The following is a 72,089-nucleotide window of genomic DNA, read 5'->3' as shown; positions in this document are numbered from 1 at the left end:
ACAAAAGAAAAAGAGTAAGCAATAAGGCTAGGCATCAATGGTTTTAATCTTGAGGCAAGTGTCTGTGGTGCTCCTGTGTGAGGGATCTACTTGGATGAATAAGCTCTTGGGGGTGCCTTATCACTTGGTAACTTGGGTTAACTAACTCGGGATTATCAGCTGAAAGTCCACTATCAAGAGTAACCTTCACTACAGAACACTTAGTAACCCAAAGAGGTGCTGGACACCAAGGTCTCAAGAAAAGAAAATAAATAAACTAAATGCCTGTAGTGTGTATGTATGGGGGATAGGCTTGAGGGAGTAAGTCCTTGGGGGTGTCTCAACACCTAGCACCTTGAACCAACTGGTTCGGGAGTGTTGGCTGAAAGCTTATCTTAAAGAGTTGCCCCCTTACAGAGCACTTAGCCTAAATAACACAAACAACCCTTGTAATAACAATAAAAGAATCAATGAATAAAAGTCTCATGAGATATAAACAAAGTAAGTGTTTAGGGACATGATAAAGGTCTGAAAGCCAGTAATGGAATGAACCTAAGTTGCTATGCATGAAACCACCATAAAATCAGTAATATGACTTCCACAAGAATGACTCATTCCTCTGGATATTCCATTCATCATTCTCTTGTTCCAGTACTTGCTTAGGGACAAGCAAGCTTTAAGTTTGGTGTTGTGATGCCAGGGCATCTTGGCCAGTTTCACTGACCTTTTCTTTACTGTTTTTAGGTTAGTTTCATGCATTTCTTTAGGAAATAAGCTAGTTTTGGGTAAATATTCACTTATGCCTTGACTCAAGCATACATTGTGCATTTTACATGATTTCATGAGGATTTTGCATAAGTTTAGTGACAAATATTATGTTGCATTACTCATGACTTGGACTAGAGCTTTGATGCACTTTGTTGCTTGATTTCAGGACCAAAAAGAAGCAAGAAAAGGGGAGGTAACTTGCAAAGATTAATGAGAAAAGTGATTGCCAATAACACTCTCAAAAAGCCATCAATGCCCACGTTAGAGAGTCACGTTAACCAAATTAACGTGAACTCTAACGTGGAGAAAAGAAGTTGAGCCAACGTTAGTGACACTCAACATTGTCACTAACGTTGGCAATTACTCATAAGTGGCCACGTTAGAAGCCACGTTAACCTAGTTAACATGGCCTCTAACGTTAAAGGGGAGGGAGAGAAGCCAATGTTAGTGACACTCAACATTGTCACTAACGTTGGCCTATAGTGCTAAGTACCACGTTAACTCCCACGTTAACTTGGTTAACGTGGGAACTAACGTAGAAGATGAAGAGTTATCGACAATGTTAGTGACACTCAATATTGTCACTAACGTTGAAGCAATCACACAACCCCCAAGAGTCACGTTAACTTCCACGTTAACTTGGTTAACGTGGAAGCTAACGATGAGAAATGAAGGATGAGCCAACGTTAGTGACACTCAACATTGTCACTATCGTTGGGATGGCTAAAAGATGGCCACGTTAACCTAGTTAACGTGGACTCTAACATGAGACCTAGGGGCACATTGGAACGTTAGTGACAATGTTGAATGTCACTAACGTTCTCGAAGGATGGCAAAGGCCACGTTAGAAGCCACGTTAACCTAGTTAATGTGAGCTTTAACGTGAAGCAAGAAGGGGCACACTGGAACGTTAGTGACAATGTTGAGTGTCACTAACGTTCTCGAAGGTTGACAAGGCAACGTTAAAAGCCACGTTAACCTAGTTAACGTGGGTTTTAACGTGAGGCAAAAGGGGTGCATTGGAACGTTAGTGACAATGTTAAGTGTCACTAACGTTCCCGAACTTGGACTTTCACTAAATGATTCACACCCCTTACGCCCTGAGCTTAAGTCTCTGCCCACTCTGCACTTTCTCTCTGCAAGTAAAGCCAAGCCCAAATAAAGAAAGGAACTGCTTCAAACTCAAGATCCAAAGGCCCAAGACTTGAAAAGTGAACTAGAAGCTGAGAAGAGTAGTATATATAAGAGTAGCTTTGAATTGTAAAAGAGTTCTGGAGGCTGAAGAACCACTCTCTGTATTTTACTTTCTTTGCAATTTCTAGTTTTATGATGTATTCTCCATCTTTGTTTTCATCTTCAAGAGCTATGAACAACTAAACCCCTTTCATTGGGTTAGGGAGCTCTGTTGTAATTTGATGGATCAATACTAATTTTCATTGTTCTTCTTCTATCTTTCCTCTTGATTTTACTTGAAAGCTTTCGGTCTTCATCCAATTGAGTAGTTATCTTGGAAGAGAAGCTATTCAAACTTGGATCTCTTTTGAACCTTGGAAGAGGAATGAAGAGATCAAGCTAGAAATGCTTTCTCATGCTGGACCAAATTGGGTTTGGATGGGTATGTGACTGTAACCCTCTCAATACTTGGTTTGGGAAATGCATGTGGTATAATCAGTGACCATACTTCATCTCTTCTCATGAGCAATTAACCAAGGAATTGGCTATTGATCAAGATTTGAGAGATTGAATTGCAAGAAATTGCAATTCAATCACTTAAGATTGCCAAGGAGATCAATGAGTGCATTGATTGAGGAAGAGATGAAAATGAACTTGATCTGGAGAATTGCAACATCTCCTAAGCCCAATGAACTCCCCATCTCTAATCTTACCCATTCTCTTTAATTTCTGCCATTTACTTTTATGAGCAAATCCCCCATTCCCATTTACAATTCTGCAATTTATTTTCAGTCATTTACTTCCAGTCCTTTAATTCTAGCATTTACTTTTCTGTTATTTACATTCCCGCCATTTTATTTTCTGCAACTCTCAACCCAAATTCTGGATTCGCTCAACTAGAACATTCTTCTAATTAAAGTTGCTTGATCAATCAATCCCTGTGGGATTCGACCTCACTCTATTGTGAGTTTTTACTTGACGACAACTTCAGTACACTTGCCGAAGGGAGATTTGTTGGGAGACAAGTTTTCCGTGCATCAGAAGCTAACGTGGAGAAGAGGGATGATGAGCCAACGTTAGTGGTGCACGAAATTGTGATCATCAATGGTGCCAACAACTTGGTACGCACAATTGTAATCTCAACTCTTTATCACAACTCCGCACAACTAACCAGCAAGTGCACTGGGTCGTCCAAGTAATAAACCTTATGTGAGTAAGGGTCGATCCCACGGAGATTGTCAGCTTGAAGCAAGCTATGGTCATCTTGTAAATCTCAGTCAGGCGGATTCAAATGGTTATGGAGTTTAAGGTGATGAAAATAAACAAAAAATAAAGATAGAGATACTTATGTAATTCATTGGTGGATTTCAGATAAGCGTATGAAGATGCTTTGTTCCCCTTGAACCTCTGCTTTCCTATTGCCTTCTTCCAATCATTCATACTCCTTTCCATGGCAAGCTTTATGTTGGGCATCACCGTTGTCAATGGCTACATCCTGTCCTCTCAGTGAAAATGGTCCTGATGCTCTGTCACAACATCGGCTAATCAGCTGTCGATTCTCGATCATGTCGGAATAGGATCCATTGATCCTTTTGCGTCTGTCACACGCCCCACAATCGCGAGTTTGAAGCTCGTTACAGTCATCCCTTTCCAGATCCTACTCAGAATACCACAGACAAGGTTTAGACATTCCGGATCTCAGGAATGGCCGCCAATAATTCTAGCCTATACCACGAAGGTTCCAATCTAAGATTAGAAACCCAAGAGATACGCATTCAAGCTTGTTTGCATGTAGAACGGAAGTGGTTGTCAGTCACGCGTTCATAGGTGAGAATGATGATGAGTGTCACGGATCATCACATTCATCAAGTTGAAGAACGAATGAATATCTTGGAGAAGAAATAGACTTGAGTTGAATAGAAAAACAATAGTACTTGTATTAATTCATGAAGAACAGCAGAGCTCCACACCTTAATCTATGGTGTGTAGAAACTCTACCGTTAAAAATACATAAGAACAAGGTCTAGGCATGGCCGAGAGGCCAGCCCCCAAACGTGAAAAATTCTATCAAAGTATGAGTAAAAGATAAATGGTATGAAAATACAATGGCAAAAGGTCCTATTTATAAAAAACTAGTAGCCTAGGGTTTACAGAAATCAGTAATTAATGCAGAAATCTTCTTCCGGGCCCACTTGGTGTGTGCTTGGGCTGAGCATTGAAGCTTCCATGTGTAGAGAGTTTTCTTGGAGTTAAACGCCAGCTTTTGTGCCAGTTTGGGCATTTAACTCCAGCTTTTGTTCTAGTTTTGGAGTTAAACGCCAGAATTCTTGAGCTGACTTGGAACGCCTGTTTGGGCCATCAAATCTCGGGCAAAGTATGGACTATTATATATTTCTGGAAAGCCCAGGATGTCTACTTTCCAACGCAATTGAGAGCGCACTAATTGGGCTTCCGTAGCTCCAGGAAATCCACTTTGAATGCAGGGAGGTCAGAATCCAACAGCATCTGCAGTCCTTTTTCAACCTCTGAATCAGATTTTCGCTCAGGTCCCTCAATTTCAGCCAGAAAATACCTGAAATTACAGAAAAATAAACAAACTCATAGTAAAGTCCAGAAGAGTGATTTTTATTTAAAAACTAATAAAAACATGATAAAAACTAACTAAAATATACTAAAAATATACTAAAAACAATGCCAAAAAGCGTATAAATTATCCGCTCATCACAACACCAAACTTAAATTGTTGCTTGTCCCCAACCAACTGAAAATCAAATAGGATAAAAAAAGAAGAGAATATACAATGAATTCCAAAAACATCTATGAAGATCAGTATTAATTAGATGAGCGGGGCTTTTAGCTTTTTGCTTCTAAACAGTTTTGGCATCTCACTTTATCCCTTGAAGTTCAGAATGATTGGCATCTATAGGAACTCAGAATCCAGATAGTGTTACTGACTCTCCTAGTTAAGTATGTTGATTCTTGAACACAGCTACTTTATGAGTCTTGGCCGTGGCCCTAAGCACTTTGTTTTCCAGTATTACCACCAGATACATAAATGCCACAGACACATAACTGGGTGAACCTTTTCAAATTGTGACTCAGCTTTGCTAGAGTCCCCAATTAGACGTGTCCAGGGTTCTTAAGCACACTCTTCTTTTTTGTTTTGGACCTCGACTTTAACCGCTCAGTCTCAAGTTTTCACTTGACACATTCACGCCACAAGCACATGGTTAGGGACAGCTTGGTTTAGCCGCTTAGGCCAGGATTTTATTCCTGTGGGCCCTCCTATCCACTGATGCTCAAAGCCTTGGATCCTTTTTATCACCCTTGCCTTTTGGTTTAAAGGGGTATTGGCTTTTTCTTCTTGCTTTTCCTCTCTTTTTTTTTTCTGCAAGCTTTTCACTACTTTTTCTTGCTTCAAGAATCAATTTTATGATTTTTCAGATCATCAGATAACATTTCTCCTTTTCCTTTCATTCTTTCAAGAGCCAACAATTTTAACATTCATAAACAATCAAATTCAAAAATATGCACTGTTCAAGCATTCATTCAGAGAAACAATAGTATTGCCACCACATCAAGATAATTAAACTATTTTAAAATTTGAAATTCATGCACTTCTTTTTCTTTTTCAATTAAAAACATTTTTCATTTAAGAAAGGTGATGGATTCATTTTCATAGCTTTAAGGCATAGACACTTAGACACTAATGATCATGTAATAAAGACACAAACATAAATAAATATAAAGCACAATTTTCAAAAAATAGAAAATAAAGAACAAGGAAATTAAAGAACAGGTCCACCTTAGTGATGGCGGCTTGTTCTTCCTCTTTAAGATCTTATGGAGTGCTTGAGCTCCTCAATGTCTCTTCCTTGCCTTTGTTGCTCCTCTCTCATGGTTCTTTGATCTTCTCTAATTTCATGGGGGAGGATGGACTGCTCTTGGTGCTCCACCTTTAGTTGTCCCATGTTGGAACTCAATTCTCCTAGGGAGGTGTTGATTTGCTCCCAATAGTTTTATGGAGAAAGATGCATCCCTAGAGGTATCTCAGGGATTTCAAGATGAGGAATTTCCTCATGCTCTTGATGAGGTTCTCTTGTTTTCTCCATCCTTTTCTTAGTGATGGGTTTGTCCTCATCAATGAGAATGTCCCCCTCTATGTCAATTCCAACCGAATTGCAAATGTGACAAATGAGATGAGGGAAGGCTAACCTTGCCATAGTAGAGGACTTGTCCGCCACCTTGTAGAGTTCTTGGGATATAATCTCATGAACTTCCACTTCCTCTCCAATCATGATGCTATGTATCATGATAGCCCGGTCTATAGTAGCTTCGGACCGGTTGCTAGTGGGAATGATTGAGCGTTGGATGAACTCCAACCATCCCCTAGCCACGGGCTTGAGGTCATGCCTTCTTAGTTGAACCGGCTTCCCTCTTGAATCTCTCTTCCATTGAGCGCCCTCTTCACATATGTCCATGAGGACTTGGTCCAACCTTTGATCAAAGTTGACCCTTCTTGTGTATGGGTGTGCATCTCCTTGCATCATAGGCAAGTTGAATGCTAACCTTACATTTTCCGGACTAAAATCTAAGTAATTCCCCCGAACCATTGTAAGCCAATTCTTAGGGTCCGGGTTCACACTTTGATCATGGTTCTTGGTGATCCATGCATTGGCATAGAACTCTTGAACCATTAAGATCCCGACTTGTTGAATGGGGTTGGTGAGGATTTCCCAACCTCTTCTTCAGATCTCATGTCGTATCTCTGGATATTCACCCTTTTTGAGTTTGAAAGGGACCTCGGGGATCACTTTTTTCTTGGCCACAACTTCATAGAAGTGGTCTTGATGCACCCTTGAGAGGAATCTCTCTATCTCCCATGACCCGGAGGTGGATGCTTTTGCCTTCCCTTTCCTCTTTCTAGAGGTTTTTCCGGCTTTTGATGCCATAAATGGTTATGGAAAAACAAAAAGATTTAGCTTTTACCACACCAAACTTAGAAGGTTGCTCGTCCTCGAGCAAAAGAATAAAGAAGAGAGTAGAAGAAGAAGAAATAGAGGAGATGGAGTGGGCTTTGTGATTCGGTCAAGGGGGAGAAGTGTTAATTAGGTTGTGTGAAAATGAAGGAGTGAAGATGGGTTTATATAGGGGTGAGAGGGATGTGTATGGTTCCGCTATAGAGGGTGGGTTTGGGAGGGAAAGTGGTTTGAATTTGAATGGTGAGGTAGGTGGGGTTTTATGAAGGATGGATGTGAGTGGTGAAGAGAATGGTGGGATTTGATAGGTGAGGGGTTTTTGGGGAAGAGGTATTGAGGGGATTGGTGAATGGGTGAAGAAGAGAGAGAGAGGTGGGGTAGGTGGGGATCCTGTGGGGTCCATAGATCCTGATGTGTCAAGGATATCTCATCCCTGCACCAAGTGGCGTGCAAAATGCCCCTTTCTGCCAATCCTGGCGTTAAACGCCAGGCTGCTGCCCATTTCTGGCGTTTAACGCCAGCTTCTTGCCTATTCCTGGCATTAAACGCCAGTCTGGTGCCCTTTTCTGGCGTTAAACGCCCAGAATGGTGCCAGACTGGGCGTTTAACGCCCATTCTGCTACCTTTACTGGCGTTTAAACGCCAGTAACTATCTCCTCCAGGGTGTTCTATTTTTCATTCTATTTTTCACTTTGTTTTTGCTTTTTCAATTGTTTTTGTGACTTCACATGATCATCAACCTACAGAAAACATAAAATAACAAAGGAAAATAGAAATTTAACATAGAATAGTAACGATTGGGTTGCCTCCCAACAAGCGCTTCTTTATGTCAATAGCTTGACAGTGGGCTCTCATGGAGCCTCACAGAAGTTCAGAGCAATGTTGGAATCTCCCAACACCAAAATTAGAGTTTGAATGTGGGGGTTTAACACCAAACTTAGAGTTTGGTTGTGGCCTCCTAATACCAAACTTAGAGTTTGACTGTGGGGGCTCTGTTTGACTCTGTATTGAGAGAAGCTCTTCATGCTTCCTCTCCATGGTTACAGAGGGATATCCTTGAGCTTTAAACACAAGGGAGTCTTCATTCACTTGAATGATCAATTCTCCTCTGTCAACATCAATCACAGCTTTTGTTGTGGCTAGGAAGGGTCTGCCAAGGATGATGGATTCATCCATACACTTCCCAGTTTCTAGGATTATGAAATCAGTAGGGATGTAATGGTCTTCAACTTTTACCAAGACATCCTCTACAAGTCCATAAACTTGCTTCTTTGAATTGTCTACCATCTCTAGTGAGATTCTTGCAGCTTGTACCTCAATGATCCTTAGCTTCTCCATTACAGAGAGAGGCATAAGGTTTATGCTTGATCCTAGGTCACACAGAGCTTTCTCAAAGGTCATGGTGCCTATGGTACAAGGGATTGAGAACTTTCCATGGTCCTGTCTCTTTTGAGGTAATCTCTACCTAGTCAAGTCATCCAGTTCTTTGATGAGCAATGGAGGTTCATCCTCCCAAGTCTCATTACCAAACAACTTGGCATTTAGCTTCATGATTACTCCAAGGTACTTAGCAACTTGCTCTTCAGTAACATCTTCATCCTCTTCAGAGGAAGAATACTCATCAGAGCTCATGAATGGCAAAAGTAAATTTAATGGAATCTCTATGGTCTCAGTGTGAGCCTCAGATACCCATGGTTCCTCATTAGGGAACTCCATGGAGGTCAGTGGGCGTCCATTGAGGTCTTCCTCAGTGGGAATCACTGCCTCTTCCTCCTCTCCATGTTTAGCCATGTGAGATGTGGTTATGGCCTTGCACTCTCTTTTTGGATTCTCTTCTGTATTGCTTGGAAGAGTGCTAGGAGGGAGTTCAGTAATTTTCTTACTCAGCTGACCCACTTGTGCCTCCAAGTTTCTAATGGAGGATCTTGTTTATGTCATGAAACTTTGAGTGGTCTTGATTAGATCAGAGACAATGGTTGCTAAGTCAGAGGGGCTCTGCTTAGAATTCTCTGTTTGTTGCTGAGAAGATGATGAAAAAGGCTTGCCATTGCTAAACCTGTTTCTTCCACCATTATTGTTGTTGAAGCCTTGTTGAGGCCTCTATTGGTCCTTCCATGAGAGATTTAGGTGATTTCTCGATGAAGGATTATAGGTGTTTCCATAGGGTTCTCCCATGTAATTCACCTCTTCCATTGCAGGGTTCTCAGGGTCATAAGCTTCTTCTTCAGAGGAAGCTTCCTTAGTACTGCCTGTTGCTGCTTGCATTTCAGACAGACTCTGAGAAATCATATTGACTTGTTGGGTCAATATTTTATTCTGAGCCAATATGGCATTCAAAGTATCAATCTCAAGAACTCCTTTCTTCTGAGTTGTCCCATTATTCACAGGGTTCCTTTCAGAAGTGTACATGAATTGGTTATTTGCAACCATTTCAATGAGTTCCTGAGCTTCTGCAGGCGTCTTCTTTAGATGAAGAGATCCTCTAGCAGAGCTATCCAATGACATCTTGGATAGTTCAGACAGACCATCATAGAAGATTCTTATGATGCTCCATTCTGAAAGCATGTCAGTAGGGCACCTTCTGATCAATTGCTTGTATCTTTCCCAAGCTTCATAGATGGATTCACCTTCCTTCTGTCTGAAGGTTTGGACTTCCACTCTAAGCTTGCTCAATTTTTGAGGTGGAAAGAACTTTGCCAATAAGGCATTGACTAGCTTTTCCCAAGAGTTCAGGCTTTCTTTAGGTTGTGAATCCAACCATGTCCTAGCTCTATCTCTTACAGCAAAAGGAAAAAGCATAAGTCTGTAGACTTCAGGGTCAACCCCATTGGTCTTGACAGTGTCACAGATTTGCAAGAATTCAGCTAAGAACTGATGAGGATCTTCCAATGGAAGTCCATGAAACTTGCAATTCTGTTGCATTAGAGAAACCAATTGAGGCTTAAGCTCAAAGTTGTTTGCTCCAATGGCAGGGATTGGGATGCTTCTCCCATAGAAATCAGAAGTAGGTGCAGTAAAGTCAACAAGCACCTTCCTTGCATTGTTGGCATTATTGTTGTTTTCGGCTGCCATGGTTTCTTCTTCCTTGAAAAGCTCTGTTAGGCCCACTAAAGAGAATTGTTCTTTAGCTTCTCTTAGCTTTCTCTTCAAGGTCCTTTCAGGTTCAGGATCAGCTTGAACAAGTATGCTTTTATCTTTGTTCCTGCTCATATGAAAGAGAAGAGAACAAGAAAGTATGGAATCCTCTATGTCACAGTATAGAGATTCCTTGCAGTGTCAGAAGAAAAGAAGAATAGAAGGAGGAGGTGGAGAAGAGGGAATTCGAACTTATCAAGAGGGACAGAGTTCGAATTGCACCTTGATGAGGAGTATTAGTCCTTTAAATAGAAGGATGTGAAAAGAGGGGAAGAATTTTTGAAAATAATTTAAAAAGATTTTGAAATAATTAAAAAGAAATTTGAAAATTTGATTGAGATTTTCGAAAACTAAGATTGGGAAAGAAATAAAGTGATTTTTGAAAAAGATTTTGAAATTAGCAAAAGATATGATTGAAAAGAATTAATTTTGAAAAAGATGTGATTGAAAATCTATTTAGAAAAAGAAAATTTTTAAAATTAAAGTTGATTACTTGACTATCAAGAAATTAAAAGATATGATTTCAAAATTTAAAGTTTGATCCTTTCTTAATAGACAAGTAACAACTTGAAAATTTTTGAAGTAAATCTTGAATTGAAGCAAGGATTTTTGAAAATAGTGAAAATAAATATAAAATGGAAAGAAATTGATTTTGAAAGAGATATGATTGAAAAGATATGATTTGAAAAAGATTTGGCTTTGAAAAATTATGAAAACATAAAAAAAAATGTGAATTAAAAACAAAATCTTCCCTCTAGTGTCATCCTGGCGTTAAACGCCCAGAATGGTGCCCATTCTGGCGTTTAACGCCCAAAACTCTACCTTTTTGGGCGTTAAACGCCCAGCCAGGTGCCCTGGCTGGCGTTTAAACGCCAGTTTTCCTTCTTCACTGGGCGTTTTGAACGCCCAGCTTTTTCTGTTTGATTCCTCTGCTGAATGTTCTGAATCTTCAATTCTCTGTATTATTGACTTGAAAAGACATAGTTTTGAGAATTTTTTTGAATTTTTCAATGATGGGAATCAATAAAAATGCAACTAAGATCAATTAAACAATGCATGCAGGACACCAAACTTAAAAGTTTGTATACTAAGGACTATAACAATGTAAAAATGCATGTAAGAAACAACAAAACATACAAAACAAGAGAATTTGAAGATCAGAGCAATGAAATCATCAAGAACAACTTGAAGATCAATGTAGAGCATAATGCATAAAATTTTGAAAATTAGAAGGATAAAGACATGCAATTGACACCAAACTTAAAAATTGATACTAGACTCAAACAAGAAACATAAAATATTTTTGGTTTTTATGGTTTTATAAATTTTTTTGTGATTTTTGAAACTTATATGGAAAAGAAAATAAAGGGATTCAAAACTTTCAATAAGAATTCCATGAATTATGCAATGTTAGTCTAAAGCTTCAGTTTAAAAAGATTAGACATGTTTGGCCAAGCTTCAGCAGGACATTACATTCAGTAGCTAAATTGATGAGAATCAATCAGATTTTGTGAGGATAAGAACATTACCTAGAAACTCTAGAATTCATTCTTAAAAATTCTGAAAAGTACCTAATCTAAGCAACAAGATGAACCGTCAGTTGTCCAAACTCGAACAATCTCCGGCAACGGCGCCAAAAACTTAGTGCACGAAATTGTGATCATCAATGGCGCCAACAACTTGGTACGCACAATTGTAATCTCAAATCTTTATCACAACTCCGTACAACTAACCAGCAAGTGCACTGGGTCGTCCAAGTAATAAACCTTACGTGAGTAAGGGTCGATCCCACGGAGATTGTCGGCTTGAAGCAAGCTATGGTCATCTCGTAAATCTCAGTCAGGCGGATTCAAATGGTTATGGAGTTTAAGGTGATGAAAATAAACATAAAATAAAGATAGAGATACTTATGTAATTCATTGGTGGATTTCAGATAAGCGTATGAAGATGCTTTGTTCCCCTTGAACCTCTGCTTTCCTATTGCCTTCTTCCAATCATTCATACTCCTTTCCATGGCAAGCTTTATGTTGGGCATCACCGTTGTCAATGGCTACATCCTATCCTCTCAGTGAAAATGGTCCTGATGCTCTGTCACAACATCGGCTAATCAGCTGTCGATTCTCGATCATGTCGGAATGGGATCCATTGATCCTTTTGCGTCTGTCACACGCCCCACAATCGCGAGTTTGAAGCTCGTTACAGTCATCCCTTCCCAGATCCTACTCAGAATACCACAGACAAGGTTTAGACATTTCGGATCTTAGGAATGGCCGCCAATAATTCTAGCCTATACCACGAAGGTTCCAATCTTAGATTAGAAACCCAAGAGATACGCATTCAAGCTTGTTTGCATGTAGAACGGAAGTGGTTGTCAGTCACGCGTTCATAGGTGAGAATGATGATGAGTGTCACATATCATCACATTCATCAAGTTGAAGAACGAATGAATATCTTGGAGAAGAAATAGACTTGAGTTGAATAGAAAAACAATAGTACTTGTATTAATTCATGAAGAACAGCAGAGCTCCACACCTTAATCTATGGTGTGTAGAAACTCCACCGTTGAAAATACATAAGAACAAGGTCTAGGCATGGCCGAGAGGCCAGCCCCCAAACGTGAAAAAGTCTATCAAAGTATGAGTAAAAGATAAATGGTATGAAAATACAATGGCAAAAGGTCCTATTTATAGAAAACTAGTAGCCTAGGGTTTACAGAAATCAGTAATTAATGCAGAAATCTTCTTCCGGGCCCACTTGGTGTGTGCTTGGGCTGAGCATTGAAGCTTCCTTGTGAAGAGACTTTTCTTGGAGTTAAACGACAGCTTTTGTGCCAGTTTGGGCGTTTAACTCCAGCTTTTGTGCCAGTTTTGGAGTTAAACGCCAGAATTCTTGAGCTGACTTGGAACGCCTGTTTGGGCCATCAAATTTCGGGCAAAGTATGGACTATTATATATTTCCGGAAAGCCCAAGATGTCTAATTTCCAACGCAATTAAGAGCGTGCCAATTGGGCTTCTGTAGCTCCAGAAAATCCACATTGAGTACAGGGAGGTCAGAATCCAACAGCATCTGCAGTCCTTTTTCAGCCTCTGAATTAGATTTTTGCTCAGGTCCCTCAATTTCAGCCAGAAAATATCTGAAATTACAGAAAAACACACAAACTCATAGTAAAGTCTAGAAGAGTGATTTTATTTAAAAACTAATAAAAACATGATAAAAACTAACTAAAATATACTAAAAACATACTAAAAACAATGCCAAATAGCGTATAAATTATCCGCTCATCAGTTAGTGACACTCACCTTTGTCACTAACGTTGGAGATGGCTATCAATACCACGTTAGAAGACACGTTAACTTAGTTAACGTGAACTCTAACGTGGGAAGTAGGGGCGTTCTGAAGCGTTAGTGACAATGGTAAGTGTCACTAATGCTCTCGAAGATTTGGCAAGCCTACGTTAAAGGCCACGTTAACTATTCTAACGTGAACTCTAATGTAGGGAGAAAGGGGTACTCTCAATGTTTTTGAAAAAGGTAAACCCCAGTAACGTTTGCGAAGGGCCAAGGGTCAACGTTAGTGGTCACGTTAGTGCCACTAACGTTGAAGTTAACGTGGACCACTTTGGGTTAGGAACGTTAGTGAAAAAGGTGATTGTCACTAACGTTCTCAACCCCACATTTTCACTTAACGTTAACACCACTAACGCCCTAAGCTAAAGTCCCTGCCTAGTTCACACTTTCTCTACAAGTAAAGATGAGCCCACTGAAGAAGATAACTGCTTCAACTCAAGATCCAAAGGCCCATATCCAAGACTTGAAGAGCCAACTAGAAGATCAGAAGAGTAGTATAAATAGGGAGAGCTTTGAACTAGAAAGAGGGGCTTTTGGCATTATTAGAATTACTCTCTGTATTTTACTTTCTCTGCACTTCTAGTTTAACTTTCAGAATGTACTCTTCATCTTTGCTTTCCATTCCAGAGTTATGAACAACTAAACCCCTTTCATTGGGTTAGGGAGTTCTGTTATAATTTGATGGATCAATAATAGTTTTCATAATCCTTCTTCTTTCTTTTCTCTTGATTTTACTAGAAAGCTTTCAATCTTCATCCAATTGAGTAGTTATCTTAGAAAAGAAGCTATTCATACTTGGATCTCTTTTGAACCTTGGAAAAGGGATGAAGAGATCATGCTAGAAATATTTTCTCATGTTGGACCAAATTGGGGTTTGGGCGGATATGGTGACATATAATTCTCCCAATACTTTGATTTGGAAATACATGTGGTATAATCAGTGACCACACTTCATCTCTTCTCATGAGCAATTAGACCAAGGAATTGGCTATTGATCTTATTTGAGAGATTGAATTACCAAGGAATTAGAATTCAATCACTTAAGATTACCAAGGAGATCAACGAATGCATTGATTGAGGAAGAGATGAAAATGAACTTGATCCGGAGAATGCAACATCTCCTAAGCCCAATGAATTCCCCATTTCTGATCTTACCCATTCTCTTTACTTATTGCCATTTACTTTCATGCTAAACTTCCCTTCCCCATTTAAGATTCTGCAATTTACTTCCCGTCATTTATTTTCTACTATTTACTTTCCCGCCATTTAATTTCCTGCAATTCTCAACTCACTTTCTGCTTAGCTCAACTAGAATGTTCTTCCAATTAAAGTTGCTTGACCAATCAATCCCTGTGGGATTCGACCTCACTCTACTGTATGTTTTTACTTGATGACAATTCGGTATACTTGCCGAAGGAAATTTGTTGAGAGACAAGTTTTCATGCATCAAGTTTATGGCGCCATTGCCGGAGATTGATTTTGTATCAACAATGATTAAATTGGTGGATAACTAGATTGAGAATTTGTTTTTATTTTGTTTGATTTAAGTTCATTTAAATTTGTTTTTATTTTGTTCATGCAATATACAAATATTGTTTTTTCTTGTAATGCACGTTGCTATTAGAGTAGCCATCATCGTCGCTGAGCTATTGCAATGCCATAGGAGCTGTCCGAAGGTTATCGTTCTGTTGCGCTCTTTCTCAACCGTGTTCTTAGTTCATTGATATTATTAATTTTTTAATTTGTTCTGGGTTTTGAGTTTAGGGTTCACTGCTACTATTTTTTATTTTGATTTTAGGGTATTTGCATTCTAAGATTTTGTCGTAGCAGCTGTCACCGAGCAGCCCTCTCCTCGCCAAGCAACAGCATCCCGAACCCTCTCCTGCAACTCAACAATGTCTTCTTTAAAGGCTAGTATATTTATAATTTTTTGAATAAAATTTGTTATTGTTGTTGATATGTTCTTGATCATCTTAATGAGATTGTTTAGAGTCATTATTGTATTGTGTGTTATGAGTTTTTTGAATTGTTGATGCTTTTACATAAAAAAGTTGATGGACTTAATTCTTGTTTTCAGTCAAATTTGTTGTTGTTAATGGCCATAATTTGCAGTTGTTGCTGATTCTAATTTTTTGGTGAGTAGTTGTTGTTGCTGGTTCTAATTCTTTATTTGAGAATAATTTGTTGCTGGTCCTAGTTTTTAGTTACTGCAATGTTGAAATTTGTTGTTGGTTTTAATTCTTTCCTTAACTTTTACCACCAATTCAATGCGATTTGGTTGAGCTTTATTTAGGAGCAAAAATATTCAAGTTTAATTTGCTTATTTTTGTATTTTTTTTTTGTGATTTGCATGTAAATGGATTAAAATTAGTTGAATTAATATGTTGAATTGATTTTAAATTGTTGAATTAGTTGAATTGGTTTTTCTAAATGATAATATTTTTTTAATAGTATAGAAGATGTTAATAATTTTTTAGACTTTATCTTCTTAATTGAACAATCAGTTGAAGAAAAAATGAGATCGCATTTCAATTTGATTTATCGTTGAATGCTCAGCTTATTAATTTTTTAGAGAGCCTTTCATTATCTTTCAATCTGATTTATTGTTGAATGCCAATAATTCTAATACACTTGTGGTTAATTATTAATTGTCTTATTCACATGTTGTGATTCTTGCTAGTTTCATATTTCAAAAGTTGTATTTGATGTCTATAATTATTTATAAACAAATATATGCTGCTTGTTATTCTCAAAAGTATTATTATAAACAGAATATATCTATCTATCTTGATGCTTAACTTCATATATTATATGTTCACATTAGTGATCATCAATGGCATGTTGGAACCTATTCTTGGTTGTATTAGTGCCTGTTCTGGAGACACTATTAATCACTCTTCTTGGTTTGTTCATTATCACTTAACGTTTTAATCTCTTGAGAACATTGATGCAAGAAACTATCTCAACAACGTGAGTCACTTCACCAACTTTTTTATTGGCTTTTTTAATTTTGGTTTTCTTATTTAATTAATTTAGTGCTGTAAAGGTATAATTGAACACTTGAACAGAGACTTACATTTTAAACGTGGGTAAAAGTAATCAAATTTTGGTTTTTTTTTTTTTTTTTGTTAATCTGTGGTTGAAATTTTTATATTAGTAATAGTATTATATTATTGCAGATATTTTATTACATTTTTATTCCGGCATTTATCATTGTCCAATTGTCCAAAACAATAACGTATGATCAATTGGTTGAAATGTAAGTACCTCAATTATATATAATCATAGATAGTGACTATACATATACATTTTATTTTTTATAGTAATTAATATATGTAGAAGTATTTTTAATATTTTTGTGTTTGTGAAATGTGTAAAAATAAATAAATAAATAGGTGGTTTATGTTTGTGAATATCTTCTTAATGTTCGAGGTTGGATTCGTGTTGGGTTGGATACATAACAAATTAGCTGATGAAGATACAAATTTAATGGTCAAATTGAATATCTACTTATAAGGTATGGATTAGTATAAGTTTTTGACTAAATTTATGTGTTTGGAAAGATTTATATGTGTCTGAAAAAGTTTTATGATGTCTAAAATATTGGTGATGATTAAGTTTTCTAAGAGGTGAGAGAAGTAATGATGGACTCCATCTTTTACTTTTATAAATTTATTGTTATAATTTTTTAATTACTTAAATATTTTTTTAAATGAAATGTGAATATTACTAAAATTTTTAATTTTTTTGCTAGTGGGAGGGCGTGATGCAAAAAGGATATTATTTTTTATAAAAATATGAAATGGGATGTGTCTCATATACTTTAGTTATCTAAATGTAATATTTTAATGCTTTCTGTATTTTTTTAAGTGACTTTATCCTATATTCTATGTAACGGATATAATATAATATATTTTGATTTGTGTCGTTTGGACTAAAAACATATATAGCTTATAATCTAAATTTTATGATTTGCATTTCTTGAATTTATCTTTTTTAGACTTATTTTGCGATTATCAAAATTTTGTGATATGATTATACTTTTAAAAAATAAATCTCATAAAATAGAATAAATTATGGTCACAGTTTTAAAATAGCATGACCATAGATTAAGTTATGGTCACGATTTTAAAATAGGGTAACCATGGATAAGTTATGGTCATGCTAAAACCGTGACCATAGATAAGGGATTTTATAAAAGGGTGACAATATAGTAAGTTATGGTCACGATTTTAAAATAGGGTAACCATAGATAAGTTATGGTTACGCTAAAACTGTGACTATAAATCAGGCTATGGTCACAATACAAAACAGGAATAACCATAGAGTAAACTATGGTCACATTTTAAAATAGGGTGAATATAAATAAGCTATAGTCACGGTAAAGCGGTGTTCATTGAGTAAGTTATGGTCACATTTTAAAATAGAGTGAACATAAATAAACTATGGTTACGGTAAAACTGTGACCATAGATTAGGCTATTGCCACAGTATAAAACAGGGGTGACCATAGATAAGCTATGATCACGGTAAGATAAGGCTATGGTCACGGTTTTATAAAAGGGCAACTATAGAGTAAATTATGGTTACGGTTTTAAAGTAGGGTGACCATGGATAAGTTATGGTCACGGTTTGAAACAAGAGTAACCATAGAGTAAATTATGGTCACGGTTTCAAAATAGGACAACCATATATAAGCTATAGTCACAGTAAAATCGTAAATTCGTAACCATAAACAGGGCTATACTCACGGTTTTACAAAAAGGTGAACATAAAGTAAGTTATCACTACTAAAAAAATTAGTTTTAGCGACAAATTTTTAGTGGCCATAATACAATGGCTACTATTAATTTTATTTAAGTTATATTTTAGTGGCAATTATACATTTACCATTATTATTATATTTTATAATGGCAATTATTACTATTGCCACTAAATTATTACTGTCTTTCTATTTTAACTCTAATTTTTTCCCATCAACAACGGCAATTATCATTATTGCCACTAATTTTTTATTTTATTTTTATTTTATCATCTTTCATCAATTGCCATTTGCCAACACATAGTAAAAGACTCTCCCACCCAAATCAGAAACTCACATGTCACAACGGCATAACTTCAAGCATTCCCTTCATCGCCGACTACCGCCACAGACCTTGCCATCACCGACAACCGTCTATCATTCAAACTGCATCGTTGTTCCTATTTTCATCCTCCACCTCTGATCCGTGTTGCTGTCTTCGTTTCTTCGTTCGTCTCAGATCTATGTCGTAACGGTGGAACCGGCATCATTTTCATCTTCAAAAGCATCGTCAATAGCGACAAGGAAGTTCAACCCGGTGGTTGAGGAGGTTCTTGACCAGATGCTCGCTGCAAAATTTCAAGATTGAGCTCTTGTTCTCCAAGCTCCTCCTTCTCTGCATCTCCTCCAATTCTGGCGCTGCATGTTCGCGAAAAGGTTTGGCAGTTCTCTTCTTCTCTTTCTCTTCCAATTTTATTTGTCAGCAATTTTGAGTGTTTTAGCTTTCAAATTTGAAGATGCTACTGCTAATTTTTATTAATACTTGTGTTAATTGTGCAACTGACATAGAATTTTAAATTTGCGGTTGTGAAGAACTCAAAGAAATTGATTTATTTTTGAACATGAGAAATTTTACCAATTGCAGTTTTAACAGAGATGCGTATCAATTCAACACTGGAAATAATAGTAGGGAAATGGGGCGTTTTAGCAGAGGCAGAGATTGTAATATAGAGATGCTCCCAAGATATGTTCTTATTGCAACAAATCAGATAATTTATATTTATGGAGTAACAGAGTTTGTATTTGGTTCTTTCCTGCAGGTGGAAATTCCAAACTTAGAAACTTTGAAGTTCTTTCATGTTACATTATTATAATTTTATTATTTACTCACCAATCATGCATTTTATTTGCTAATGTTCATCATTGTTTACCTGACTCTTATTGAATAATGACTTTTTATTACATCAAAACAGGTTTGTATCGTTCCTGAGTTAGGGGAAATCCAGTTGAGTCAAATGGAGATTTTAAAAGACATATGGCCACATGAAGACAAAGTCAGTGCGGATTCATTTCCAAGTCTCATTTCTGTTGATATTAGACATTGCGATAAGCTTGAAATCATTTTCCCTAATCACACGAAATGCTGGTATTTGCATTTGAAAAGCTTAAATGTTCGTTGGTGCATGTTGGTGGAATTCATTTTTAAAATAAGAGGTTCTTCGCAACAAAATGACACAAATAAATATGCATTATTGGAGGTTATTGATTTATGTTCTTATTCTCCAAAATTCTCTTCTTACTTGCTATTAATAGCTCATATTCATTAGCGACTTGTAGGCAAGTTCAGTATGTTAATTATTTGGTTCTTTCTAGTGTCTTGCATGAGAACTTCCACTTCAACAGATCAGTTGGGAACGGGTCAATCTATGAGAGATGGCGAGACCTTAGTTTCAGTTGATGGAAGCTTTTGAATAAATTTTATTTGTTTATTTACTTTATTTCAAAACTATTTAGATGTACAATTTTTATTTACTTTATAACTAGTGACAACAACATACAAGTGAGTTATTAATTAGTTATTACATATTGCTTGTTCAGCATGCTAAGGTTGTGCAGGCTCCCCAAGAACACACAGTATATGTTGTCCACACCACTAAACAACCTGTCACAATGCAACATAAGTTGAAACAAACATACACATCCTAAATCATTATGTCTTGCCATGAATTTTTTAAAGGTAGTAATTTCTCTTCTTTTTTTGAGACATACCTTTGATGAACGGAGGGCTGGTTTAGAGGGGAATAAGCTAGTAAAGCATGATGTCCAAAGTTCATGCAGAAAGCATTGGAGGAATTGTTGGACATGAAATTGTGAAGGATTTCATGAGAAAGCTTAGGCTTATTGTTTGATGAATTCAAAGAAGCAGGGCTATTAAGCTCCTTTGATGCATTCACCAACTTCTCCTTGAAAATTCCCAACATTTTTTCCCTTTAATTTCTTGAATAAGTGTGTATATAGAAATTAGCTGCAGAGAAATCAAGAAAAAAAAAACCTATGAGACTTAATTAGAACAATAAAAACATACATAATATAATCAAGAAAATGAACAAATGTAAACACTAAAAACTAAAAAGTACCAAAAGCATCAATGCAGATTGGTGTAGATGGAGAATGAGATTGAGATTGTAATAGATAGCCTTGGAAAACGGATAGTGATATGAAGAATAAGTAACAATGGTTAGGTATATATAGATACAAACATGATAATGTAAAGCACTAAATTTACGGGGTTTGAAAGATTGCATCTACGTGGCAGTTATATCCAACCAAATGAACATGAAAAGTGTTATATTATATTTGTTATAGTAGTTATGACCGGCAACTACTCTTATCTTTTTCCATACCAGAATATATAATTAGTAGTATCTTTTATAACAATAATACTTAGGAGATAAAAAAATTCAGCTAAAATAGTTCAGATGTGAGTTATTAGTTATTACAGCTGATGACAAGTCATCTTATCATGTTTTTCTATACTTTTTCATACAAGAAATTAATGATTAGTGCTTAAATATTGCATTCTTTGGTGCTTAAATGGTATATTTCTTTGATCTTTTGATTTGATAAACTTTGTATGAAATAAGAAGAAAAAGAAGCAAAGAAGCACAAAATAAGCTAAAAAGGAGAAAAAAAAGAGCTTTGGGGCACACTTTGAAGTTGGAGCACACTTTGGAGCCTTAGGCCACGCTTTTAAAAGCGTGGCCCATGACCAAATCAAGGAAGCTTCATCAGCACAGCCACCCAGGAGCTCAACGTTTGCGCCAACGTTTGCCTCAAACGTGAGGTCAAACGTTGGCTAAGGAATACCTTGGGAAATGTTGCTCCCCACAACCTGAAGGGGTATACTTCCAACAAGAATAACTTGAGCTACAGAGCTTCAAATGAGGTGATTCAAATAGAAATGGAAAGTAGGAATCAAGAGCTTTCCAAGCATATATGGCACTGCATGGTGGACACTAAAATTGAGGGAGAAAACTGCCCCGAAATGTGCATAAACGAACATGGTGGCAACCTGCAGTGAGGCCAACTGACCTCTGCACCTTCAACAGAGTATAACTCGAGCTGTGGAGCTTCAATTGATGTGCTTCCAATGGCATTGGAAAGTAGACATTCAGGGCTTTCCAATAATATATAATAGTATGGGGTGGAAAATGCATTTGAGCCTCCAGAACCTGGCGTTTTCGTCCACGTTTGAGGCAAACGTTGCCTCAAACGTTGCACACCAAAGCCAGCAACCCTGTCCTCTTCAAAGGAGCATAACTTGAGTTGTAGATGTCCAATTGAGGTGATTCCAGTTGCGTTGGAAAGCTGACATTCAGAGCTTTCCAACCTTATATAATAGTCTATAGTGGGCATGACATTGGTAACGTTGACTTAAACGTGAATGATCCCAATTCCATCACGGCCATCCAGATCCATTCTTCCTCAAATTAAAAGCAAGCTAAGCCCATTACCATCACTCAAAGGCACACAGAGAAGCTAGATTAGGAATTTCATTCAATTGTAATTTGCTTTTAATTTCAATTTCATTTTCATTTTCATTTGGAAAAGCCTATATAAGGCATCCTTATCATCTTTGTAAGGAGGCTGGCTCCACGAGGGAGCATTAGGAATAAATAACTCTCTCTTTAGTTTTTCTCTTTGTTTTGAATCTTGGGTTGAGAATTGAAGGAATTTTGTTTCATTCTCACTTTGAGATTTCTCTTGTTCTTCTTCTACAAAATTTCAGTGAATTAAGGATTTGAATCAACACTCTGTTTACTGCTTTCATCTTCATTTCTTTTGCAAATTGTTCTTTATTGGATCAAGGAGGGACTTGAGATCTAGACTTATTTTCTAGTCTCATTAAGCCCTTGAGATCTTCACTTGTCTTTCTAGATTTCACAATTGATTTGAGTTTTCTTGCTGATTTACTTTTCTGTTACAATTTCCTTCTCTGCAATTTTTACTTTCTACTGCATTGCTTCCAATTTACATTTCCTGCACATTTACATTCTACACTTTAACTTTGAGCTTGCTGCAAATCTAAATTTACTTTTCTTGCCTTGGATCCATTGCTTTCTTTAATTTCCAGCACCCAACCCCCCTTTACTTTTCATGCAATTTACATTTCTTGTCATTTAAGTTTCTGCAATTTACATTGCTTGTTCTTTAAGTTTTTGCCCATTTACATTCTGCAACTTTAATTTCCTGTCATTTAAAATTCTGTTGGTTACAATTTCACACAATTCACTTCAATGTTAGCTTGACTAAACTAATCACCCACTAAAGTTTCTTGATCCATCAATCCTTGTGGGATCGACCTCACTCACGTGAGTTTTACTACTTGATGCGACCCGGTATACTTACCGGTGAGATTTGGGTGTTTTGGAAATTCGTTTTTCCAAAATTTTCACATCAAGTTTTTGGCGCCGTTGCTGGGGATTGATTTAGATCAACAATGATTAAGTGGGTGAGAAGTCTAGATCAAGTATTTTCTTTGTTTTTGTTCTCTGTTTTAAATTGATAGCAAGGTGTTTGAGCTATTGCCTCACTAAGAAATTCTTTCTCTGTGACATGATTTTCAATTTTCATTGATGTTTACAAAATACAAATCGAGTTCAACTCATCTTATGGTCAAACAAAATTTTATGGGATATCCCCCATCATCACCAATCTTTAATGGTTGCTGGGAATATCACCAAGAAAATACAAATTCTAAGCACTCCATTCCATGGAGATTTGCTTCAGAGACACAAGATGAGCAAAAAAACCATATGGGATATTTTCCTCCACCACAAAATGATGCTAGTCATGATTCTAATGGTGGTTGGGAAGGGAATTTTAATGCTCCATATGATATTCATCCAAAGATATCATCACTTGACCATGCTTCAACAGAAAGCCCCTGTCAAAACCCACCACCCACACAAACTTCCATGAACCAAAGCCTCTCAAAGCTTGAGACCATGTTTGAAAAATATGAGAGAGAGGCACAAATATCCTTGAACGAGCAAGAGAATTCATTCAAAAATATAGAAGTGATGATAAACCAAATGTTAAGTGCAAGGGAGAAAGTGGAAGAGCAAGATGAGGAGGCCACTGCATCAAGTGAACTTCCAATAAAGAATGAGGTGGTTGAAAATGGAACTGCACTTGAGGTAACAAAGGAACATTCACAACCCTCACAAACTTCCCTTGAATCTGTGATCGAAAAATATGAAGAAGAGATGAAGAAATCTTGGGAAGAACAACAAACCTCCTCCATAAAAGAACTATTAAGTCAAATGTTGGGTGCAAAGAAAGGAGTGGAGGAGCATGAAAGTGAGGAAGTCATTCCAGAAAATTTACACTCAAGTGAGGCAGAGAAGTACATGAAGGAAGAGTTCATGGAACCACCAATTCAAAAGACTCTTGATGAATACAAAACTCCAATAATCACACAGCAATCATGTCTTGAAATCAAAGAAGTGAAGGCAACTAGCAAGAGCACCAATCCTATCCTTGATCCAGCAAGCAAGATCAATCAAGTCATTTGCAAAAGGAAGCTTGCTGAGAAAAGGCCAAGACAGGGGACACTAGCTGAATCCTTCCCTCCCTTAAGGTCATTCCTCTTAACAAACTGGAAGAAGAGGAAGAAAGTGAAAAATAACATGTCAAGCTAATGACACTAAAAGAGCACTTGTTGGGAGGTAACCCAACCGTAGATAATATTTTTCTCTGCTTTGTTTTCTTTCTTTGGTTTTTTAAATTTCAATAAATTGACATATGGTTGCATTCTAAGTTTGGTGTTGCTATGCAACAAAAATTTGCTTCCAATCTTTACAGGATGTTTGCATCAATTCCAAGAGAAAGAGTCACACTAAGTTTGGTGTGCCACTTATACTTTTATGCAATGTATCATGCACACCAACTTATATTTGCAAAAATAATGTCTCTGTTTCTCTGTGCCCTCATATCTTTAATTTTGCTTGCTTGAAACACATGTGTTACTAACATTTCATTGTGTAAGACATTCATAATCCATCTTAGCCCCATAGCCATGGTTCTAATAGTTGCTTGAGGATGAGCAAGCATTCTGAGTTGGTATGGAAAGGAGGAGAATGGGAGGAAAATGACAACAATAGAGAAGATGAACTACAAGGTTGTAAAGTTCCTTTTCCTCTCATTTGTTTCAAGCACTATAAACTACATGATTGTCTTTACCTTCTCTGTATGCATGTGTGTATGAAAAGGCATAGTTTGATTTCTAAATTGCAACATGGTGCTGTGCCATTATGATTACCAACTTTAGTTTTGTGAATTCAAAAGCAATAAAGTATCATGATCATAAACAAACAAGGCATTAAAGAAGATTTTAGCATGTGCATAAAAGTATTGGAAAGCTAGTATGTTTGATTGTTGCTTAATTGCATTGGATTTTATTTAATTGAAGTTTTCATCTAGGACATTTTGTGAAATCTTTTGAAACTCATGAAAACCTTGAAGAGGCAAATACAATTAAAGCAAGAAAAGAAAAAGGGAAAGAATGAGAAAGCTGAAGGCTCTGAGTACCAATGGCAATTTATTTGTTAAGTACTTGTGGTGTTTATGTATCAAGCCAAATGCTTGAAATCAAAACACTTAGAAGTCAAGGTTAGGCTCAAAGTGCAAAAGCACTCCCTCAAAGCTCAAGGCTCTGAGCATCAAAGATTAGAGAGTCAAGAAAAGAAAAGAAAAATGAGCTTAATGAAGTCCTCTAATCAAATGCTTGTGGTGCTTATGTATCCAGTGGTAATACTTGAAAACAAAGCATTTAGAAGTCGTAGCTTTGTTATCAACTCATGGGGCAAAGCACCCAAAAGGAGAAGCTAACAAGAAAAATCAAAAGCTTGCTTCAAGGAAGAAACATAAAGAAAAGATTTCATAAAATGAGCTAAATAGAAGCATCAATCATTTACATTTCTTTTGTGATTGTAGCATGCATAGAAAACTAGCTAACCATGAATAATTGAGTTGCTATCCTTCTCTCCTTGGGTTGTCAATCTTAATTGCATGATTCTTTTCTTGCTTGGGGACAAGCAAGGTTTAAGTTTGGTGTTGTGATGACATGTCATCATGTCATGTTTTTCTATGCTTTTTCATACAAGAAATTAATGATTAGTGCTTAAATATTGCATTCTTTGGTGCTTAAATGGTATATTTCTTTGATCTTTTGATTTGATAAACTTTGTAGGAAATAAGAAGAAAAAGAAGCAAAGAAGCACAAAATAAGCTAAAAAGGAGAAAAAAAAAAGAGCTTTGGGGGACACTTTGAAGTTGGAGCACACTTTGGAGCCTTAGTCCACGCTTTTAAAAGCGTGGCCCATGACCAAATCAAGGAAGCTTCATCAGCACAACCACCCAGGAGCTCAACGTTTGCGCCAACGTTTGCCTCAAACGTGAGGTCAAACGTTGGCTAAGGAATACCTTGGGAAATGTTGCTCCCCACAGCCTGAAGGGGTATAATTCCAACAAGAATAACTTGAGCTACAGAGCATCAAATGAGGTGATTCAAAAAGCAATGGAAATTAGGAATCAAGAGCTTTCCAAGCATATATGGCACTGCATGGTGGACACTAAAATTGAGGGAAAAAATTGCCCCGAAATGTGCATAAACGAACATGGTGGCAACCTGCAGTGAGGCCAACTGACCTCTGCACCTTCGACGGAGTATAACTCGAGCTGTGGAGCTCCAATTGATGCGCTTCCAACGGCATTGGAAAGTAGACATTCAGGAATTTCCAACAATATATAATAGTATGGGGTGGACAATGCATTTGAGCCTCCAGAACCTGGCGTTTTCGTCCACGTTTGAGGCAAACGTCGCCTCAAACGTTGCACACAAAAGCCAGCAACCCTGTCCTCTTCAAAGGAGCATAACTTGAGTTGTAGATGTCCAACTGAGGAGATTTCAGTTGCGTTGGAAAGCTGACATTCAGAGCTTTCCAACCATATATAATAGTCTATAGTGGGCATGACATTGGTAACGTTGACTCAAACGTGAATGATCCCAATTCCATCACGGCCATCTAGATCCATTCTTCCTCAAATTAAAAGCAAGCTAAGCCCATTACCATCACTCAAAGGCACACAGAGAAGCTAGATTAGGAATTTCATTCAATTGTAATTTGTTTTTAATTTCAATTTCATTTTCATTTTTATTTGGAAAAGCCTATATAAGGCATCCTTATCATCTTTGTAAGGAGGCTGGCTCCACGAGGGAGCATTAGGAATAGAGAACTCTCTCTTTAGTTTTTCTCTTTGTTTTGAATCTTGGGTTGAGAATTGAAGGAATTCTGTTTCATTCTCACTTTGAGATTTCTCTTGTTCTTCTTCTACAAAATTTCAGTGAATTAAGGATTTGAATCAACACTCTGTTTACTGCTTTCATCTTCATTTCTTTTGTAAATTGTTCTTTATTGGATCAAGGAGGGACTTGAGATCTAGACTTATTTTCTAGTCTCATTGAGCCCCTGAGATCTTCACTTGTCTTTCTAGATTTCACAATTGATTTGAGTTTTCTTGCTGATTTACTTTTCTGCTACAATTTCCTTCTCTGCAATTTTTACTTTCTACTGCATTGCTTCCAATTTACATTTCCTGCACATTTACATTCTACACTTTAACTTTGAGCTTGCTGCAAATCTGAATTTACTTTTCTTGCTTTGGATCCATTTCTTTCTTTAATTTTCAGCACCCAACCCCCCTTTACTTTTCATGCAATTTACATTTCTTGTCATTTAAGTTTCTGCAATTTACATTGCTTGTTCTTTAAGTTTTTGCCCATTTACATTCTGCAACTTTAATTTCCTGTCGTTTAAAATTCTGTTGGTTATAATTTCACACAATTCACTTCAATGTTAGCTTGACTAAACTAATCACCCACTAAAGTTGCTTGATCCATCAATCCCTGTGGGATCGACCTCACTCACGTGAGTTTTACTACTTGATGCGACCCGGTATACTTGCCGGTGAGATTTGGGTGTTTTGAAAATTCATTTTTCCAAAATTTTCACATCAACAGCCTTGATCTAAAGTATTATTAATAGAGAAATAATAGGTGGAAAATAGTAATGGTTGGATCGGATACAGCATCAGAATCGAGTCATGGACACGTGATGTGAATGTGATTATTATGGAAGGTTGAAACTTGAAACTGCAATTGCAGAAGAAACGGAATAAAGAAAAGAAGTTAAAGTACAATTTGTATGTACAATTAAAAATTTTCACTTGGTGTTGCACAGAGAAAGAGAGAGAGAGGGGGTAGAGTTTAGAAGAAAAAATTGAAGCAAGAGAAGAAGTTGAAAACTATGGGGAGTGAATAATCCAAAATCTATCCCTACTACTGTGAAAGCAAAAGGTAAAGCTTTAATTTTCTTTTGGGCGATGATGATGATTATTATGATGATGATGGATACATAGTTTGTCTAAGCTTAGATAGCAACTTTCTACCTTGAAGATTAAAGATCATCAATCATTATTATTTATTTTATGGTATGAAAACAACACACTCCAAACTCTTTATATTATTTCTTCTGCACATACACATATCTATCTATATCTTGATGGATCTATTTCCATTATTTTTCTATTGTTTATTTCTTTTTGTTTCTCCTTTCACCATCAAATTTCAATTCAAATCCCCTTAAATTATATTCTAATAATATTTCATCTTTGCCTTTTTATTTCCAAGATCTATGACTACCAAGCAAGCCCAACTCAATATTATTGGTATTGAATTAATTAATTAATTAATTAATCAATATATTATAATATGCTTTATGATCAAGACTTAATCGTAACTGAATTTTGAATATGAAAATAGCAGTACACTGAAAAACATAATTATTTTAAGATTTGCAGCTAGAAGGAAACTTCTGAAAATGTGTTACCATGTCCTATAGATTATGAAACATTTGCATGCTTTATAGGCTCAATTCACATCAAATTTAGTTTCTTTAGGAGTTCTTGTAGTCTATGTTAATCAGGAAACATATCCAACTTCTTGATCTGTCATGTTGATTTGTTCAAAATGTGAGCCACATATCATCTAAAATGTTCTTATTTCTTGGAAACCTTTTTACCCTTCCTAATCGAGAGATATAAAAATTGAAAGCATGTTTGCTGATATTTTTTATCTCATAGGAAGCAAGTGCAATACCTTTTGCTGCACTAACGGCTTGGCGTGCTCTAAAAAGTACTGCCAGAATAATTGAAGGGTATGATTTCAATTGGATGAATTTAAGTTTTCATCTTATACCCTCTAAATTCATCTTGCTGAAACCTCTTTTTGTTTTACTCACTAATATCCTTTGGTTAACGTCGACAGACAAAGGATATTAGTAGTGGGAGGTGGAGGAGCAGTAGCTTTTGCTGCAATTCAGATTGCAATAGCTATTGGTTGTCATGTTGCAACCACTTGTGGAGGTCAAAGCATTGAGCGACTATTAGTAGCTAGTGTTGAGCAGGCTGTTGACTATATTACCGAGGTAGTTATGAATCTTTTTTGGATCATATTACTTGCCATGCTCAGATATTTCAATTATGAATCTTTCTTGGATCATATTACTTCACATCTTTGCCTCAAACGTGAGTTTTCCTTGATTAATTACCCTGATTAGAATATTCAGTGTTTATTCTTGAGTTTGTAATAGGAGGGGAATTATATGATAAAATGATAAGAATTTATATGCTATTTGTCTATTGGATATGCTGGAGATTGGTTCTGCTATACTCATCTTGAAAATTAGCTTGATATGTCAAAATTTTGTGCTTGATGTGTGTACGGTTACACCCTTTCTGTAGGCTCAGCAGGGAATGCTTTCTAAAAATGATCTTAGGCCCTACTTTCAACAACTTATAGATGTTGTTGCTCATTGTCACAAAAAGGGTGTGTACCACAAGAAGGGTGAATTCACTTGTGAAGGATTGAAAATGTTGATTTATGAATAAAAAATAGGTTAGTATTGAATGAGATGATATTGCTGTAAAAAGCAGCAAAAATTGTTTCCAGCCCTGCCCTCTAGAACCTTGTTCATAAATTTTAACTAAAATTGGGTTGTCTAACTGCAGGAAGCTGCTAATTCTGCACTCAAGAAACAGAACTTGAAGCTTCAAGACCGAGAATTACAACTCAGTTGTACCAAGACTGATTCTACTCCATCGAAAAAGCCAAAGCCAAAGTCATCACCAGCACAAGCTCTTGGCACCCCAGCCAAGAGAATGTCTCTAGCTATGATGTCTCCTTCAAGCAGCATCAACAGGTCAATTTTATTAATCAATTTTCATGTTTAAATTTGAGGCTAAAACCTGTTTAATCAAACATAAGTGAATATAACAGAGAAAATAATGTCATATTTTCATGTCGTGTTATACATTTTTCTCGCTCTCTTTGTTCTGTTTCAATAATGGAGTTGGGAAGCATATTCCACTTCGTTAAGGATAAGACCATTCTCATCACTGGAGCCACTGACTTTCTTGCCAAAAGTACATATATTATTCTCTCTTTCAATGTATAATTCATTCATATTACCAAATGTATTTGTGTTTGGTTTTGTAACATAAAAACAGTTCTGGTGGAGAAAATACCGAGGGTTCAACCAAATGTTAAGAAGCTATTTCACAGTGACAAGGTTCTTTCTTGAATAAATTTCTATTTATTTTGTTTATATTTATATGTTCTTTTGTGTCTTGTGCAATTTTATCTTACATTTACAGATGTTGCAGGATCTTTTTCCTTATGAATTATGGAGAGTAAACACATGCACCTCATATTTTGTAGATAAAATGCATGAAATGTGGAGGAAAATTTGATCGTCAGGAAAGGATGATGGATCTTACCATTGAGATAGAAGGGGAGATGGCAACTCTGTTGGAATCTCATTTTGAGTTTATAGGCTTGTAGTATTATTTGTTGTTTAGATTTGTAACATGATTTATTACTTTTCAAGAGAAATTTATCTATTAATATTTTGAGTTTAATAAAATATCTCATTTTGTAGTAATTAATTTCACTATATTTATATTATTCATAACAATAATAATTGTTAGCAAAAATAATTGAGATTCTAAAAAAGGTAGTTCATTGCTTCTAAGAAAATGAGTATAATATAACTAAAAAAAAGTCCTAAGATTTTAGCGGCAATAGTAATGGTCGGTAAAAGTGAATAACATTACAATTTTAGAATTATTTTTAGTGGTTATATAAATTGCCAGTAAAATGAGTTTTGGCGGCAATAACAATGGCCGCTAAAAATGAATAACATTGCAATTTTAGAATTACTTTTGGTGGCTATATAAATTGCCAAGAAAGTGGCCGCTAAAAATTATATACTTTTTGCGGCCATTAAAAAAGTCTTTACCGGCAAATGTTATAATTGCCGATAAAACCTTTTAGCGGCAAAGCATAAGACGGCTAATGTCTAATTGCCGGTAAATTTATTAGCGGCTATTTTTATTGCTGCTAAAAGCAAAATAAGTAGCTGCTAAAAGTGATTTTTCTTGTAGGTGATGGTTAAACTATCATCAGATTTTTTAACAATCACTCACTTTTTTTTCTCTTTTAATTAATATTAAAACTTAAAAATATTTTAAATAAAAATAACGTATAACTTTTTTTGAAGTTATAAAACAATAAAGAGTTAAGAATTTTAATAAAAGAATATGTTAAAATATATAAAAAATACAAAAAGAATTATAATATATATTGACGAACACATACTGTCCAAAACGATGCTAGCTATATGTAATAACTATAAATATTTTATGATATTAACTTTTTCATGCATAAGGTGTAACAGCTAGCTAGTGGGGCAATACAAGCAGTAGGGTAATACTAATTAAGACACTTCCTCAGGAATCGTGACTCTGGACTAATAATTTTAGGAATCAATATATTAATTATTGAAGCAGAAAAAACTGAACCAAAAGATTCTTTTGAAGGAACCCATATCCAAATAAGCGTACCAAAGTATGTACATGTGCATGTTTTCTTCTTTGCAATTAGGGCAGAGATGATGGTTAGTTGAATGAAAAGATGATTCTTTCTTTTTTATGTATATCCCATTTTAAACTACGAATGATCTACTAGCTAGTTTCCAAATATATATGTATTTCATATGGTATATTCGGTTTTCTTTCCAATTTAAAAACATATAGGTAGACAATTAGAATACTGAACAATGTGAACAAAGGATATGTCAAATGTTCAATTTAATAGGTATGTAGATTATTATGTTCATTATTTTTAATTAGATGATTATTTTTTTTATTCAATTTACTTATTTACAATTAACAATGACTGAATGTTCAATTCACTAGGTATGCATATGGTTATTCTAATATTAAAGTTTAGGAGATAATTTAGAAGTGAAGTATTTTTTTACTTTATTGGAGTAATTCTAAAAACTATTGTTTATATTGTTTATAAAAGTTATTGTCTACCTAGTAAAACTTTCTCAATTTTAAAATTGAAGATTCCATGCACCTCAAACAAATATCACTGTCCCAACAAACCACAACTAATCATTGTGGGTGTCGACATCAATGCCAACTTCAGCTTCAACCTTGATGTATGGGTGACAAACGACGTGCTTTAGTTCATGGTGGTTGGGTTCTATGTGATGGCGATGGGTAGAGCGTAGCTCGTCCTTTATGGTATAATAAAGGTGGTGTGCTGACTATTAATACCCATAAAGATGATGATAAAGATGGGTTATGAGAGGAGATATTGTTAACCAAATTTTGAATAGTCAAAGTTTGTCATTAATTACACAAGTGTATGTGTGATTAAGAGAATTGTTTAAATAACTCTATAGATGAAGAATAAGATGTTGAAATTAAAATTTATTGATTCTTATAATTTTATTAAATTTATAATTAAATTTAAATTTTTATATATTTTTTTTAATTGAGATTCTATATTATTTTTAATTTTGTAATTAGTTTTTTTTATGTCAAAAACTGTTAAAATTAAAGATTTTTTTTTAAAAAAATATGTAGTCAAATATTTAATTAGATTCTTAATTAATTAACTATAAATACTTTCAATTTGTAGATAAATATTTAGTTAATTCTAATATTGTTTATATTAAAAAGAACCTAATTACAAAATTAAAAGTAGTATACAAATTTAATTTAAAAATAAAAAATATAAAAATTTAATTACAAATTAAAAAATTTATAAAAACTAACAGAATAATTAAACTAATTAAAACTTACTAGCACATGTTTAAAGTGTCATAGTTGTAAGCAAGTTTTATTTTTTATTCTAATGTCAATTTCACAACATATATATGTATCTTAGCTATTAAAATAGTCATTAGAACTCTTGCTTAAAGGCACGAATACATACTGCACCAGGTACAATGAGAAAAAAAAATGTTTGTGCAGAAGAGAGTTCTCTTACTCTCTTCGTTTTCGTATGCGTGAACCATGAGAATTTGGAAGCAAAATTATTTTGAATTTATGAGTTGTTTATGTTGGGAATAAGTAGTATGATCATAATCTAATTAATTATGTGTCAAATAATTTATTATTATTATTATTATTATTATTATATTAAAATATTAATATAATAAAATTCTTGATTAAATTTAGACATTTATCATTGTGATAGCGATCATAATATTGATAGATAATTTTTTTATAATTTAATCTAAATTGTTCTTGGTCATTGATGCATTCGCATCTTTAGTTATTTTTCCTTTAAAATTTTATTCAATAAGTTAAGAATTCTTGTTAGATAAGCAATGATTTCATGGTTAAATGAGTATTACTTTAAACTAGTTTGAATTCATTTGTTACAAGAAAATTTGGAAAAAAAGTAGCAAAGATCAAGGAAGAAGAAGAGGCTATGAATCATCGTGAACAAGAGGTACAAGAAGAAGAATCAAACAAAGAGCTCTCTAGACCAAACAGAGAGCTCCCTTGATAAAAATTGATGCAAAGAGCCACCTGTTGCAAGTGGACACCTAGCCATGCAACGTGAGAAAGAAACAGAGGGCCAATGGATGCAAAAAGCTAGCCGTATGACATGGAGGTGTAGCCGTGCAATGGCTAGGAGTAAATAGAGGACAATTCTACAAGGGACACTAGTCGTGGGATGTCGGAGTGCAGCCGTCCAACATGAGAAGAGAGACAGAGAGCAATTGATGCACAAGGAAGCTTGGTCGTGCAACGTGAAGGCCAAAATGGAGGCAATCCACCAAGGGCTCCATGCATACGATGTGGGAGGAGCAGCCGTGGAACGCCAAGCTTGAAACAGAGGCCAACTTTCTCTTGATTTTGGCGACACTTGCACGCATGAGGCCATACGTTCCACGCACCAATAGGCCATTCCCAAGGGTCTTAATTCATTCACTAAGTCCTCTGATTCTTCAACACTTAAGTGATTAACTCTAGGCTTAACATAAGCCCATAATTGCTATCTTTAATTGAAGATCAAGGAGAAAGATCTAAGACTTGAAATGAGAAGAAAAATATTAATTAGCTAGATTTGATTTTGTTTTAAGTAGATTCTAAATTAGTTTTGAATTTGTTTTAGTGTTAATATATAAGGAGAGGAGTCACACGTACACGTGACGGCTTCTTCTCTCTTCGACAGTTTTTACAATTCAGAATTCTAGATTTTCTTTTGATTATGAGCAACTAATCTCCTCTTTTTAAGATTAGGAGCTCTGCTTATAACCATGGATTAATGTTCTCATTGTTCTATTCTTGATTTATGCATTGATATTTTCTTAAGATTTGGTTTTTGTTCTTTATTACAAGGGCTTGAGTTTATTGGGAAATAGCTTGAATCTTAATTGAATTCTATAAGTTTCTTGAAAAAGTTTGTTTGATAGAATTAAGATTGAAAATCTCTTCTCTCAATTCTGAATGTTTTGAACTTAGCTTGATAAGTGACATTGAATCAGTTAGGTTTAAACCTTAAGAATTGTGTGGCTTGTGAATCAGTATGTGTACTTAACCTCTTTGCATAATTAATTGATCAAAGGATTGACAATTTGTTAAGTTAAGGGAAATCGGATTACAAAGCGATTGGAGTTCAGTTAATTAGGGTTAGCCATAAGATAAATCATTGCATGATCAAGATGGATAGTGAAATATATTTTTCTTGAAGTTTTAAGCATTACCAAAACCTTAACATTTCATTCATACTATTCTCTCAACAGTTTATAGATTGGTTTCATTTAATCTTTTATTTTTTCTATTTGATGTTACTAAAACCCTAAATTACAATTGTCTAGTTAGAATAATCGATTAACTCTTGTATGCTCAGTCCGTTAATCCTCCTGGGAACGATAACTCTCTCCCGTGATATTACTTGATACGATTCGGTGTACTTGCAGAGTTGTAGTTTTGCAAAAATCCGCATCAGTCATAGGATTATTAAAAGGATATTAATAATCCGAAAAGATATATATATATATATATATATATATATATATATATATAATGGTCTTTATTTGATAATGATTAATAGATTTTATTTATTAAATTATATATATAGATTGTGCATATAGAGATATGATCATTGAACCGACTCACTTTGAGAATTCCTAGTGGTTATAATTATCGCATATTTCTCAATAGGATATTCTCAAGATGAACATTGTAACAGAGTTTCCTTTGACCTGCAACTGTCATAGTAATTAACAATATATTTATTATACTTTGATTTCGGACACCAAATACCCTAGGGTACTAGTTGAATGGATATTGGGTATAATTTAAATATTTGTAGAATTAATGATTAGTCAATAAGGAATTCGTCAACTCTCGGGTAAAGAATTTGAGTTCCATAATTATAATGACTGAGATGCATAAAACCTTGGACAAGGGGATTGAATGAATAAAGAAATGAGTTTTTTTAGGTTATTCACAGTTCATTATAATAAAGATAACAAGTTAGAATTTTACAATTAATCTATACTCTAAGGGTTAACCAAGAGTTAAAAATATAGAAAGAATTATACTTTGTTCTTTTTAGGTTCTTAGTGAAAATATATTACTTCATACTATCGGGTCGTTAAGGAGTGTTGCTAGATGCCAACCTTGATTAGTAAATTTAGTATGACTAGCTAATTTACTATTCGCTTAGTGTTGAACCTATGGGGGCACACAATAACAAGTATTCTAATCTTTGCTAAAAAGTTATTTAATTATTATTTTAATTTCATCAAGTAAATAATTATATAAATTCAAATGGAATATTATTATATTCTTTCCTAGCTGGTGCACAAATTTGTGACTTGCACAATTGAACCGGTAAGTGCACCGGATCATCCAAGTAATACCTCAAGTGAGTGAGGGTCGAATTCCACAAGGATTGCCGGATTGAGCAAGCTGTGGTTATCCTGCAGATCTTAGTCAGGCGAATAGAAAGATAGTTGCTATTTGTTGTATGCGCATAAACAAAGCAATAAAAGTAAAATGTGGAGCAATGATGGTTGAATAGTTAAGGCTTCGGAGATGCTTATTCTTCCGGATTAACACTTCTTACCGTCTACTTCAACAACGAATGATTCATTCAATGGCAAGGCTCTAAGTGACTAAAGCCAGGGTCAGTGGTCATTAGTCTCCTCAAATCCAAACCAAATGCAAGGGTCATTGGTCATTCAATCTGGACGAGGGTGAAGCTCACGCATTCAATCTCTGATGATCCTTAACGAGTGGATATTTTATACGCTTTCTGCCATCATTTTCGTATAGTTTTTAGTATATTTTATTTAATTTTTACTAAGTTTTCGTAGGTTTTAGTGTAAAATTCACATTTTTGGATTCTACTTTGAGTTTGTGTATTTTTATACAATTTAAGGTATTTTCTTACTGAAATTGAGGAACTGGAGCAAAAGTTTGATTCAGAGGTCGAGAAAGCACTGCAGATGCTGTTTGGATCTGACCTCATTACAATCGAAAGAGCTTTTCTAGAGCTACAAATATTGAAATGGAGCGTTTTCAATGGATATGGAAAGAAAACATCCAGAGCTTTTCAGAAATATGCAATAATCCATACTTTGTTTCAGAATTAAATGCCCAAAATTGGCGTTCAATGCCAGCCTCCTGCCCTATTCTGGCGTCCAGCGCCCAAAGGAGAAGAGACCAGCGTCCAACGCCCATAAAGGACCCCCTAGCCAGCATTCAACACCCTAGATGCCCCCTAGCATGTGGATGTCAATCAAGCTCAGCCCAAACACTCACCAAATGGGCCCTAGAAGTGGAATTTAGCACTAAAAGACTGTTTTACCCTTCTTATGTAATCCTTAGTCATTAGTCTAGTATTTACTTGAGAATTTTTAGAATTTTCAAGGTTCTCTTCTGGCATATTTTGAATTTCACATTATATTTTCTATCAGTATGAGTTTCTAAACCTCCTAGGTTGAGGGGAGGAGCTCTGCTGAGTTTTATGGATCAATAAAGTACTATTGTTCTTTCTCAATTCGTGTTTGATTCACTATTCTAAGATGTATCTTCGTTCTTCATTCTAAGACCGTGTGCCTGACAACCACCTATGTTCTTCTTGGGTTCGTGTGACTACGTAACTAGAAAGCATTGAACCACTAGCTTGATTATACATCTCTTAGATGGCTAATCCATGACTTTGTTGGGGACTTCTCGAGACACCAGTTCAGCAGAGATATGGGGAGATTAGAGTCTTTGTGGTAGAGGCTAGAACCCAAAGGCGCAGCATTCTCTGATCCCGATGATTCGACCTTGTCTGTGCCGTTTTGAGTAGGATCACTAAGGGGAATGGACTGCTGGAGCTTTAACCTCAATCATAATGGATCCACACTAACCCTGGGGTTCAGATCTGGAGGAGCATTGGCAACCTCTCAACCGGCGTTGATCACACATAGCCTGCCATAGAAGAAATCGCTCACAGTTGAAGAAGATAGTAAGACCGGATTAATCCAGAAGAACAAAGCATCTCCAAGCCTTAACCATCTTCTTATCATTGCAAACATATCAAGCTAGTTAAGTTCTCTTTATTTTTGTTTTATTCATTTAAAGAAATCCAACAACTCTTCTATCCGACTGACTAAGATCTACAAGATGACCATAGCGTGCTTCAAACCACAATCCTCGTGGGATCGACACTGACTCGCTTAGGCATTACTTGGACGACCCAGTGCACTTGCTGGTTCAGTTATACGAAGTGTGAGAATTCGTGCACCAAGTTTTTGGCACCGTTGTCGGGGATTGTTCGAGTTTGGATAAACTAATGGATTATCTTATTGCTTAGATTAGGTACTTTTTACTTTTGTTTTAAATCTTTTATTTTTATTTTCCAAAAAAAAATTCAAAACCTTTTATGTTTTTGGCTATGTATTTTCTTTTGATTTTCTTACTTTGAGTCTTACCTATTTCTTGTTTTCATTTTCGAACTTTTTTTCAAAACTTTTTCTTTTCTTTATTAATCTTTATCTTTTGTTTGAATCCTTTGTTCTTGTTGTTGTTAAGGGTTCGAATTTTTTGTTTCTTTTTACAAAAAAAATTTCAAAAATAGTATCTTTTGTTTGAGTCTTGTGTCAATTTTTAAGTTTGTTGTCTTCTTGAATCTTTTCTTTAAAATCTTCGAAAATTGTGTCTTTGGTTTTCAAAATTTTTAAGTTTGGTTTCCTTTGCATGTTCTTGTTTTCTTTGAATCCTTTGAGTTTTGTTCTTGATGTTCTTCTTGATCTTCAAAGTGTTCTTATTTTTCTTCTTGTTTTGATCTTAAAAGTTTTAAGTTTGGTGTCTTTTGGTGTTTGTTCTCTTGATTTTCGAAAATTTATTGTCTTAGATCTAAAAAATTTTAAGTTTGGTGTCTTTTTCTTGTTTTTCTCTTTCTTCATTAAATTCAAAAAAAAATATCTTTTCTATCTTTATTTTAAATTATTTTCGAAAATTTCAAATTAAATTTCAAATTTTAATTTCAAAATCATTATCTTATCTTATCTTAGTTTCAAATTTCAAAATCAAATCTTTTTCAAAAAACAAATTTCAAATCTTATCTTCGATCTTCAACTTCTTTTCAAATCTTTTCTAGTTTCTAATTTTGCTTCTAATTTTTGAATTCTTCCTCTCTTCTAGCCGAATTCTTCTTCTCCTTCCTCTATCTTCATTTTCTTTCTTCTTTTGGATATCTCACTGAGAGCCCTCTATACTGTGACAGAGACTCCCTTTTTTCTTTGTCTCTTATTTATGTATGCAAACACACCGGAGTCACTATGGATCCAAAGAGGAGTGCACGAATTGGAAGACTGATGAATCCATATTTGATGATATATCTTGGCTTTAATTGGATGAATTTCATCATATAAACTCACACTTATTCACCAAAATAGCATACTTTTGTGTTTGATGCCTAAATTGAACCTAAATGTGAAAATATGCGTTTTTGTGCTTAAATTGAGTAATTTAATCCCACTTTTATTCCATTCAATGCCGTGATATATTTGTTGAGTGATTTTAGGTCCTAGAGGCAAGAATGGTTTGGTGGAAGTGGAAGAAAGCATGAAAAAAGGGAGAAAATATGAAGAAAACAAAGGAGAAAAGCATTTCAGCCTGTGCCCACGCACACCTTCTGTGCCCACGCACAAGGCAGGGTAAAAATCAGGACCTGTGCCCACGCACAGGTTGTGCCTATGCTCAGGGCAGAATTCAAATCAGGACCTGTGCGTCCGCCCAGGTCTGTGCCCACGCACAGGAGGAAAATTAGCAAGTGTGCCCATGCACAGACCTGTGCGTCCGCACAGGTACCAGTGCATGCATCCATTAAAAAGTCACGTGAACTCGCATTTTGGGGGCTTTTTGGCCCATTTTTGAAGGCTTTGGAGCATATTTGAAGGGGGAAGCAACTATATATCATACCATACACTACCATACTTGATACAACACATTTTAGGAGTAGTTTTAGGGTAGTTTAGGTTAGGTTTTCTCTCAACTCTCTCTTAGGGTTTTCATTAGGGTTTTGAAGAATTTTATACCTCAAGTCTTGCTTTTGGATTTTGCAATTTACATTGTAAGTATTTCTTTAATTGTCTCTTTTTATTACATTGCTTTGTCTACACTTTCTTATATTTTAGCTTCCTTTGTTAATATACATAGTGTTGCAATTTAGATTTCTAGTTGGTTAATTTGATGTTTGATGCTTACTTTATGTTTGTTTGAGTTGTCTTTATTGATTTTGATCATTTATGGTTCATAGTTTTTATCATTTTCCCAATCTTGCCATGTTTTATGTTTATGCCCTCTATGTGTTTGATAAAATGCCAATCTTAGTTATAGGGTAAATTTCCACCCCTTGACTTGGGAAAAATGAGTTTGTGGATTACTAGAGCCATAATGTACAATATTTAGTGATAATTCTTGGGTTGTTAGTTGTTATTGTTTCCACTAACGCTATCTTTTTCCCAACTAGTTTGGTAAGTTAGTTAGGATTTGTGGATTAATGACAATTATGCTCACTTGACTTACTCTTCGATGTAAGGGTTGACTTAGTGAGATTAATTCATCATAATTATCATAGTTGTGGTTATGGCAAGGAAGGGATTCCATAACTCATCCCAAGTCAAGGTTTCTTTTATGTTTTAAATCACATTTTCATCACTTTATAGTCTTACTTGATTATATCGCATACATAGTTCTTTTATTCCTTTATTAGTTTATTAATTGCAATTTTGTCTTGTTCTTTTATTTCTTTATTGCTTGGTTCTTTATTATTGGAAACCCCTTTGGCTCTTCACAACCAAAATTGTGCACTTGTTGGCATTAGTTCCTAGGGAGAACGACCCGGGAGTCGAAATACTTCCAGTTATAAATTGGTTTGAATTGTGACATTATCTTGAATTGAATTTTGATTGAGAGGATCCATTTCCGGTTTGGACTATACTTACAACGGAATTACTTTATCTAGTTTTTCGAATTGGCATAAATTCCTCTATCAGAGACCTCTGGGTTCCTATATATTTGACACCCCTATTGACTCAGACAACTTTAAGGTCAACCTAGACCAGGTCATGCTATTACGGCAAAAATGTCAGTTTCATGAACACCCACAGGAAGACACCAGTAACTTTATCTCTAACTTCCTACAGTTTTAGGACACTATAGAGGCCAATGGGGTGAACCCTGAAGTCCCCAGGCTAAAACTCTTCCCATTCTCTTTGAGTGATCAAGCAAATGAATGGTGGCATATGGAACATAGAGGAATTGTGAACATCTGGGATAAGGTTGTTGATGACTTGCATCATCTACCTCTTTCTCTTATCTAAAAGGACCATAAAAAGAGCATAATCTCATTGAATCAATGCAATTTCATGAAGTAAATGATAAGTATTATGGTACATTGCTTTGAAATGAGTTTGTGTTAAATTTCAGGTGAAAAGAGCAACAAAAAGGGGAAGGAAACAATAAAAAGAGCTGGGCGTGTAAAGCTGGGCGTGCCACTTGGAACAAATGCCATCAAACAGTATAGGCGTGGCATGCCAGCACCAGGGCATGGCACGCCAGTTGATAACTCCAGAGAAGGATTCTTGAAGCTTTAACAAGGGCGTGGCACGCCAGGGGCCAGGTGTGGCAACATCTCCTAATCCCAATGATTCCCCTAATTCTTTATCTTCCCCATTCTTTATAACTTTCGCTAAATTATATTATTCCCTATTCCCATTTACAATTCAGTCATTTATGTTTCAGTTCTTTACATTCTAGCTATTTACTTTTCTGCACGTTACTGCTTTCTTTTACTTTTGAGTCATTTAAATTTCTGCTATTTAAATTTCTGCACCCAACTTTATCTACATTGATTAGCCTAACTAATTCACTTATTAACTGAAATTTCTCAATCAATCAATCTCTGTGGATTCGACCCCACTCCACTGTGGGTTATTACTTGACGATAATTTGGTGCGCTTGCCAAAGAACGGATTCATTTTTTTTGGGGAGTGAATTTCGGTCATTAAATTTTATGGCGCCGTTGCCGAGGATTGATTTTAATTTGACAATGATTAAGTTGATGAGTATTTAGATTGAGCATTATTCTCTATTTTGTTAGTTTCTTTAATTTTAGTCTTTACCTTATACATTCCTTTCAGTATTTTAATTTTTCATTGTTTATATATTAACACTAACAAGAAGAACACTAACTGTTTGATACTTTGCATCAATTAAATTGGACTCACCCACCCTTCTTCCAAAGGGTGATAACCTTTTTCTTTTGTGCATTTTGTTTTGTGTATGACAGGTAGAAGAAGAGTTGAAATCTCCTATGATTTTGAACCAGAGAGAATATTCCTAAGATTGAAAAGAGAAGTAGTGGCAAGAGGCAACAGAGTGGTTGGTGAGGAAGAAGAAGAAGAGGATTCAACTCAAACCATGGAAGGAGAAGCACACAACCACCATGAAGAGGCAGTTGGCAACCATGCTCCACAAGAAAGGAGAGTGCTAGGCTCCTACATAAATCCCGATCCTGGGAATTGTGGGAGTAGCATCTTGAGACCCAACATACATGCCAACAATTTTGAGCTCAAACCACAGTTCATCACTCTTGTTCAGAATAATTGTTCCTTTGGAGGAAATGCTCAAGAAGATCCCAATCAACATCTAACCACATTTTTGAGGATTTGTGACACTGTGAAATCAAATGGAGTTCATCTGGACACTTACAAACTGCTCTTGTTTCCCTTCTCTCTTAGGAACAAGGCATCAAAGTGGCTGGAATCATTCCCTAAAGAAGACCTTACCACTTAGGAGGATGTTGTAAACAAGTTCTTAGCAAGGTTCTACCTCCAACAAAGAATCAATAGGCTGAGAGATGAGGTCCAAACCTTTAGACAACAAGATGGAGAGACTCTCTATGAAGCATGGGAGAGATACAAGGACTTAATAAGGAAGTGCCCTCCGGATATATTCAATGAATGGGTACAGCTGCATATCTTCTATGAAGGGCTGTCATATGAATTAAAGAAGGCTCTAGACCACTCTTCAGGAGGCTCTCTCAACAAGAAGAAGACCATTGAAGAGGCCATAGACATCATTGAAACTGTTGCCAACAATGAGTATTTCTATGCCTCTGTCAGGACCCAAAAGAGAGGAGTAATGGAGCTCAATTCCATGGATGCTCTATTAGCTCAAAACAAGGTAATCACAGCTCAACTAGCAACTCTAACCAAGAAAATGGAAAAGAACCAAGTCTCAGCTATCCATGTTTAAACACCTACACAAGAGGAAGAGAACCCAGCAGTTGAAGGTGAATGGGAGCAAGCCAACTATGTGAATAATTCATCTAGACCCCCATATGACCCCAATGCCAAGACATACAACCCAGGTTGGAAGAACCACCCAAATTTTGGGTGGAAAAACCAAAAAACCACAACCAAGACCACAAACCATACCACTCTAACCAATACAAAAATCACAAATCCAACCATCAATTAAGCAACAATAGACCCTACCAAAACTCATAAAATGCACCCTACCATTCCATCCAACAACCATACAACAACCACCCTCAAGATGCATCATCTCCAGCCATACAACCATGTGATCTCAGTAGCAACTTTGCAAGATTAGAGGCTGCTATAGCATAACTAACAGGGACTGTTGCCACTGTAGTATAGAGACAAGTGCAAGCTGAGAAGAAGATAGATGCAATCCAAGAGGAGACCAGATCCAACATGAGGAACCAAGGGGCAGCAATCTCAAAACTAGAATCACAAGTAGGGTGCTTGTCTAAACAGATACCAATGCCCACACATACTTTTCCTAGTGACACCATGGTCAACCTAAGAGGGAAATGCAAGGCCATCACACTAAAAAGTGGGAAGGTGGTAAATGAGGCATCCTCAAGTCACAACAAGTAAGAAGAAGAAGAAGCTACAAGTGAACCAGAAATCAAGAAGGAAGAAGAGACACTTGAACCACCCCCACCAAAGCAAGTCCTGAAGCGCTATGTACCAAAAGCACCCTATCCACAAAGGCTGAGGAAGGACAAAAAAGACAGCCAGTTTTCTAGGTTCTTAGAGATTTTTAAGAAGCTCCAAATTAACATACCTTTTGCTGAGACATTAGAGCAGATGCCACTCTATGGCAAGTTCTAAAATGAGCTCATGACAAGGAAGAGAAACCGGGGTGAAAAGGAAACTGTGGTGCTCACTGAGGAATGTAGTACTATCATTCAAAAGAAGCTTTCCCAAAAGATAAAAGATCCTGGGTGCTTCCAAATCCCCTGTATCATTGGGGATATAAGCATCGAAAAAGCGTTATGTAATCTAAGAGCCAGCATCAACCTCATGTCCTTGGCCGTGATGAAAAAGATGAGAATTGAAGAAGTCAAACCTACAAGAATGTCACTTCAATTAGCTGATAGAACATTCAAATTCCCCCATGGAGTGGTGGAAGATCTGTTGATCAAGGTGGGAGAGTTCATATTCCCAGTTAATTTTGTTGTGCTTGATATGGAGGAAGGGGCTAACACATCAATCATCCTAGGAAGACCATTCCTAGCTACTGCTGGAGCCATAATTGATGTTCAAAAAGGAGAGCTAGTCTTCAGACTACATGAAGAGAAGATGGTTTTCAATGTCTTTAAAGCAATGAGCTACCCCAAGGAATCCATTGGTGAATGCATGATGGTGGACACAATGGAGAATCTAGTTCAAGGAGTTCTAGAAGAAGAACAATGTGACAAAATTATGGAGCAAGATCAACAAGCATCATGTGGTGAATCACCACAAGAAATTATGGAAGACAAGCAAAATGGACGTGGAGGCACCAAAGTTGGAGTTGAAGACTCTGCCTCCAAGCTTGAAGTATTCTTACTTGGGTGACAATGACATACCCAGTAACCATCAATTCAAGCTTGAATGAAGAACAAGAAAAGGAGCTTATCAATATGCTGAGGCAACACAAGGATGCCATAGGATGCACACTTTCAGATTTAAAAGGGATTAGTCCCTCAATGTGTATGCACAAAATCTTCCTTGAAGAAGGTGCCAAGCCCTCAAGATAGCAACAAAGAAGGCTAAATCCAACAATGAATGAAGTGGTCCAAAAAGAAGTGTTTAAGTTGTGACAAGCAGGGGTGATCTACCCAATCTCAGACAGCCCTTGGGTAAGCCCAGTGCAAGTAGTCCCTAAGATGGGAGGGATCACTGTTGTACCAAATGAAAGAAATGAATTGATACCAACAAGAACAGTGACTGGCTGGCACATGTGCATAGATTATACGAAGCTTAATGAAGCCACCAGGAAGGACCACTTTTCCCTACCTTTCATGGACCAAATGCTAGAAAGACTTGCGGGACATAAATAGTACTGCTTCTTGGACGGATACTCTGGCTACAATCAAAGTGTAGTAGACCTCAAAGACCAAGAGAAGAGTTCCTTTACTTATCCCTATGCTGTCTTTGCTTATAGGAGAATGCCCTTTGGATTGTGCAATGCACCTACAACATTCCAAAGGTGCATGCTATCCATATTTTCAAACATAATTAAAAGGTTTATTGAAGTGTTTATGGATGATTTCTCTGTGTTTGGTGATTCATTTTCTAAGTGCTTGCACCACCTTGCCTTGGTGCTCAAGAGATGGTAAGAGACCAACCTAGTCTTGAACTGGGAAAAATGTCATTTTCATGGTCACTGAACGGGTGGTCTTTGGCCATAAAATCTCCAAAAAAGACATAGAGGTAGACAAGGCTAAGGTAGAAGTGATTGAGAAGTTACCTCCACCTTGCAATGTCAAAGAAATTAGAAGCTTCTTAGGGCATGCTGGATTTTATAGAAGGTTTATTAGAGATTTTTCAAAGATTACCAAACCTTTAAGTAACTTGCTTATCTCTAATGTGCCTTTTATTTTTGATAAATAATGCATGCAAGCCTTTGATGAGCTTAAAAATAGACTTTCCTCTGCACCTATTATAGCACCACCTAGCTGGGATTTGCCTTTTGAACTGATGTATGATGCATCAGATTTTGCTGTTGGTGCTGTATTAGGATAGAGGAGAGATAAGCTAGTACATGTCATCTACTATGCTAGCAAAGTTCTTAATGAAAATCAAAGGAACTACACCACTATAGAGATGGAACTCCTTGCCATAGTGTTTGCTTTTGATAAGTTTAGATCATATCTTATTGGCTCTAAATTCATTATTTTCGCTAACCATGCAGCTCTAAAGCATTTGCTGACCAAACAGGAATCCAAGCCTAGATTGATAAGGTGGATCTTGCTACTCCAAGAGTTCAATATTGAGATTAAAGATAGAAGTGGAGAAGAGAACAAGGTGGCTGACCACTTATCAAGAATCCCACAAGAAGAAGATGAAGCACACAACCTTGCAGTTAATGAGAACTTTCCTGATGAGCAGTTGATGATAATCCAAGAAACCCCTTGGTTTGCAGATATAGCCAACGTCAAGGCTATTGGAGAGCTACGCACCAACATCAACAAGCACATGAGGAGAAAGCTAATTAATGATGCTAAATACTACATCTGGGATGAGCCCTATTTGTTTAAAAGGTGTGCTGATGGGATCATGAGAAGGTGTATTTCTCATGAAGAAGGAAAGGAAGTCCTCTGGCAGTGTCATTGATGACTTGGATCATCTACCCTTCTTTCTTGCATAAAGAAGATCCTAAAAGAGCATAAATCTCATTTGATCAGTACAATTCATGCATTATTTAATGAATATTATGGTACACTACTTTGAGATGAGTTATGCTGAATTTTAGGTGAAAATAGCATCAAAAATGGGTAGAAGACAAACAAGAAGCTGAGCGTGTGAAACTAGCGTGCCACTTGGGAGCAAACGCCACAAAAATGCACTGGCGTTGCACGCCAGAAGCTGGGCGTGGCACGCCAGTACTAAATTCCAGAGGGGAGACCCAAGCATGCACATGGGCGTGGCACGCCAGGGACTGGGCGTGGCACGCTAGTACAAACTTCCAGGAAGCAACAATGGAGGAAATGAAAGGGGTGTGGCACGCTAGCTTGGGCGTGGCACGCCTGACCCATCAACTACTATGGGCGTGCCACTTGAGCAAAGGGGCGTGGCATGCCAACTCACCATTCCAAGAAGAACCTCCACTATGGCATGCCACTTGGTATCGAAGGCGTGGCACGCCAGCTCCAAGAAGACACTTGGGCGTACCACTTGAAAACCCAGGCGTGGCACGCCAAGCTTGAAGAGTTCACAAATCCATGGGCGTGCCACTTGAACAGCATGGCGTGGCACGCTGGTACAATAATCCAGAGAAGGGGCTGAAGACAATTGAAGACTGGGCGTGCCACTTGAAGTCGAAGGCATGGCACACCAACCTCTCAACCTCACTTAGGCGTGCCACTTGAGCAACCAGGCATGGCACGCCAATGCACAAAGATAACAAAAGCAAGGACTGGGCATGCCACTTGGTGTCGAAGGCGTGGCACGCCAACCCAAGCATGTCACTATGGCGTGCCACTTGAAGGCTGAGGCGTGGCACACCAACAACTGGAACCAAGACAAGATCATGGGCGTGGCACGCCAGCCTTTAGGCGTGGCATGATGGTATAAGTTTCCAGAGAGGATGAAGGAGACCAACTACATGGGGCGTGCTACTTGGTATCGAAGGTGTGGCATGCCACTCACCATTCTTCACTTAGGCGTGCCACTTGAGCAAACAGGCGTGGCACACCAGTGTCATTCATAGAGCAAAGAAGCATTGGGGCGTGCCACTTGAGTTCATGGCGTGGCACGCCAAACTGAGGAACCACTCACTCACAAAAGGGGTGTGGCACGCCAGACCCTGGGCGTGCCACGTTAGTACAACTTTCCAGAGAAGCTTAGCCAAGCATAGAGCAAGGGCGTGGCACGCCAGACCCTGGGCGTGGCATGCCAGTTCAAGTTTCCAGAGGCAAAGAAAAGTGGAAAAAGGCAAAGGGCGTGCCACTTGAGTTCGAAGGCGTGGCACGCCAACACAAGAATTCCACTATGGCGTGCCACTTGAGTTTGAAGGCATGGCACACCAAGGTTGATAAAGGTGAGCGTGCCACTTGAAGGATTGGGCGTGGCACGCCAAGCTAGAAATGAAGGGCACGTGACACGCGAGTAAAGCGCCAGCCACACGCCAGCTGGGAAGTCACGCTTATTGAGTGTTTTCTTTTCCCTCCAAAATGTAATTTTCCTTTTTCACTTTTGTAATTCTTTTATTTTACTAGGAGTAGTATAAATACCCCCAAGGAGTACTGAGGAAGGGGGTTAAGCAATCAGTTTTGGATCCACTTTTACACTTCACTTTTGAGTACTTTTTGAGCTATGAGTAGCTAACTTCCCTCTCATTGAGAGAGGGAGCTCTGTTGTACTTGATGGATTGATAATAGTGAAATTCTTCTTCTCTTCATCTTCTCTTTGATTTGCTAGAAGGAATTTCGTTCTTAGTGCTTAGTGTTCAATTATCTTGGAAAAGAGATCCTCCCTCTACTTGGACCTATAATGGTGTGTGGTATAATCAGGGACCAAGCATATCTCTCTTCATGAGCAATTAGACCAAGGAAGTGGCTATTGATCAAGATCTGAGAGATTGAGTCACCAAGGGATTGGGGCTCAATCAATCATGATTGCCAAGAGGTCAATGAGTTGCATGATTGAAGAGGATATAAGCTAGATTTGATCCAAAGAGACAACATCTCCCAATCTCAATGAATTCCCCCATTCTTATCTATCCATTTCTGTATAGCTTAATTTTACATTCAGCAATTCCCCATTCCCATTTACATTCTGCCATTTCTATTTCTGTACTTTATTGCTTTTCTTTATATTCTAGCCATTTACATTTATGTCATTTACAATTCTGCACTTCACAATCTTATTGATCCGCTTGACTTATTCATCAATTAATTAAAACTGCTCGAATTTGCCAATCTCTGTGGATACGATCCCATTCCACTGTGGGTTATTACTTGACGATAATTTTGGTGCGCTTGCCAAAAGAACTAATTCACCAATTTTTGAATGGGGTGTGAATTGGACTTATCAAGTTTTATGGCGCCGTTGCCGGGGATTGGCTTAAATTTGACAGTGATTAAATTGATTGGAGAGCTAGATAAAGCAATTTAAATTCCTTGTTATTTTAGTTTCTTTTATTTAGCGCCTTTTATATTTTTTTATTTTATTTTTTATTTTGAGTTCTATTTCTTTCTTCTTTGATTATTCTTATTCATCATCCATATTTTCACTCTTCTAACTGCTCGATTAATTGCACCACTTACACTAACAACCACTCTAACAAGAGTAATTTCTTCATTCATTTTCTTTCTTGCTTTTTGCCTTGCTGGTTGTATGACAGGTAGAAAAAGTGGGGCTTCAACTTTCTTTGATTTTGAACCTGAGAGGACCTTCCTTAGATTAAGGAGGGAAGCAAGAGGGAAGGGAGTCGTTGGTGCTAAGGAAGAGGAAGAGTATTTTAAAACAGACATGGAGGATAATATAGAGAACCACCATGAAGAAGAAGCTCACAACCATACTAGAGAAGGCCCAGTGATTCATGATGGGCAAGAAAGGAGAGTCTTAGGCTCCTACTTCACAATCTTATTGATCTGCTTGACTAATTCATCAATTAATTAAAACTGCTCGAATTTGCCAATCTCTGTGGATACGATCCCACTCCACTGTGGGTTATTACTTGACGATAATTTTGGTGCGCTTGCCAAAATAACTAATTTACCAATTTTTGAATGGGGTGTGCATTGGACTCATCAGTCATGGATCCATATATGGAGGCCATTTTAGTAGGGAAAGAACTGCAGCCAAGGTGCTGCAATGTGGGTTCTTTTGGCCAACAATATTCAAAGATGCAAAGGAATTGGTGACAAGGTGCAATGAATGTCAAAGAGCTGGCAATTTACCCAAGAAAAATGAGATGCCACAGAGGTTCATCATGGAGTTGGAGTTATTTGATATTTGCGGGATTGATTTCATGGGACCATTCCCACCCTCATATTCAAACAACTACATATTAATGGCTGTTGATTATGTATCAAAATGGGTAGAGGCCATAGCTACATTAACAAATGACAACAAATTAGTGATCAACTTCTTGAGAAAGAACATATTCAACCGGTTTGGGATTCCTAGAGCTCTTATAAGTGATGGAAGAACTCACCTTTGCAACAAGCAACTTGAGACACTCTTCCTAAAATATGGTGCCAAACACAAGGTAGCAACTCCATACCATCCACAAACCAATGGTCAAGCTAAAATTTCAAATAGAGAGCTCAAGAGAATCCTTGAGAAGACTATTGGAAACTCAAGAAAAGATTGGTCCAAGAAGCTAGATGATGCACTATGGGCTTATAGGACAGCCTTCAAGACACCTATTGGCATGTCTCCGTACCAATTGGTGTTTGGAAAGGCTTGTCATCTACTAGTAGAGCTTGAACATAGAGCATTTTGGGTTCTAAAGATGTTGAACTTTGATAATCAAGCTGTTGGGGAAAGAAGACTACTAAAACTCAATGAGCTGGAAGAATTCAGATCCCATGCATATGAGAATGCCAAAATCTACAAGGAGAAAGCAAAGAAATTGCATGATCAAAAGCTAGTAGGAAGAGAGTTTATAGAAGGTCAAAAAGTGCTGCTATACAATTTAAGGCTCAAGTTCTTCCCAGGGAAGCTAAAGTCAAGATGGTCTGGACCTTTCACAATCCTCAAGTTCTCTCCCTATGGTCATGTAGAGCTTATGGAGGACAAGACACAGAGGACTTTTACTGTCAATGGCCACATGCTCAAGCATTACTTGGGGGACTCATTGGATGAGCAGAGAGCGAGCTATAACCTCAACTAAAGAGGAAGGAACGTCAAGCTAGTGACGTTAAAGAAGCGCTAGTTGGGAGGCACCCCAACACTCATATCCTTCCAATTTCCTGTTATCTAGAAGTAGTTTATGTTTGTTAACTTAGGTAGTTTAATTTTCAGTTTTAAGTGTTAGTTAATTAGTTGATAGTTCTTTGATTTTTTTGCTGGAAGTGCAAGGTTGCATGTTACACTAAGTGAGGTTGATTAATTGGGCTAAGAAACTAGCTAAAGCTAAGTTTGGTGTGGCCACTAACCCACTTAATTTAAGCTTACAACAAACTTGATTGAATTAACTCTGGAAGTAAGCTCAAAAATTAAGTTTGGTGTGACCACCACCATAAGAAATTCACACAGCAAGCCCAATTTGATTTAAGTTTGAAAGCATTTAGTGAATTGGTGGGTGCATAAATAGCCACTGTATTGTGTACGAAGGGATTGGAAGTGGAAGAATGTGAAAGGATTAAATTTATTCCATCCATTATGTACACATTAAAGTCCAATTATGAAACCAATTTACCATATGCAACGGATTTAAATTTGGTGTCCCAAAAGACACTCATCAATTGCACTTTAATTGGGAGAATGTGAAGCATTTATTTTCACTGATGGGTTATTTCGGATTGAATTTTCAGGAAAAGGTGAGGCCCACATCATTGATAGCTCATTAAGTCAAGGAGTTAAAGTGCACTTGCACTTTGGAACTCAAACATCTGAAGAAGGCTAAATGGGTAGGGGTTGGCGCCTCTTCCCACGCTAGGTGCCACTCCCAAGTAGGAAAAAGTTGAATTCTTTTTACTTCCCACCTTCCAGATTCCTTTTCTCACCTCTATAAAACCCCTCTTACCTTTCCACTTTTCCCACACTACAAACCCCAACCTCACAACCAAAACAACCCTCTACACTTCCTCTTTCCTTTCTTTCTTTTCCCTATTTATTTTCCTTTTCTTGATTGGGACAATCAAGTCCTAAGTTTGGTGTTGGAGCAAACCCTTGCTTTGTTCTCCTTCTTTGCTTCTTTTTTTAACCCTTCATTAACCTTTCAAATTTTCTCTCACTTCAATGACACCACCAAGAGCCTCCTCATCAAAGAAAAGAAAGACCAAAGAAACTACCTCCAGATCATCAAGCTTCAATGAATACAAGTTCCTCTCACCATTCAACCAAAACCAATTATATGGTTGGGTGAGTGAGAGGCAAATCATTCCAAAGTTGGGCTTCCAACTTGGAAGAAATGAGCATATAGAGATCAACAGAAAAATCAACAATAAATGATGGGCAATCTTGTGCAACCCACCAAAAAAGGTGGTTGAGAGTTTAGTGAGGGAATTTTATGCCAATGTCGTGCCACAGTCTGGGCATCCTTTTGACTATCGAAGCTATGTAAGGGGGAAGACGATTGACTATAGCCCCGCCAGCATATATAGAATGCTGATGGTGAAGCGCAAAAACTCCACCCGAAGCTATGAAGAGAGGTTGAAGCAACAAGACCCAGGATTTGAAGAGATTTTGAACGAAATCTGTGTTCTCAATGTGCAGTGGATCAATGACAAGGATGAAAGGTCCAATCAGTTGAGGAGAAGAGATTTGAGCCCCCAAGGTAGAGGGTGGCTGGACTTTGTGAGGAGATCCCTCAACCCCACATCCAACACTTCAGAGGTAACATTGGAAAGAGCTGTGCTTATATATAGCATAATGAAGGGGGAAAATGTCAATGTTGGGGAAATGATAGCCAACAACATACATAGGGTGCTGAAAGCACCAAAGATAGCACTAGGCTTGCATTTCCCAGCATTATTCAAAGGTTATGTGATAAGGCTAGGGTGGAGAAGATAATAGATGAAGTTTTGGTGGATCAAGACAAGCCCATAACTACTAAGAAGATGGCCAAAGTAGTAGCTGTTAACCTACTGTAGAGAGCAAAGGAGCATAGAGCTCATGCTCAAGAATCACAAGGGCCACCACAACAAGAAGAAGCTGATGATCAACCACAATACCTACCACTTCCACCACTACCATATCCATAATTTCCTAAAGGTTTTAACTGGGAGAAGAAGCAAGGAAACATCCATCAAATGCAAGGAGATATACACCACTTGAGAGAGGATGTCAACCAACTGAGGGAGCAACAAAAGCAATGGGACCAAGTGCAAGAGAGCATGCAACAACTCCAAGGAAGCATGGAGTATATGAAGGAGCAGCAATTCCAATTCAACTGGGGAGAAATACAAGGCAGCCTCAACAAAATCATGGAGAAGAATAAATGGTAGTAGAGGAACCTTGCTGAGTTTAGGCATCTTTATGATGCTAGAACCACTTCAAGCTTGAACAAGAATTTGACAAATTAGCGACGGATTTTTGCGAGAAATATTTTTTGTCACTAATCTGTCACTAACTTGCGAGGAATTAGTGACGCACTAACGACAAAATTAATGAGCGGTCACAAAATATCCGAACTTGAGAAAAGCGACTGATTAGCGAGAAATTCACGAGTAAGTTTGTTTCTCGCAAATTGACTTTTGTAGCTAAATAAAGAGCGAGAAAAATTTTCTCGCTAATTTGTCACAAATTAATTAGCGAGTAACAATGTTATAGCAAATCAGTCACTTAGGGGTTCAATCGAATAAAAATAAAGTAGCGAGGGATATTATTGTCACTATTCCGTCGCAATTGTTTGATATACAATTAGTGAGGAACAATGTTACTAGCTAATCCGTCACAAAGACTTGAAATGCATTTTGCGATGGACAATTTCCTAGCTAATTTGTCACCAAAGTTTTTATTTTTAGCGAGCAACTAGTTTCTCGCTAATTTGTCGCTTAATATTGTCAAATTCAAAATTAGGATAGCGACAGAAAATAGTCGTCACTAACTCGTCGCAATGTATAAATCATTCAGCTAGGGAAGTGTTCCTTGCTAATTAGTCGCTAAAGTGAAAATATGGATATTGAGCACCTAGGACCTAAGTAGCGAGAAATTTGCGACCGTTTAACAACTGACACACTTCGTTCGCTGATTTCAAGTCGCTGATTAGCGGGTGAAATATATTTGTCGCTAAGTTGTCGCAAGTTTAGTTTAGCAAGCGACTTGGCAACTGCAATTTTGTCGCAAAGCGAAAGATATATCCTACCTATTTTGTAGCAAATTACTCGCTAATCTCGTTGGAAATCCGTCGCAGAGTTATAACAAATTCAAAACTAACCGAGAAAATGTTAGAAGTTAGTGGTCGCAATTGAGTCACTAATCAAAAGCTTATTTAGTGAGGAATTAACGACTGTTTAACAACTGATAGACTTTCCTCACTTATTTCATGTTGCTACTAATTTGTGAGGAAAAACGTTAGTCCTTATTCCGTCTTTATTTCATATTGCTATAACAATCCGAGTTTTTAGAATTAAATTTAATATATTTGTTAAAAATTTTATTGTAAAAAAATTATTTTACTAAAAGTAATTAAATAAAGATTTATGATACATTGAATTTTAAAAGTAATTAGGAGTCATACGTGATTTTGATAATAATTGAAATTTAAATTAATCAAGATTTTTTTTTATTATCTTTAGTATAATTGGATATTTGGTATAATTGAAATTGATTATCTATAACAATATATAATGCGAGTACATGGAGTTTAGTGTCCAATTTTCTTTCCTATTTTAACCCTGCCAACATCTATAACAACATATAATCTATAACAATATATATTTTGTTGAATTTTTTGTTGAATTTCTTGCTACTTCTTTGGTGATCTTCTATGAATTTGTTTGTAAAATTTTGCATCATGGGTTAGGTTGGCTTATAGTTCTATGACCTCATATATGGACAAAAAATTTTCCATTTTTCTATTGATTTGTGTTGCTTTTTTGTAATCTGCAGAACTGATGAGATAATCAACACTCGATGGTTTCTCGATAAATTTGCCAAAAATGGGTCAAGCATTTTTCTCCATATTTTAGCTTGAAACAAAGAGGTTGTTATGGCTTATTGGCATTACATTCGTAGTGTGTAAATTAAGTTATTAGTTTTGTTATGGAATTGTAATTTTTTTAATTATAATTATAGCATGTAAATAATTATGTAAATCAATAAAAAAATCAATTTTTTTATACTTTCTTATTTTCTCCCTTCAAAAGCGTGGCTATGTCTCCTATTGGCACGCTTTCGAAGTGCTAACACTAACTCAATTGGCACGTTTCTAAAAAAGCGTGGTGAAAAGATATCGCTATACTTTTTGCATATTTGGAATGCTTTAAAAGCATAGCAAAACCCAGTTTTTCTTGTAGTGCGAGATACTTATCGATTTGTTACTTGTTTAAAAGGAATTTGCGATGACATTTTGCGATAGTATTACAACTAATTGACTACAAATTATTTCCTAGCAAATTAGCGATTATTTCGTAACTCTACTTTCTCATTTCGAATAGCTTTGGTTTAACGACAAAATTCTTACAAATTTGATTAAGGATTTTTAAAGATTAGCTATAAATTTGCTACAAAATATGACAGATTTGTGATCATATTAGCAGACAACTTGCGACGAGTTAGGTTCGGAAAAATTCCTCTTGAATTAGCGTCAACTAATCATTCCATTTTGTCTACGAAGTTAGCTTGCATTTAGCGACGAGTCTGCTGCAGTAGAGTTTGTCGCTAATTAGCGACTACCATTTAGTCTATTTCTTCTATGGAATTAGCTTTTACTTTAGTGATGGATTTGCGACTATCTATTCGGTAGCAAAAAAACTTTCCAATGAATTAGCGACTGTTGTGTTTGCCTCACTGATTTGCGACTTGTAATCAGCGAGGAAAGCATTAGTAGCTAGGCGGTAGCTAATCCGTCACAAATTATATTTTGCATCAGATTAGCGACGATTTTACGACTCTTTTTGTGGTAGCTAATCGGCCATATTCTTGTAGTGAAGGAGGCAGTATGATATCAACACACAAGCAAAGCTGAATCACTTGTGCAATGCTGTGGCTGCCTTGAACCCCGGATACCCAACGTTCATGCAAGGTATGGAGGAGCTGAGTGCTAGGCAAGAAGAGATATTAGCCAAGCACAAAGAGTATGAGAGGACCTACATGAGAAGGCTGGGTTTTTGGAAGCCCAATGATACCAAAGTACAAGAAGGATCCTCGAAGAAGGACGGTGATGACTCCTCCTCCAAGAAGAAAGACAAAGGAAAAGGGCCAATGAATTGAAGCTGCTCCATGAAGATCAAAGGTTGTTGAGTTCCATGGTTGAAATTTTCAATTTTTAATTTCCATTAGTAGTTTGCATTAGTTGCTGTTTTAGTTCTTTATGTTTTGAAGTATTTTTTATGAGTCCTTTATGTTTATGCTTTAAGTTTGAAGAAAGAAAATGTTATGCAAGTTTCATACCATCAATGAAAAGTAAGTTTGTTTTCATAAGAGTCAATGGTGAGTTGTTGCAAAAACAAGAGTAAAGAGACTAAGACCAAGTGAGATAATTCAGGACTAAGAGATAAGGAACCAAGTATAGAACCTTGAATGAATTTGGAAGATAATAAGCATAATAAACAATTGGACTTAGAGGATATGACAAGTAGATGCTAAAGGATGACCCTTGAATATCCATAGAACCAAGAAGTAGTAAGCAAAAGACCCAAGGCTCTGAGCATCAACTACTAGGGTAAAAGAAAGAAACAAATAGCTCAAAAGGGCCAAAGATCCTAGTACATGCTTGTGGTGAAGATGTTTCAAGAAGAGATATGGGCAAGTAAATTCTTAGGGGTGTTTCAACACCTAGTACCCTAAAACTAACTGGTTTGGGAGTGCTAATTGAAACCATAATCTAAAGGGTCGTCTTGAGACAAAACACTTAGAGTCATGGTTGATTGAAACAACAAAAGAGAAGTGAAAAGAAAAGAATAAATTCTTGCTACTTCAAGGTGAAAACCAATAGAAAGGGCTCCTAAGCCAAGTACTTAAAAGAATCTGCAAGAGTCTAGGACTTCATTATGACATGAGAACAATAAGATTCATGCATGAGTGAATACTTAGCGCCTATCCTTGGTAATGAATACATTTCTTTAAGGTCAAGTCTCAATCCATTCTCATTGATTTGCTTGGGGACAAGCAAAGCTTATATTTGGTGTTGTGATGACTTGCATTATCTACCTCTTTTTCTTATCTCAAAGGACCATAAAAGAGCATAATCTCATTGAATCAATGCAATTTCATGAAGTAAATGATAAGTATTATGGTACATTTCTTTGAAATGAGTTTGTGTTAAATTTCAGGTGAAAAGAGAAACAAAAAGGGGAAGGAAACAATAAAAAGAGCTGGGCTCGTGTAAAGTTGGGCGTGCCACTTGGAACAAACGCCATCAAACAGTATGGGTGTGGCACGCCAGCACCAGGGCGTGGCACGCCAGCACCAGGGCATGGCACGCCAGTTGATAACTTCAGAGAAGGATTCTTGAAGTTTTAACAAGGGCGTGCCACGCCAGGGGCCAGGTGTGGCATGCCAATTATATTTTCTAGTGAGCAAGTTTGAAGACCACAAAGGGGCGGTGGCACGCCAGGCTGGGCATGGCATTCTAACCCCATCATACACTATGGGCGTGCCACTTGAACTTGTAGGCGTGGCACGCCAGTTCATTGATCCAGAAAGGGGACACACTGGGCGTGTCACTTGGTGTCGAAGGCGTGGCACGCCAGGCTTGAAGGGGTTTACACCAACATGGGCGTGCCACTTGAACATGAAGGCGTGGCACGCCAGTTCAATTTTCTAGAGAAGGAAGTGAAGGTCCAACACTTGGGCATGCCAACTATGTCTTCCAGAGAAGTGAAGAAGGCATATTATGGGCGTGGCACGCCACCTACTGGGCATGGCACGTCACCTATTGGGCGTGGCATACCTATTATGTTTTCCAGAGAGGATGGATAAAGTGCACACTATGGGTGTGGCATACCAGATCTTGGGCGTGCCACGCCAGTTCAAGATTCCAGGGATGAGGAGTAAGAGGAAAGAGCCTGGGCATGCCACCTGAGCTCAAAGGCGTGGCATGCTAGGCTAACCCAGCAAGAAGAAGACCACTTGGGCTCGAAGGCATGGCACGCCAGGGTGGTTAATGAAAGGAGCGTGCCACTTGAAGAGCCTGGCGTGGCGCACCAAGCCAAGCTGAGTGGCTAGGCGTGGCACGCCGCTCAAACGCCAGCCACACGCCAGGCACATACTTCATTTCATGAGTTTTTCTTTTTTCCTCCAGTTGTAAGTTTCTTTTTCATTTTGTATTTTCTTAATTCTAGTGTTAGAAGTAGTATAAATAACCCCTAAAAGTACTAAAAATGGGAGATTGGATTGGCAAGTCTAGGTTTAATTTTACTTTACACTTCATCTCTACCATCTCTTGTACTTTTCTCTAAGCTATGAGTAGCTAAACTCCCTCTCTTCATCTTCTCTTTGATTTGCTAGAAGGAATTTCGTTCTTCATGCTAATGTTCAATCATCTTGGAAAAGAAGTTGAATACAAAATGGGTTTCATGGGAACCTTGGAAAAGGAAACATGAAACCATGCTTAAAATCCCTTCTCACACTTGAGTGGATCTAGGATTTGGGATTGGATATGGTGACATAAAATCCACCCATTATTTGGATCTATGAGAATGTGTGGTATAATCATGGACCAAGCATATCTAGCTTCATGAGCAATTAGACCAAGGAATTGGCTGATTATCAAGATTTGAGAGATTGAATCACCAAGGAATTCGGGTTCAATCAATCATGATTGCCAAGAGGTCAATGAGTTGCATGATTGAAGATGAGATGAGCTGAATTTAATCCAAAGAGAGCAAGATCTCCTAATCCCAATGATTCCCCTTATTCTTATCTTCCCTATTCTTTATAGCTTTCTTTAAATTCTATTATTCCCCATTCCCATTTACAATTCAGTCATTTATGTTTCATTTCTTTACGTTATCGCTATTTACTTTTCTGCACGTTACAGCTTCTTTTACTTTTGAGTCATTTACATTTTTGCTATTTAAATTTCTGCACCCAACTTTATCTACAATGATTAGCTTAACTAATTCACTCGTTAACTGAAATTGCTCAATCAATCAATCTCTGTGGATTCGACCCCACTCCACTGTGGGTTATTACTTGATGATAATTTGGTGCGCTTGCCAAAGAACGGATTCATTTTTTTTGGGGAGTGAATTCCGGTCATCAGTTGTTAACAAATTTCGAAATAGGTTCTCTCCCTTACAGATATTAACTAAGCTGGTGACAGATGTTCAGACCTTCAGGAAGAAGGAGAGTGAGTCTCTCCATAATGCTTGGGAGAGGTACAAGCGAATGTTCAGGAATTGTCCTCCCCATATGTTCTATGAAGCAATCTCTGAGATATCCAGGAAGACAGTAGATCACTTTGTAAATGACCCTCTGTACTTTATAGAGACACATGAAGAGGCAGATGAGCTCAGTGAGATAGCTGCCAATAACCAAACTTATACTCTTGTGAGGAGACCCCAGCTAGGATAGAAGTTCTAGACATGGAGACCTTAAAAGAAGGTGAGACAGTAGTCTTGACCAAAGAGACCGAACCTCAGGAGCCTGCTATTGAGGGACTGATGGCAATCAAGATCCAGGAGGATCCTGAGAATGCTAGTGAGCATGCCCCTACAGAGGAGCTTGTGACTCCCACAGAGGACGCCCTTGCAGAGGTGAAAGAGTCTCAAGAGCTACCTTTCCTAGGTGTGCAAACAGAACCAGAAGATGAGCAACTGGGTCATCTCTAAATAGCATTCAAGAAGCTGCAAGTCAGTATCTCTTTTACAGAGGTATTTGAAAAGAAGGACCTAAACAGAGATAAAATAGAGGTACTTATTGAGAAGTACAGTATCCTAATTTAGAAAGAGCTGCTAAGGAAGATGCCAGATCCAAGGAGCTTTCAGCTCCTATGTCCTATTGGAAAGATCATTCTTGACAAGGCCCTGTATGATCTTGGCTTGAGTTTAAATCTGATACCTTCATCTGGGAATCCAAGAGGCACAAGAAACAAGGATTACCTTGCATAAGGACTGGATGGTGTTCAAGGTTCTTGACCCTCCATTACCCCCTAATAAGGGAGGCACTTGCATAAAGGATTCAGCATTCAAGCTTCCTCCCTTGGATGAAACCAATTTTATCCCTCTTAACACCAAACGTAAGTTTGTTGTTGGATGTTGATGACCGGATAATTTATACGATTTTTGGCATTGTTTTTACATAGTTTTTAGTATGATTTAGTTAGTTTTCAGTATATTTTTATTAGTTTTTAATTAAAAATCACATTTCTGGACTTTACTAGGAGTTTTTGTGTTTTTCTGTGATTTTAGATAATTTCTGGCTGAAATTGAGGGACTTGAGCAAAAATCTGATATAGAGGCTGAAGAAGGACTACAGATGCTGTTGAATTCTGACCTCCCTGCACTCAAAGTGGATTTTCTGGAGCTACAGAAACCCAAATGGCACGCTCTCAATTGCGTTGCAAAGTAGACATCCAGGGTTTTCCAGAAATATATAATAGTTTATACTTTGCCAAAGTTTAGACGATGCAAACTGGCGTTTAACGCCAGCTTTCTGCCCTATTCTGGCATTAAACGCCAGAAACAAGTTGCAAAGCAGAGTTAAACGCCAGAAACAAGTTACAAACTGGCATTCAACTCCAAGGAAGACCTCTACACGTGAAAGCTTCAATGCTCAGCCCAAGCACACACCAAGTGGACCCGGAAGTGGATTTCTGCATCATTTACTCATTTCTGTAAACCTTAGTAACTAGTTTAGTATAAATAGGACTTTTTACTATTGTATTTACATCTTTTGTTCATCTTTAGATCACTTTGTACACGTTTAGGGGGCTGGCCATTCGGCCATTCCTGGACCTTGTTCTTATGTATTTTCAACGGTAGAGTTTCTACACACCATAGATTGAGGTGTGGAGCTCTGCTGTTCCTCATGAATTAATGCAAAGTACTATTTTTCTTCTATTCAATTCATGCTTATTCTTATTCTAAGATATTCATTCGCACACAAGAACATGATGAATGTGATGATTATATGACACTCATCACTGTTCTCACTTATGAACGTGTGATTGACAACTACTTCCATTCTACATGAAAACAAGCTAGAGTGTGTATCTCTTGGATTCCTGGTCCACGACGCATGGTTGCCTCTCCTGAGAACAGAGCCTTCCATTCCGTGAGATCAGAGTCTTCATGGTATAAGCTAGAATCAATTGGCAGCATTCTTGAGATCCGGAAAGTCTTAACCCTATCTGATGTATTCCGAGTAGGATCTGGGATGGGATGACTGTGACGAGCTTCAAACTCGTGACTGTAGGGTGTAGTGACAGATGCAAAAGGATAGTAAATCCTATTCCTACACGATCAAGAACCAACAGCTGATTAGCCATGCGGGAAACCGTAGAGGACCATTTTCACTGAGAGGACGGGAAGTAGCCATTGACAACAGTGACACCCAACATATAGCTTGCCATAGAAAGGAGTATGAAGGATTGGATGAAGGCAGTAGGAAAGCAGAGATTCAGAAGGAACAACACATCTCCATACGCTTATCTGAAATTCTCACCAATGAATTACATAAGTATCTCTATCTTTATTTTATGTTTTATTTATCTTTTAGTTATTAAAACTCTATAACCATTTAAATCCGCCTGACTGAGATTTACAAGGTGACCATAGCTTGCTTCAAGCCGACAATCTCTGTGGGATCGACCCTTACTCACGTAAGGTTTATTACTTGGATGACCCAGTGCACTTGCTGGTTAGTTGTGCAAAGTTGTGAAGAAGAGTGAAATTACAATTGTGCGTACCAAGTTGTTGGCGCCAATGAAATCACAATTTCGTGCACTAAGTTTTTGGCGCCGTTGCCAGGGATTGTTCGAGTTTGGACAACTGATGGTTCATCTTGTTTCTCAGATTATGTAATTTTATTTTATTTTTAAGCTCTTTTATTTCTTATTTTCGAAAAATACAAAAAAAAATTTTTTCTTTTTTGTTTTTCCCAAAATAATTTTTGAAAAAAACTAAAAAAAAAAATTTCAAAAATAAATTATTCTTTGGCTTCAGAATTTTTAAGAATGAATTCTAGAGTTTCATGGTGATATGTTGAATCCTGGCTGGCTGTTAAGCCATGTCTAACCTTTTGGACCGAGGTTTCAACTATCTTGAGAAGAGCTTCTTTGTCTTTCTCAGCAATTTAGCTGTTGTATGTAATGTTCTGTTGAAGCTTGGCTGGCCATTGGCCAAGTCTAATGTTTTAGACCGGAGCTTTCACTGAAAGCTTGGCTGGCTAGTAAGCCATGTCTAATTCCTGGACCGGAGTTTTAGACTAACATTGTATGATTCCTGGAATTCTCATTAGAAATTTTGAAATCCTTATTTTTCTTTTTCCAATTAATTTTCGAAAAATCCAAAAATTTTAATAAATCATAAAACCAAAAATATTTTATGTTTCTTGTTTGAGTCTAGTGTCAATTTTTAAGTTTGGTGTCAATTGCATGTGTTTTAATTTCCCTTTAATTTTCGAAAATTCATCAAATGTTCTTCATTGATCTTCAAATTGTTCTTGATGATTTGCTTTGTTTGATCTTTGCATTTTTATGTTTTGTGTCTTTTCTTGTTTTTCGTATGCATTTTCAATTTGTTAGTGTCTAAAGTTTGAAAATTTCTAGGTTTGGTGTCTTGCATGTTTTTCTTTTCTTAAAAATTTTCAAAAATAAGTTCTTGGTGTTCATCTTGACATTCAAAGTGTTCTTGGTGTTCAACTTGACATTTAAAATGTTCTTGCATGCATTAAGTGTTTTGATCTTGAATTCTCCTATTTTGAGTCTTTTCATTGTTTTTCTCTTTCATCATTAAAAATTCAAAAATAAAAAAAAATATCTTTCCTTTATTCTTCTCATAAAATTCAAAAATTTGAGTTGACTTTTTAAAAAATTTTTAAAATTTAATTGTTTCTTATGTGTCAAATCAAATTTTCAATTTAAAAATTCTATCTTTTTCAAATCTTTTTCAAAAAAAATCAAATATTTTTCATTTTTCTTTTATGATTTTCAAAAATTTCAAAATGATTTTCAAAAAAAATCTTTTTCTTATTTTTGTTTCATATTTTCGAATTCATTGCTAACAATTAATGTGATTGATTCAAAAATTTTAAGTTTGTTACTTGCCTATTAGTCAAGTAAGCAACTTTAATTTTCAAAAATCAAATCTTTTTAATTTCCTTTTTAATTCTTTTTCAAATTAATTTTTCAATCATATCTTTCAATCATATCTTTTTCAAAATCAATTTCAAAATCTTTTCTAACCTCTTATCTTTTCAAAATTGATTTTCAAATCTTTTTCAAATTAATCCTATCTTTTTGTTTGATTCTTATCTTTTTCAAAATCACCTAACTAATTTTTCCTCTCTAATTTTCGAAAACTCTTCCCCACTTTTTCAAAATTCCTTTTTAATTAACTTTTGTTTTAAATTTTAATTTAATTTAATTTAATTTTTCTTCTTAAAATTTTTGAATTTTAACTTTAATTTTAAATATTTTAATTTATTTTATTTAATTTTCGAATTCTTCCCACTCTCATCTCCTTCTAATTATTTATTTATCTACTAACACTTCTCTTCTACTCAAAAATTCGAACCCACTCTTCTCCCTGTGTTCGAATTTCTCTTCTTCTATTCTTTTCTTCTTCGACTCACATAAAGGAATCTCTATACTGTGACATAGAGGATTCCTCTTCTTTTCTGTTCTCTTCTTTTTCATATGAGCAGGAACAGGGATAAGAACATTCTTGTTGAAACTGATCCTGAACCTGAAAGGACTCTGAAGAGGAAGCTAAGGGAAGCTAAAGCACAACTCTATGGAGAAAATCTGACAGAAATTTTCGAAAAAGAAGGAGACATGGCCGAACCCAACAACAATGCAAGGAAGATGCTTGGTGACTTCACTGCACCAAATTCCAACTTACATGGAAGAAGCATCTCAATCCCTGCCATTGGAGCAAACAATTTTGAGCTAAAGCCTCAATTAGTTTCTCTGATGCAACAGAATTGCAAGTTTCATGGACTTCCATTAGAAGATCCTTTTCAGTTTTTAACTGAATTCTTGCAAATCTGTGATACTGTTAAGACCAATGGGGTTGATCCCGAGGTCTACAGGCTTATGCTTTTCCCATTTGCTGTAAGAGACAGAGTTAGAATTTGGTTGGACTCTCAACCTAAAGATAGCCTGAACTCTTGGGATAAGCTGGTCACGACTTTCTTAGCCAAGTTCTTTCCTCCTCAAAAGCTTAGCAAGCTTAGAGTGGATGTTCAAAACTTCAGACAGAAAGAAGGTGAATCCCTCTATGAAACTTGGAAGAGATACAAGCAACTGACCAAAAAGTGTCCTTCTGACATGCTTTTAGAATGGACCATCCTGGATATATTCTATGATGGTCTGTCTGAATTATCTAAGATGTCATTGGACCATTCTGCAGGTGGATCCATTCACCTAAAGAAAACACCTGCAGAAGCTCAGGAACTCATTGACATGGTTGCAAATAACTAGTTCATGTAAACTTCTGAAAGAAATACTGTGAGTAATGGGACGCCTCAGAGGAAGGGAGTTCTTGAAGTTGATGCTCTGAATGCCATATTGGCTCAAAATAAAATATTGACTCAACAGGTCAACATGATTTCTCAGAGTCTGAATGGATTGCAAAATGCATCCAACAGTACTAAAGAAGCATCTTCTGAAGAAGAAGCTTATGATCCTGAGAACCCTGCAATGGCAGAGGTGAACTACATGGGTGAAGCCTATGGAAACACCTATAATCCCTCATGGAGAAATCATCCAAATTTCTCATGGAAGGATCAACAAAAGCCTTAACAAGGCTTTAATAATGGTGGAAGAAACAGGTTTAGCAATAGCAAGCCTTTTCCATCATCCTCTCAGCAACAGACAGAGAATTATGAGCAGAATCCGTCTAGCTTAGCAAATATAGTCTCTGATCTATCTAAGGCCACTCTAAGTTTCATGAATGAAACAAGGTCCTCCATTAGAAATTTGGAGGCACAAGTGGGCCAGCTGAGTAAAAGAGTCACTGAAACTCCTCCCAGTACTCTCCTAAGCAATACAGAAGAAAATCCCAAGAGAGAGTGCAAGGCCATAACCTTACTTGGTATGGCTGAACCCAGAGAGGAGGAGAAGGACGTGAATCGTAGTGAGGAAGACCTCTTGGGACGTTCACTAACCAATAAGGAGTTTCCATTTGAGGAACCAAAGGAATCTGAGGCTCATCTAGAAACCATAGAGATTCCATTGAACCTCCTTTTATCATTCATGAGCTTTGATGACTATTCATCTTCTGAAGAAGATGAAGACATTGTTCAAGGGTAAGTTGCCCAGTATTTAGGAGCAATCATGAAGCTGAATACCAAGATATTTGGTAATGAGACTTGGGAGGACGAGCCTCTGTTGCTCATTAATGAAATAAATATCTGGGTTCAGCACACTTTACCTCAAAAGAAACAGGATCCTGGTAAATTCCTAATTCCCTGTAACATAGGCACCATGACCTTTGAGAAGGCTCTGTGTGACCTAGGGTCAGGCATAAACTTAATTCCACTCTCTGTAATGGAGAAACTAGGAATCTTTAAGGTACAGGCTGCCAAATTCTCATTAGAGATGGCAGACAAATCCATGAAACAGGCTTATGGACTAGTAGAGGACGTGTTAGTAAAGGTTGAAGGCCTTTACATCCCTGCTGATTTCATAATCCTAGACACTGGGAAGGATGAGGATGAATCCATCATCCTTGGAAGACCCTTCCTAGCCACAGCAAAAGCTGTGATTAATGTGGACAGAGGAGAGTTGGTCTTTCAAATGAATGAGGACTACCTTGTATTTAAGACTCAAGGTTCTCCTTCTGTAACCATAGAGAGGAAGCATGAAAAGCTTCTCTCACTGCAGAGTCAACCAAAGCCCCCGCAGTCAAACTCTAAGTTTGGTGTTGGGAGGCCACAACCAAACTCTAAGTTTGGTGTTAAGAGGCCCCAACATTGCTCTGATCTTCTGTTTGGCTCCACGAGAGCTCACTGTCAAGCTATTGACATTAAAGAAGCGCTTGTTGGGAGGCAATCCAAAGTTATTTAATTATATCTATTTATTTTCCATTGCTATTTTATGTTTTCTTTAGGTTGATGATCATGTGAAGTCACAAAAACTACTGAAAAATCAAAAATAGAATGAAAAATAGCATTAAAAATAGCTCACCCTGGAGGAAGAGCTTACTAGCGTTTAAATGCCAGTAAGAAGCATCAAACTGGCGTTTAACGCCTGATGAGCGGATAATTTATACGCTTTTTGACATTGTTTTTAGTATGTTTTTAGTAGGATCTGGTTACTTTTAGGGATGTTTTTAATAGATTTTGTGTTAAATTCACATTTCTGGACTTTACTATGAGTTTGTGTGTTTTTCTGTGATTTCAGGTATTTTCTGGCTGAAATTGAGGGACTTGAGCAGAAATCAGATTCAGAGGTTGAAAAAGGACTGCTGATGCTGTTGGATTCTGACCTCCCTGCACTCAAAGTGGATTTTCTGGAGCTACAGAACTCGAAATGGCGCGCTTCCAATTGCGTTGCAAAGTAGACATCCAGGGCTTTCCAGCAATATATAATAGTCCATACTTTGGCCAAGAATAGACGACGTAAACTGGCGTTCAACGCCAGCTCTCTGCCCAAATCTGGCGTCCAGCGCCAGAAAAGGATCCAAAACCAGAGTTGAACGCCCAAACTGGCACAAAAACTGGCGTTCAACTCCACAATTGGCCTCTGTACGTGCAACACTTAAGCTCAGCCCAAACACACACCAAGTGGGCCCCGAAAGTGGATTTATACATCAAATACTTACTCATGTAAACCCTAGTAGCTAGTTTATTATAAATAGGACCTCTTACTATTGTATTAGGCATCTTTGGACGCCTGGTTCTTAGATCAGAGGGGCTGGCCTCTCGGCCATGCCTGGACCTTTCACTTATGTATTTTTAACGGTAGAGTTTCTACACTCCATAGATTAAGGTGTGGAGCTCTGCTGTTCCTCAAAAATTAATGCAAAGTACTACTGTTTTCTATTCAATTCTTCTTATTTCGCTTCTAAGATATCCATTCGCACCCAAGAACGTGATGAAGGTGATGATTATGTGTGACGCTCATCATCCTTCTCCCCTATGAACGCGTGCCTGACAAACACTTCTGTTCTACATGAATTAAGCTAGAATGAATATCTCTTAGATCTCCTAACCAGAATCTTCGTGGCGTAAGCTAGAATGATGGCGGCATTCAAGAGAATCCGGAAGGTCTAAACCTTGTCTGTGGTATTCTGAGTAGGATTCAATGATTGAATGACTGTGACGAGCTTCAAACTCGCGATTGCTGGGCGTTAGTGACAGACGCAAAAGGAGGGTGAATCCTATTCCAGCATGATCGAGAACCGACAGATGAATAGCCGTGCCGTGACAGGGTGCGTGAGCATATTATTCACTGAGAGGAGGGGATGTAGCCACTGACAACAGTGATGCCCTTGCATAAAGCCAGCCATGGAAAGGAGTGAGACTGATTGGATGAAGATAGCAGGAAAGCAGAGGTTCAGAGGAACGAAAAGCATCTCCATTCGCTTATCTGAAATTCCTACCAATGATTTACATAAGTATCTCTATCCCTATTTTATTATATAATATTCGAAAACACCATTATCACTTTATATCTGCCTGACTGAGATTTACAAGGTGACCATAGCTTGCTTCATACCAACAATCTCCGTGGGATTCGACCCTTACTCACGTAAGGTATTACTTGGACGACCCAGTGCACTTGCTGGTTAGTTGTATCGAAGTTGTGACAATCATGAATTAAGATCAGAGCACCAAGATCTGGAGGCATTACCAGGATTTGTTCGAGCCTGGAAATCACAATTTCGTGCACCAACGCCAGAAAGAAGCATCAAGCTGGCGTTAAACGCCAGAAACAAGCACCAGACTGGCGTTTAATGCCAGAACAGAGCATGGAATTGGCGTTTAACGCCAGAAACAAGCAGCAATCTGGCGTTAAACGCCAGGATTGCAGTGCAAGGGCGTTTACACGCCTAATAAGAGCAGGGATGATACATCCTTGACCCCTCAGGATCTGTGAACCCCACAGGATCTCCACCTACCCCACCTCTCTCTCTCCTCCTCCATCTCCTCCATTTTCTTCTTCTTCCCCTTCTTTCTTTCTTCTTTTGCTAGAGGACGAGCAAACCTTTTAAGTTTGGTGTGCTAAAAGCATTGCTTTTTGTTTTTCCATAACCATTTATGGCACCTAAGGCCGGAGAAACCTCTAGAAAAAGGAAAGGAAAGCCAAAAGCTTCCACCTCTGAGTCATGGAAGATAGATAGATTCATCTTAAGAGTCCATAGCTCAGTAGTAGAGCATTTGACTGCACAACAAGAGAGCCCACTCATGGACCTCAGCAAGAGCATGTGGAATTCCCTCACCAAGAAATCCCTGAGATGCCTCAAAGGATACATTTTCCTCCACACAACTATTGGGAGAAAATTAACACCTCCCTAGGAGAATTAAGTTCCAACATGGGACAACTAAGGATGGAGCACCAAGAGCATTCCATCATCCTCCATGAAATTAGAGAAGATCAAAGAGCTATAAGGGAGGAGCAAAAAAGGCAAGGAAGAGACATATAAGAGCTCAAGAACACCATTGGTTCTTCAAGAAGAAGAAAACGCCACCCTCACTAAGGTGGACCCGTTCCTTAATCTCCTTGTTCTTATTTTTCTGTTTTTCGTTTAATATGCTCTATGTTTATTTATGTTTGTGTCTTTATTACATGATCATTAGTGTTTAAGTGTCTATATCTTAAAGCTATGAATGTCCTATGAATCTATCACCTCTCTTAAATGAAAAATGTTCTAAAAACAAAAGAACAAGAAGTACATGGTTTCGAATTCATCCTTTAAATTAGTTTAATTATTTTGATGTGGTGACAATACTTTTTGTTTTCTGAATGAATGCTTGAACAGTGCATATGTCTTTAGAATTTGTTGTTTATGAATGTTAAAATTGTTGGCTCTTGAAAGAATGATGAAAAAGGAGAAATGTTATTTGATAATCTGAAAAATCATAAAAATGATTCTTGAAGCAAGAAAAAGCAGTGAAGAACAAAGCTTGCAGAAAAAAAAGAAAGAAAAAAAAAGAAAAAAAATTTGGCAAAAAAAAATAATAAAGAAAAAGAAAAAGCAAGCAGAAAAAGCCAATAGCCCTTTAAACCAAAAGGCAAGGGAAAAAGGTTCCAAGGCTTTGAGCATTAATGGATAGGAGGGCCCAAAGGAATAAAATCCTGGCCTAAGCGGCTAAACCAAGCTGTGCCTAACCATGTGCTTGTGGCGTGAAGGTGTCAAGTGAAAAGCTTGAGACTGAGCGGTTAAAGTCGAGGTCCAAAGCAAAAACAGAGTATTCTTAAGAACCCTGGACACCTCTAATTGGGGACTTTAGCAAAGCTGAGTCACAATCTGAAAAGGTTCACCCAATTATATGTCTGTGGCATTTATGTATCCAGTGGTAATACTAGAAAACAAAGTGCTTAGCGCCACGGCCAAGACTCATAAAGTAGCTGTGTTCAAGAATTAACATACTGAACTAGGAGAATCAATAACACTATCTGTATTCTGAGTTCCTATAGATACCAATCATTCTGAACTTCAAGGGATAAAGTGAGATGCCAAAACTGTTCAGAGGCAAAAAGCTACTAGTCCCGCTCATTTGATTGGAGCTAAGTTTCACTGATATTTTGGGATTTATAGTATATTCTCTTCTTTTTATCCTAATTAATTTTCAGTTGCTTGGGGACAAGCAACAATTTAAGTTTGGTGTTGTGATGAGCGGATAATTTATACGCTTTTTGGCATTGTTTTTACATAGTTTTTAGTATGATTTGGTTAGTTTTCAGTATATTTTTAATAGTTTTTAATTAAAAATCACATTTCTGGACTTTACTAGGAGTTTTTGTGTTTTTCTGTGATTTCAGGTAATTTCTGGCTGAAATTGAGGGACTTGAGCAAAAATCTGATTCAGAGGCTGAAGAAGGACTACAGATGCTGTTGGATTCTGACCTCCCTGCACTCAAAGTGGATTTTCTGGAGCTATAGAAACCCAAATGGAGCGCTCTTAATTGCGTTGGAAATTAGACATCCAGGGCTTTCCATAAATATATAATAGTCTATACTTTGCTCAAGTTTAGACGACGCAAACTGGCGTTTAACGCCAGATTTCTGCCCTATTCTGGCGTTAAACGCCAGAAACAAGTTGCAAAGCAGAGTTAAATGCCAGAAACAAGTTACAAACTGGCGTTCAACTCCAAGGAAGATCTCTACAGGTGAAAGCTTCAATGCTCAGCCCAAGCACACACCAAGTGGGCCCGGAAGTGGATTTCTGCATCATTTACTCATTTTTGTAAACCCTAGTAACTAGTTTAATATAAATAGGACTTTTTACTATTGTATTTACATCTTTTGTTCATCTTTAGATCACTTTGTACACGTTTAGGGGGCTGGCCATTCGGCCATGCCTGGACCTTGTTCTTATGTATTTTCAACGGTAGAGTTTCTACACACCATAGATTGAGGTGTGGAGCTCTGCTGTTCCTCATGAATTAATGCAAAGTACTATTTTACTTCTATTCAATTCATGCTTATTCTTATTCTAAGATATTCATTCACACACAAGAACATGATGAATGTGATGATTATGTGACACTAATCACCATTCTCACTTATGAATGTGTGATTGACAACCACTTCCGTTCTACATGAAAACAAGCTAGAGTGTGTATCTCTTGGATTCCTGGTCGCTGACAACAGAGCCTTCCATTCCATGAGATTAGAGTCTTCGTGGTATAAGCTAGAATCAATTGGCAACATTCTTGAGATCCGGAAAGTCTAAACCTTGTATGTGGTATTCCGAGTAGGATCTGGGATGGGATGACTGTGACGAGCTTCAAACTCGCGACTGTAGGGCGTAGTGACAGACGCAAAAGGATAGTAAATCCTATTCCTACACGATCGAGAACCAACGGCTGATTAGCCATGCGGGAAACTGTAGAGGACCATTTTCACTGAGAGGACGGGAAGTAGCCATTGACAACGGTGACACCCAACATACAGCTTGCCATAGAAAGGAGTATGAAGGATTGGATGAAGGCAGTAAGAAAGCAGAGATTCAGAAGGAACAATGCATCTCTATACGCTTATCTGAAATTCTCACCAATGAATTACATAAGTATCTCTATCTTTATTTTATGTTTTATTTATATTTTAATTATTAAAACTCTATAACCATTTGAATCCGCCTGGCTGAGATTTACAAGGTGACCATAGCTTGCTTCAAGCCGACAATCTCCGTGTGATCGACCCTTACTCACGTAAGGTTTATTACTTGGATGACCCAGTGCACTTGCTAGTTAGTTATGCGAAGTTGTGAAGAAGAGTGATATTACAATTGTGCCTACCAAGTTGTTGGCGCCATTGAAATCACAATTTCGTGCACCAGATGTACACCATCCAAAAAAGAGGAAGGCCCCAAAAGGAAGATGCCTAGGGGTTGGGAGAACAAAAATATCCCTACTGAAGGCTTTTCACCATGGAAGACGGTAGTATTCACTTATCTCATCATGGTATTCAACATGGAAGAAGGAAGTGGGAAAAAAGGACACCAGTATATTGTTGCAAGCCCAAACCTGCCTCAGGCAGTGAACAAGATCCTGTCTCTTGAGCATATTAAGCAAATCAATGAGAGCACAGGAAGGAAGCTCCAAGTAAGGAGTAAGAATTTATTCCTCTATGACTATCTTCCTCCTTGAAAGGAGTTGTCCGTTAAGCTAATGACATTAAAGAAGCGCTTGTTGGGAGGCAACCCAACCATAAGTAGAGTATTTCTCTTCTATTTTATTTTGTTTATTTTCATTTAAGTTTATTTTAGTTTATTTTTAGAGTTTTCCCGTGCTTTTTAATGTTTGAGATCATGTGCAGTAGTTAGAACAGAAACAGAAACAGTCAGAGCTGGAAGCAGAACACCATGGGGCAGAAACCTTACTGGCATTGAACACCAGACAAGGAGCCAGAGTAGGCGTTCAACGCCCTCTGGGGAGCAAAAAGCTGGCGTTGAACGCATGTGGTGCACGAAATTACAATAAAACTTTTGCAACTCCGCACAACTAACCAGCAAGTGCACTGGGTCGTCCAAGTAATACCTTACGTGAGTAAGGGTCGATCCCACGGAGATTGTCGTCTTGAAGCAAGCTATGGTTATCTTGTAACTCTTAGTCAGGATATCAATAATTCTCAGATTTAATTGTAAAAAGTAAAAGAACATGAAATAAATACTTGTTATGCAGTAATGAAGAACAGGTTGAGGCTTTGGAGATACTTTGTCTTCTGAATCTCTGCTTTCCTACTATCTTCTTCTTCATGCACGCAAGGCTCCTTCCATGGCAAGCTTTATGTTGGGCATCACCGTTGTCAATGGCTACTTCCCGTCCTCTCATTGAAAATGTTCCAAATGCGCTGTCACCGCACGGCTAATCATCTGTCGGTTCTCGATCATGTCGGAATAGGATCCATTGATCCTTTTGCGTCTGTCACACGCCCAACAAACGCGAGTTTGAAGCTCGTCACAGCCATCCCTTCCCAGATCCTACTCAGAATACCACAGACAAGATTTAGACGTTCCGGATCTCAAGAATGGCCGCCAATAATTCTAGCTTATA

General features: G+C 37.2%; 1 protein-coding gene, 3 long non-coding RNA genes and 2 other non-coding genes across 8 annotated transcripts; 4 read left to right on the top strand and 2 right to left on the bottom strand.

The window, feature by feature from the left end:
- The first annotated feature begins 9,458 nt into the window (after positions 1 to 9,458).
- Positions 9,459 to 9,566, top strand: LOC112752669 (small nucleolar RNA R71). The gene has a single exon (XR_003177094.1). It is a non-coding gene; the product is annotated as a small nucleolar RNA R71 (small nucleolar RNA).
- Positions 9,567 to 18,384: 8,818 nt separating this feature from the next.
- Positions 18,385 to 19,813, top strand: LOC140179515 (uncharacterized). Its single transcript, XR_011873004.1, has 3 exons — positions 18,385 to 18,839; positions 19,048 to 19,222; positions 19,376 to 19,813. It is a non-coding gene; the product is annotated as an uncharacterized lncRNA (long non-coding RNA).
- Positions 19,814 to 19,939: 126 nt separating this feature from the next.
- Positions 19,940 to 20,798, bottom strand: LOC112747072 (uncharacterized). Its single transcript, XR_003174751.3, has 3 exons — positions 20,540 to 20,798; positions 20,172 to 20,427; positions 19,940 to 20,064 (listed from the first exon to the last, which is right to left on the bottom strand). It is a non-coding gene; the product is annotated as an uncharacterized lncRNA (long non-coding RNA).
- Positions 20,799 to 27,492: 6,694 nt separating this feature from the next.
- LOC112750403 (uncharacterized) lies at positions 27,493 to 30,453 on the top strand. Of its 3 annotated transcripts, XR_011873002.1 has the most exons (7): positions 27,493 to 27,822; positions 28,608 to 28,681; positions 28,792 to 28,951; positions 29,268 to 29,421; positions 29,535 to 29,725; positions 30,033 to 30,094; positions 30,189 to 30,453. It is a non-coding gene; the product is annotated as an uncharacterized lncRNA (long non-coding RNA). The 3 variants fall into 3 exon arrangements; XR_011873003.1 differs by lacking the exon at positions 29,268 to 29,421 and having other exon boundaries at positions 30,244 to 30,453; XR_003175726.3 differs by lacking the exon at positions 29,268 to 29,421.
- Positions 30,454 to 42,248: 11,795 nt separating this feature from the next.
- On the bottom strand, positions 42,249 to 42,355 carry LOC112753842 (small nucleolar RNA R71). Its single transcript, XR_003178206.1, has one exon. It is a non-coding gene; the product is annotated as a small nucleolar RNA R71 (small nucleolar RNA).
- Positions 42,356 to 49,880: 7,525 nt separating this feature from the next.
- On the top strand, positions 49,881 to 50,261 carry LOC112748602 (uncharacterized). The gene has a single exon (XM_025796830.1). The coding sequence runs from the start codon at positions 49,881 to 49,883 to the stop codon at positions 50,259 to 50,261; it is 381 nt and encodes a 126-aa protein (XP_025652615.1).
- Positions 50,262 to 72,089: the final 21,828 nt, after the last annotated feature.

Source organism: Arachis hypogaea, chromosome 15, assembly GCF_003086295.3.
Source record: "Arachis hypogaea cultivar Tifrunner chromosome 15, arahy.Tifrunner.gnm2.J5K5, whole genome shotgun sequence".
In the NCBI taxonomy this organism is placed as follows: domain Eukaryota; kingdom Viridiplantae; phylum Streptophyta; class Magnoliopsida; order Fabales; family Fabaceae; genus Arachis; species Arachis hypogaea.
Note: the sequence above shows the minus strand (reverse complement) of the source record. Positions and strands in the feature narration are given on the sequence as shown.

Coding starts and splice junctions, on each gene's coding strand:
- LOC112748602 (XM_025796830.1), top strand. CDS start 49,881: ATGTTGAACTTTGATAATCAAGCTGTTGGGGAAAGAAGACTACTAAAA.